At 32.5% G+C, this 72,089-nt stretch overlaps 2 protein-coding genes and 1 pseudogene across 4 annotated transcripts; 1 reads left to right on the top strand and 2 right to left on the bottom strand.

Moving 5' to 3' along the window:
- Positions 1 to 21,621: 21,621 nt before the first annotated feature.
- Positions 21,622 to 24,751, bottom strand: LOC109817942 (U2 small nuclear ribonucleoprotein B'' 2). The gene is made up of 5 exons (XM_020383297.2): positions 24,583 to 24,751; positions 23,947 to 24,119; positions 23,347 to 23,440; positions 22,331 to 22,413; positions 21,622 to 22,078 (listed from the first exon to the last, which is right to left on the bottom strand). The coding sequence occupies exons 1-5, from the start codon at positions 24,653 to 24,655 to the stop codon at positions 21,803 to 21,805; spliced, it is 699 nt and encodes a 232-aa protein (XP_020238886.1). The 5' UTR covers positions 24,656 to 24,751; the 3' UTR covers positions 21,622 to 21,802.
- A 4,592-nt stretch (positions 24,752 to 29,343) lies between these two features.
- On the bottom strand, positions 29,344 to 49,716 carry LOC109817110 (HEAT/U-box domain-containing protein). 3 transcript variants are annotated; one of them, XM_083063796.1, is made up of 16 exons: positions 49,423 to 49,716; positions 49,238 to 49,358; positions 48,829 to 48,891; positions 46,624 to 46,701; positions 44,478 to 44,569; positions 43,340 to 43,442; positions 41,831 to 41,983; positions 39,142 to 39,794; positions 38,534 to 39,008; positions 37,408 to 37,937; positions 35,032 to 35,719; positions 33,437 to 34,118; positions 32,133 to 33,166; positions 31,549 to 32,007; positions 30,576 to 30,806; positions 29,344 to 30,252 (listed from the first exon to the last, which is right to left on the bottom strand). In XM_083063796.1, exons 1-16 carry the CDS (start codon positions 49,476 to 49,478, stop codon positions 30,025 to 30,027), a joined length of 5,646 nt encoding a protein of 1,881 aa, XP_082919922.1. In that variant the 5' UTR covers positions 49,479 to 49,716; the 3' UTR covers positions 29,344 to 30,024. The 3 variants fall into 3 exon arrangements, with proteins under 3 accessions (XP_082919922.1, XP_020237904.2, XP_020237911.2); XM_020382315.3 differs by lacking the exons at positions 44,478 to 44,569; positions 46,624 to 46,701; positions 48,829 to 48,891; positions 49,238 to 49,358; positions 49,423 to 49,716 and having other exon boundaries at positions 43,350 to 44,471; XM_020382322.3 differs by lacking the exons at positions 43,340 to 43,442; positions 44,478 to 44,569; positions 46,624 to 46,701; ... (1 more) ...; positions 49,238 to 49,358; positions 49,423 to 49,716 and adding an exon at positions 43,119 to 43,141.
- Positions 49,717 to 65,191: 15,475 nt separating this feature from the next.
- Positions 65,192 to 66,010, top strand: LOC145952004 (putative O-methyltransferase 3 pseudogene; annotated as a pseudogene).
- The last annotated feature ends 6,079 nt before the right edge of the window (positions 66,011 to 72,089 follow it).

Raw genomic sequence — 72,089 nt, 5'->3', positions numbered from 1 at the left:
TATTTCGATTTGATCACCCGTTGTATGATTTTTGGTTTTTGAATCCTCTTAAAAAACGTTTTCGAAAACCCAAACTGAATCTCGTACCTAGTCATCTCTTGATCTAGGAATAGACTTGATTTGGTTAGTCACCCTTGTTCAAGTTGTTGTTCTTAATGCAAAGTGTTAATCTCATAGCATAAAGGAATCATGTTTAATTAAGATTAGTCACTTTAGGACTCAATTTTGAGGAATCTAATTGAGTTAATTAATGAACATGAAAGTAATGAAATTGAAATCATATTTATTTAAAGAAGATCTAAGGGTTAGCAAGTACACTTGAATCCAATCCACTCTTTATACAATTATTTTTTCTAAACTTTACATTGTTGTCTACTTTACTAACCAACTTTCAATCATATCAATGTTCTTCTATAAATCATTAGAATAGGAATTATTAATATCACAAATCCCTGAGGATGATACTAAACTATTACAACGAAACTTGATCTGTTTGCCAAGAATAGTGAGATAAATCTTTCACCAATCTCTTATAATTTCCACACATATGAAGCTATAAGCTGTTATATATGGGGTGTTAAGTTGTTAACCGTTAATTGCCCTATCTTTGTTTACTTTGATCAAGTGGTGGAACCCAAGCAATACATAATTTCTGCATTGATTCAAAGGATGCTAGCTACAACGTGATTATGTATATGAAATTTTCATGTGAGATGTATTCAGTCGTACAATCATAAATTGTTAATTCCTATGAGATAGTTTTGGTAAAACTTACTATATAAATTTATTTAATTTACTTATAATTAGTTTGATAAATTAAAATAAATTTTTGGTATAAAAGTTAATTTTAAAAACTAAGTTAATTGAAGTAAATTATAAGTTATTAAAAAATTATAAAAAAATTTATCTGTATTATATAATTTATTTAAATATTTTGTTTTACCCTTTTAATTTAGAAACCATTCCTATTTTATTGTTCTCTCACTCATTATAAAAACTATTTTATATTATTTTATATTTATCAGTTAATTCATAAGATACTCATAAATTTTAGTATACAAGTTTTCCGTTAGTTTAAAAACTAATTTTATCGGACACTATGTATATTATAAGATTATTATTTTTTGTAATCGTTATGATTATTAAGTAGGGTTGTTTCTAATTCTCACTCCAAGAAATCAAGATTTTAGCAGAAGTTCATTAACGAGGGGTGATATATAAACGTTGGCAATATTTATGCTTAACAGTTTACATAACCCCAATTAACTATCCACGATTCTTACAATAATCATAAGCAATTTCCTAAGATTTTATAACAACGTTAGTATTTTTTTTATTTTTATTCATTATTCAATTTAATTGTATTAAAATGTTATTCCCTCTGTTATTTTATTTTCACTTTCGTTTGAGTTTCCCCATTGATTTTACAAACCTCTTTACGATTTCTCTTCCAACAGCATCGTTCTCCAAAACAGGAATCCCTCATCACATAAAGCGTTACTTCTAAAAAAATTTCAATCCTTCCCTTTTTATAGTTTATATTAGTACCAAGAAGCAACAACAATGTGGTTGAAGAGGAAGAGAATTGAGAAAAGTAAAAGATCATTCAAATAGTAAAAAAGAAAAAAGAAGCGATGCAAGTCATTCAATCAGAACATGTGTTAGATCCTGTAGAAGATTGAGAAAGTGGAGCGACTGCATTTTCAACGCGGGAATAGTATATAATATATATAGGTGAGAAGGAATATTAGGAAAAGGTTAAATGTGGAAAATGGGATGTTCGTATTATTATATTAGATTAGATTGATGCAATGCAAGTTGGTGTGCTAATCTATGCATAACATATTTCTAGAAGACGATCGAATAACATGCATGTGACGTACGGAACGGAAGAGTAGGACAGCGTTGTTCTAGTTGTCTGTCCTGTCCTAACCTCACTGCAAGCAAGATATATATAAATATATAATTTTGTATGTAATTTAAGAGTAAATTTTTTTTCATTATATTTATAAAATTTACATTTAATATAAAATTATTAAATAGTATAATACTTAATAAAAATTATATAAATTTATTATAACTCTCCTATATATGTGAGTTCAGATGATTTTAAGACTAATTTTTGTTTAATAATTTGTATTTTAAATTTTAATGATTTAATTATTAAATTAAATTTTTTTAATATATATATTAAATTTTTAAATTTTTTAAATTTTTGAAAATTATATAATATTTCATTAAATAAATTCAAATCAATATATAAAATATTTTTATATTATCTGTTAATTTAAATTAATAATAAAATGAGGTATCTAATAATTTTTATTTTTTTTTAAATTTACATACTTAATTTATACATTAAAAACTTTAATTTTAACGATTATAACATTAAAATTTAATGTAAAATATGAATTATCAAATTTAATAAGTTTGATGATGATATTTTATATTTACACAAATATTATATCATAATGTTTTTTTATTGAAAAATATATAGTCTTCTTCCTTAAAAAAATTATATATATATATAACATTTTTAATTTTTTTATTAAATTTTTGCTAAATTTCATTATCAAATTTTATTTTATTTTTTCCAAAATATCTTTTATACTAACACTTTCTTAATACTTTTGTATAATTGATCTTAAATGTGGTATACGAAATTAGTTAGGTGTAATTAATTTCACATGTCCTTCAATTTTCCACATATCAAATGATTATTGATATAATCAATTTTAAATGTGTGTTATGAAATTGATTATAATATTTTCTATTATAAATAAAAAATATACATTTATTATTTTTGAATATAAATAAATTTAATGTTTTTATTATTTAATAATATTTTCTTTAAAACTTCCTCCTTTATATTATTTTTTTAAACATTTATAACAAGAATAATTAAAAAGAATTTTATAGAAGTAATAAAATTTAATATAAATGATTAATTTTTTTTAATATTCGTAATATGGGATTATTTTACATATAACATAGAATAGAAAAAGTAACCAATTTCGCAGAGTTGACAATGATTAAAAAATTTCACCACGTATTAAATCGGCATTTAATAGCTTGATGTCGATTGCTATATCTGTAGCAGTGAACATGCTTTGGCGAGGTGTTACGTAGACTTCGACAACTTGTTTGGATATTTCTCCACCTCTTCATATCCTCAAGTCACAGCTGATTCATTGAAATTCTTGCAGATATGTTTCTCTTTTTCTTTGATTTTTCTATGTGTTTTATGTTCATTTTTACATGATTAATTGACTGATTAAGCATTGTTCAAAGTTGTAATTTCGATTCATGGATGAATGAGTTTAAGCATTATTGTGGTTTGATGTATTTAGTAGGTTTAGGCAAAAATTTCTGGCTGATCCAAAACCGACCAAACCGGTACTCAAATTTGATGAAACAAATTATTTTTCATGGATTTCAATTTTTGTGAGTGTAACTTTTGGATTCAAACGGGTTTAGTACTGAAATTCTCTCTAATATACCTGAACACCCAATCGCTCATTTTTTTGTCTTCATCTTCATAGTATTTATCGTTCATCGTCTTTATTTTCTTCATTATTTTTTGTCTTCATCTTTTTCAGTATTCATCTTCTTGAATTTTTTTTTCTTCTTCTTCTATTTTATTCTATTTTACTTTGCAAATATCTTCTTCATTTTAACCTTTATTAGCTGACATGGTCATTATTATTGAGAAACTCCTTATTTTCTACTCTAATTGATGAGGGTAATGATATAAAGATTTAAAATTTAACAATTCCCCTCAACAAAATAGTGACAAAAATCGATGAAAGACAATAATGAAGGTTAACATAAGTTGTGAGAAGAAGCTTTTCAAATCGATAAACCTAACTGATTAACCCACAAATTAGACATATTGAACCTACCAAAAATTAAAATCTTAGTCGATAAGAGATGACTCTTAACTTTTTTTAATCAATTTCAAATGATTTTAAAGATTTTGATCCAAAATGTATCGTGGCCGACAGATGCCCATGCCTAGATTTTAGAGCATGCATGCATAGTGTTTGATGAAGTGTGCGAATGATTTGATTGGTGGCAACAAGTGGCAACGGGAAAGGAATTGTCTGATTTCCAAAGTGGGAGCGATAGTAGTATAGTCATGAAAGTGTCTTTCCCATAGGGCCAAGTTCAAGTACAAAAACCAAAAACGCCACGTGTCGCGCCCTTATAAGGTACTCCAACCCAAACGATACCATGCTGGCAACATCAAAAGTCTCTTCAACATGAAGCACTTCCTCGACATCGTGGGTGTGAAAAACCTTCCTCCAAATGCCATAAAGACCAACAAGGTGGCTTCCAATGAGGTTGTGAAGGTTCTGTTCTCGTTCAAGTGTAGCAATGACACGGGGTTCCACTTTACAAAATCAAAAAAAGAGGACACACTGTAAGATATAGCTACGACCACATTTTACAATTTTTTGGGTTGTACTTTTATGTCTTATTTGAATATAACCGACATAGAAAGCTAATCTTTTAATGTCGATTATTAGAATTACATAGAAAGTAAAAGTTATGTCATCTGGATTTTTTTTAAGAGTGAAACTAAAAAGTTGTCGTGTCATTTGTATTTTTTAAGAGTTTGCAACTGATATTATTTTTTTTAATCGGCATAAAAAGTGTCTTCACTTGTTTATACTATTTAGTATTTAAACCTTATCATTAACTAATATAAGATCTCCAAAATGTCTCATACAAGTGCCTTAAAATTAAAAATTAAAGTAATTTAAATTCTAAAATTTTCAAATTTTTTGAATTTATAAAATCTTTCATTTAAATACTTGTAAGATTACTTTTTCTATTATTATTGTCAAAACACGACTAAAGAAAATGAAGTCAAATCAATAACCTTAAAATATACATTGGAATGAATGGTTATTCAATTCTTTCACAGCCATATAAAATAAGTTTTGTTTTGTCCAATTTAATGAGACAGGCCAAAAATGTTTGTTTAGTATTATTTTTAAGTTGTTTGTAATCCCAAGTAAACGCCCATCTAGTCGCCTTGGTTTGTTTGTGCCAACTTGCCACTTTAAAAAATCACTAGATTCTGATTCTGAAAAGGTGTCGACATTTGGGATTGCATATCCTTAACCAAGTTCATTGTTGGTGTTGGAAGATGAAAAGGAATTAAAAAGCAAGCAAAACCACCCCACTCATTATTGACTCTTGCTTAATTGCTTTACGATTTTATATTTAAGTAGTTAAATGACTTTATCATAGTGTCTTTTACTGAACATGAAAACGTGTCACTAATGTCTCATCAAACCAAATGCATCTAGTAGATTCAGGATGGATCGAGTTAATTGTGCCTCATTGCTATCGGTCCTTTTCTATTCTTTTGTCATCAAAGCTGTAAGTATAATAAAAAACAAAATCCAGATATATTATAAAAATTTAATAATGTATTATCTTGAATATATTCTACCATGAAGCCATTAAATTGAAGGAGATGAAGAAAAGTAAAAAAAAAAAAAATTCATTTTTAAATTAGGGTTACATTCACACCAATTTTATTGCCTAATAGATGATCAATTAGGTTAATAATAAGAGATTGATAAGATTGATTTGAATTCTCATACTTAATATATGCTAACTAATCATATTTAAAGAAACTTAAAATTACTCTGATTCCATATAATATAATCTAAAATATTATTTTTAATAATCAAGATCATGCATCATGATATGATACTCATGATAAGGAATTATCTTATTAAATTTCAAAATTCTTGAAATTCATAAATTTATAATAATTAAGTATAAAAATATTAATCTTAAAGATAAACAAATTATACTTTTGAATGATTTCACTAATCTTATATATTTTTCATATAAGAATAAATAGAAAAACAATAAAATTTATATTAATTTTTTAAAATATTTTTAAATTTTAATTATATATCCTTTATTGATGCTTTATGACACTCATTATTTTATATTTTATGAAACAAGATTTTAAGGGAAAAAAAATCATGCATGCGCTAATTCAGTAATACGAATAATACGAACTACGAACTCATTTGTCATCAAATTGAATTGGTTTTGGAACCAAATTGGGCATTATTTTCCGTGGAATCGAAACCAAAAGTAAATCGTGCCCACGGGTATGTTAGAGAAAGTGGAAATAGAAGAGAAAAGTAAGAAAGAAAAGAAAATTGTGTGGACGTTAAAAATAATGGTTATTTAATAAAGAAGAACTGAGGAAAAGTATGAAAATTTTTTTATTGTATTCTAAGACCTACACAAAAAGAATTTCCTCTAAAATAAGGGAAAGTGTGATAAAGTTGGTGAAAAATAAATAAATAAATAAATAAAGTTTTTATTTATTATATTTAAAATAAAAGGTGTGATTATGTTATATATATATACATAATAAAGTAAAAATAATAATAATAAATATAATAGTAAAATTTTATTTATATTTTAAAATAAATTTACTTATGAATATTATATTTATTTATAACTATAATAAATAAACACAATAAAAGATAGTTATTATTTTTAAATAAAATTATTTATAAAAAACATATTTGTTTATTTATTTAAATAATAATAATATATTTATTTTTTAACAAAATTATCTTAAAAATAATTAACCTTTATTCCATAATTTTAAAAATTGGATCCGACATCAAACTGGTTAGAATATTAGATCAATGGATTAGAGGTTAAACCGATAAATTACTAATTGAACCATATGATTTAATTTTTATTAATTTTTTTAAAAAAATATCCATTAATATAAGTATAAATTTTAATAAATTTATATCATATTTTAATTTTTAATTTTCATCTTATTTTTATTTTGTATAAAGAAATGCATGAAAAAGTTACAGTTACATTATATAAATTAATACAAATCAAAAATATAAATAATATATGTATATATATATACATATATATAAATATACACAAAATAATATATGTAATATTTTTATATATATTATATAATTTAAAATTAATAATATATTATAAAAATTATTTAAGTTACACATATTATAAATAAATGCATTAGAATAAGTTATCATTGTTATGTTTATCAAGGCTTTTCATGTTTTTATGAGCAAGATTTCATTCTCATATTATGTAACGAGTCAAATGCGTTTTTAAAACACTATTTTATTTTATTTCTCTCTTACCAAACAACTTTTATTTTTACTATATTTTCTTACACTTATCTTCTTTTCTCTTCATTTCTATTCTCTTTACCAAACATATTGTAAAAATGAGAAACAATAATTGAACCGAATAAAATAATGTGTATTTAAATTATAGTTAAAAAAATAAATTGAGTGAAACTTAACTTTTTAAATCAACTTTAGAAGGAAAGCAATATTTTTTTTTAATTTAATTGAGATTTTTTTAATAATTTACATTAAAAGGAAATATATATATATATATATATATATATATATATATATATATATATATATATATATATTTTGTGAAAGATGTAGGTGCGTTCAAAATGAGCTAATTAAGGTTAATGTATAACCAAACATATCCAATAAACAAGAATCAAGGGCAGAATGGCCTAAGATTTAGGGAGAGCACTACTCAATAATGGTGGCCCTTCTAGATTTCATTTTCTTTGACCGTTTCTGCTGCTTAATTAATTGTCGTATTTGGGATGTGTAAACTAAAGTCGTGTGAACATGAATGGGTCAAAAGTCAATTTCAGCCTTCCAACTATTGCAACACGTTCACACTTAGCCATTTTAGGATTCACTAAACTTTTTATCCAAAAACAAAAGGATTCACTAAATTCTATTCTCATGCTGTACAAATCAAATTCATGAGAAATATGAAAATAAAATAATTACGTATTTTATATTTTCTTATTTGCTACATGAGAAAAATATTAAATATTTTTATGTTTTTAAATATTTAATTTTTTTATTTATATTTAATATTTGTTTCTAAATAATAAGAGGATTAGTAAAAAGATATAATTTTACCTAATATCATTAAAAATAATTTCGTCCATGTATTTATTTAAACGGGAATAGGGACTCTTGATATTATGCTTCAAAAACCAAAGCTATAATCAATTTAGAAAGGATCAAATATTTAATTCTTATTACTTAACACAAGTTAAGTGCGTGCTTCATATTTATTTTACAGAAACGATATTTTTTCTTTATTATTTTTTTTAAAAAAATAATTATATTGTTATCAATAGTTGCTCGCAAACATACACTAAATATTTTCCCAATCATGCCGTGCCATGAAAGGTAAAACACGGTCTTAGTTGAGGAGCTGTAAATGCAATTTAGAATGGTTTTATTATCTGTATTTACCATTTTTATTTATATTATAGATAAAAATATTCATCAATTTAGTAAAAAATTAGTCTCATAACTTTTTAACGGTATTTACTTTGCTAACTTGGAAGCTGTACATTAGCATCACTATCGTCATAATTATTAACGCGTTTTCCAAATTTCCAAAAAGCTTTTACTTTCACCAGAAAGTGAGTGCATACTATATTTTTGAACCGAATCCATTTCCTACGGGCCCTCAAGGGTGGTGTCGAAAACAATGTTTTGCATCATCTTAGCCTTGATGTAACACTCACCAATAACAGTAGTAATTGTCATTACAAATAGAGAAGGTTCTTCACTTCTGACGGAGGGAATTATATTGAACCCGTCAAAATATTAGTATAATTTGGCATATATCATATCCATTTTGACCATTGATGGTTTTGAAAATCCAACAATGGAAATCTTTGACTGAACCTTGTGTACTTTTTGTTCCATCCCTTTAGAAATTTGTTCATTCCTTCCTCCTATTTTGAGACAAGACAAGCCTAGCAACTACAACTTCGTATTTGGTAATTTCAAACCCTAAACCATAACAAAGATTTGGCATACAATTTTTGTTGCCAAAAATTATCCAAAGACTGTCACTTCCCGACTAAAATGTACCAATAAAAATTAAACCTTCAAACCTTTTGTGAAGCCAATTGCCAACAAAACTGAAATTTTGCATTTGTTTCAACTTATGAAGCTTACACACTCCATCCATGTGTAGCTTCCATGTTTTTCTATCTACTCGCACCTGTCACAAATGTGCACATCTAATAAGATATGTTGAATATTAGTAAAAAAAATTATGTTAAGATTTAAGAATATATTCAATTGTTGTTTGGAATGTCTGTCATAATTTGTTATTTTATTTTTTTCAGTGAGATCATAAAGCTTCTTCCCCATAGACATTAATATGAAGTACTGAAAAAGATGTGACATTGCACTGGAGTTAGACCAGAGACGGACCTACATTGGGGAACATGGTGACACATGTCACTCACTTAATTTCTGAAGTTTTTAGTACAGTATTATCACGGTTTTAGGTTGTCATTTAAGTCTCATTTCTGTTCTTTTGTCCCCATTACTTAAAATTGTCTCCACAGATATTATCTTGTCCCCACAATGCAAAACTTTTAGTGATTTCAATTGAACACCAAATTCAACGATTCATGTTTGTGACAGATGATTTAATTCCTAAACGTGACTAGCTGAAAATACGATACTGAAATGTCCAAAACGTAAATAGGAGGAATACCTGGAAGTTTCAAACGTTTTATCCCTCCAAAGAAGCGCACAACCACGAGCTTCCATGTATTTTTTAATTCGTTGAGGTATAAGGACTCAAAGCATGCGTGTAACTTCACTTTAATCAAACTCTGAGAAGCCAAAAGGAAAGCTACTAGGCCATTTAAAGTTAAAACCTCCACGTGAAAAATGGATAAATGTTGCAAGCAGCTTATGCTAGCAAGTGCAATGAGCCCCACATCTCTTACTGAGCAATATGACAGCTTTATCTGGAATTCAAATAAATCAATGCTTGTTAGTTCGTATATACACTGGGGTATTTGACACCTTAGTATATCAGCCACTGATGTTATGATAATAAATAGTATTTATTAAATAGTAGCATGCAAAATAATATCCAATTGTTTTGGACAACTAAGGAATACGAACCTGCCTGTTTTAGGTTTTGAGAATGTTGAGCCAACTGAATCATTCCAGTATCATTAATTTTGTAGCACTTGTTTGTATCCAGAGTCTCAAGATGCTTACACCTGGCAGCAATATTTGAGAGACCCTCTAGTCAAATACAAGTACACCCTCGGATTTCTAGAGTTCTTAGTTTCTGGCATTTTGAAAGAGAGACCAATGAAGTATCTGTGATGTTGCTGGTATAAGCAATGTTAACAACCTCGAGTGAAGGACATCCAAGGGCAATTGCAACAATTCCCTCATCAGTTATTCTTGAGGTCCTGTTAAATCAAACACAGCAAACTTTAAAGGAAAGAAAAAGGAAATTGTTAAAAAAATCATAATAACCACTTATCTAGAGTCAACATCTTTAGGTGAGATCAGATATCAGACTTGCCTAATGTCTATGAATCTATGATCAATCAAAACTACATGTTTTGCAGTTTACAAATTCTTTTATAATAAAGTTTTGTGAAGCTCTTTCACTCATCTCACTTCAAAAATGAGGTAAAGAATGCAGCAAATTTTGTCCAATCAATTTAAATTGGGTTTAAATGTAACAAAATTGAGATATAAGAAACCTGTTGAGATCAACATGTTTGAGCCCTGAACAACTGCTAGCAATATGCTTAAGTCCATTATCAGTTATCATCAAACATATGCCCAACTTCAGACTAGAAAGTTTGGTACATCTTGAGATGGACCGAAGCCCTACACAAATCAAGAAGCATGAATCATGCATTGAAGGTAAACATTTTATGATGTAAATGTAAGGTTAGAAATGCAACCTTGATCATCTATTTCAGTATCTGTGACATCTAATTCTTCCAACAGTTGACACTGTCCAATAAACAAAACTCCTTCTCTGCTGACCATGCTACAAGACTCCATTCTAAGGGAAATAAGCCTCAAACATGAAATTTTTAGGCTGGATATAGATGCATGTGTTATCTTGCGACAGCATGTTATGTCTATCTTCTCTAGACTTTTGTGTGCTTGCACTAGGAATGCGAGATTCTCATCAGTGACTCCAACGCATTTACTTAAGTACAGTTCTTTGAGTGAGACACACAAATTACCGATGCCTTTTAACCCTGACATTGTACCAGACAACCATCGAGTTTAACCAATTGAAGCCTCGGAAAACTTAGCAGACATTTTGCTAGATCAGTAGTAACCTGAGTGCAAATAATTAATGAGTGAGCTTCAGGACAAAGCATAGTTCATAAAACGGTTACCGCGGAAATGATTGGTCAGATTCAAAACTTACAAATAGGCTGTGGGATAAGATAAGCTTTTCCAAGTTCTGAGCACCATTTGTAAGAGAAGCTATGCCAATATGACTAATGTTCTCACATTTTGACAGGTTAAGCATCTGTCAAGAAAAGAGATAAAACATCAGTGTTTTAATGTTGCTACTTATATCAAACAGGGCACCATGCGCCTCCAATGGACCCTGGAAGGAAATGGAAAACCAAAAGGGATACCTTCATTGACTTGCAGCTTCCTTGAAGGTTTGCAAGGCCGTGATCCTCGATCAATGCCAAGGCAGTGCTCAAGAACCAAATCTTCTAGGTGTTCTAATAGGAGGATATGATGAAGACATTTTTCTGTGATTTTGTTGAGATACAAACAAGTCTCACATCGATAAAATAATACAACAAATAACAACTTATATAATACAAACATACTTCAATATTTGAGAGGCCACCCAAAAAGCAAAACCGTGAGGGCTAAGTCCCAAAGCGGACAATATCTCATCATTATGGAGGATATTTGTGTAATAACCTTATAATATAACTCATAAAATATCCTCTTAGACAAATACCATAAAATAACCCCAGCAGTGGTATCTAGTAAGATTACTAGGAATGCAATTTCTTGATTCTAGAATTGTTGAAAAAATTCTAGTAACTATAACTGAAAGATATGAAATAGCACTTGGCAGAAGTGTTACATGCATTGCAAGCATCAGAACAAAGGAGGCTTATGAGAGAAGAAGGATCTGTGGAGGGCAAGAGAATAATCATTATAATAACACTCAAATTTTTCCACCATGTCCTTATTGCAAAAAGACTAATCATCCACAACAGAGATGTTGGTGGAGACCTGATGTAAAATGTGACAATTGCGAAAAATTAGGACACCTAAAACATGTATGCAAATCTCATGAGCAACAAGAAGAAGCCAATATTGTTGAAGATCAACAAGAAGAGGAAGAAGAAGAACTACTTTCAATGTCATACTTTATGACCAAAAAACCCTTAAAAACTTGGATTATTGATAGTAGTTGTACAAATCATATGACCTATGATCGAGAACTCTTCAAAAAACTCAACAAAACTGATATCTCTAAAGTTCAAATGGGGAATAGAGCACACCTTGCAATAAAAGGCAAAGGAACACTTGCTATTAAGAGTCATTCAGGTTTTAAATTAATATCTGATGTTTTATACGTTCCTGATATTAACCAAAATTTGTTGAGTGTTTCTCAATTATTAGGAAAAGGCTATAAATTAATATCTGATGTTTTATACGTAAAAAAAAAAAAGGCGAGATGCATATGCTGCTGTAAAAAAAAAGAAGCAATGCTGAGTTTATGAGCAATAGCATGATAATTATATCAGAATCCAACATGCAACTCGCTATACTAAAGCAATCAATATTCAGAGGCTTACCACAGTAAAACACTCATAAAGCATCAAACTAACAAAGAAGGTTATAAAAAAAAGAAGACAATTTACGACTATAGTTGCATATACATCGTCAAGAATTTTGGAGTTTCTTTGGCCGAATAACCCACATTTGTGAGCTTTTTTTCACAATATTAAGGTTCGTGACAAAATCACAACCTCAACTGCAATTTAAAACCTTCAAATTAATAAAAAAAATAAATAAAAAGGCAAACTCAGATCCTAACAGAATAAGTTTTTTATAAGCACTTATAGTAAAAGAAAATAAAAAGATAGAATGAAATATACTTCACTCATAAACTAATTAACTTGAACATTGGTAAAAATCAACTTTTTTTTGAAGGAATTCTAAGAAAGAGAATTTTTTTTTTGATTTTTTAAGTTAAAATTAATTGTAAAAACTCTTTTTTATTAACTTTTTCAAAACTTTATTTTTAACTTATATATACCACAGGAAGCCTATTTTAATTTTTCTTCTAATTTTTTTCAAGTAAAAATATTTGTCAAAAGAGTTTATACAAACATGTTCAAATTTTACTCTTTTTCTTATTTTCTTGACCTTGAAAGTTTTTTCCAAATCTCCTAGGAAGGACAAGTACCAAAACACACAAGTCCAACTCAACAAAAGCACTTCTCTGGAAAACACTTCATAACCACCATACATGATACATCCAAATCTATTCAGCTACTAGCATAGTGATAACATTGGGTATAAAAACAAAGCAGTTACGGGCAAATAAGAAAGATCGAAAGTCCGAATCTGCCTGCATTTCATAGCGATCAAAGCAGCTCCAAAATCAGTGACACGAATGCAACATCTCAACGAGGCACGTGCAGTTCCACTAGTGGAAAAAGTGGCTTTTACGTCTCCTAAATTATGTCGGAATGGGCAAAGACCGACGTTATAAAAACGCGGTGGCACAACCGTAAATAAACAGAAGATAATTTACGTCGGCCTGGTAGGGGTCCGACGTAAATTATCAATTCTACGTCGGCTCTATACCTGCCTGACGTAGAATTGATAATTTACGTTGGACCACTACCAGGCCGACGTAAATTATCTCCTGGTGCTACAAAACTCCCAATATTCTCATATTCCCGCGCGCGCCTTCTACTCTCCTTCTACTCTCATATTGATTCTCATATTCTTGTACGTAAGTTTCGGAGGCCCTTGTTTGGACACGTTGCTCTCAGTCTAAGTCCTTGAAGAGTCTGCACTGAGGTAACTTTCATTCTCATATTCTTCCCATTATTTTGTTTATTTTTGTGTTTTACGTTCATCTGGAACGGCCGGTTCTGCAAGGAGAACGGCCCGTTCTGCATGGAGAACGGCCCGTTCTCCTTGCAGAACGGGCCGTTCTGCAAGCAGTACGGGCCGTTCTGCAAGGAGAACGGCCCGTTCTGCAAGGAGAACGGCCCGTTCTGCTGGAATTTTTGTTCTTGTAATTTGTTGATCTGGAACGGCCCGTTCTAATTTCAGTACGGGCCGTTCCAGATGCATTAAAGAAGAGACTGTTTTAGGCATTGGCCTTTAGTTTACCATCCATTCTGTTTGTGTATTATTATTTTTTTATTAGTTATTATGTTGCTATATTGTTATTATGTTTTAGGCATTGACCTTTAGTTTACCATCCATTCTGTTTGTGTATTATTTGTTTTTTTATTAGTTATTATGTTGCTATATTGTTATTATGTTTTTTACTTTATTTGTCTATTCAGTTAATTCATTGTTTTAATAATGAGAATTTAATTTTTTCAGGATTATGGAGGATTCTGGGTCTGGCAGTGGAAGGAGGGAAGGTAGATCTGTCACCCGATTGTCTGGGTTGACAGCTGGGCGCATTGCCAAGGAGAGGACACCGGTTGAGGTGGATCCTCGTTCTGGCAAGGCATCAAGCCCAAATGCTGCCAAGTTTAAGAGCTATTTGGGAGTCCTAGCTCGACGACATGTTTCTATTATCATTCCATCATGGGATGATGTTCAGGAGGTTGACAAGAACTTCATGTGGCAGGATATTCAGGTATATACTTTCACATCCCTTGAATATTATATAACTTAAATACATTATTTATTAATTTTTGTTATTTTCATAGCAAAATTTTGACATTCCCAATACTGAGGTCATGAGGAGGAAGATGTTATCTGCCCTGGCCACCAGGTGGAGAGACTTCAAGACTTTCTTGACACGGGAGTATGTATTTGGAGAGCGACAAAATGAGACTCCCTGTCTAAAGTACCAGATCACTGATGAGAAGTGGATGCAATTTCGTGCCACTCGATTGGACCCTTCGTGGCAGGTTAGTTATTGATAACTCTTACATTGACACAAATACTTAAGGTATATTTTAATTAATCTTATTTTCTTTTTTGTATTATTGCAGGCTAAAAGAATAGCTGCCTAAGAACGACAGGCCAAGAATGATGCACCCCATGTATTGTCAAGAGGGGGATATGAAAGAAAAAAAAAGGAAATGAAGAAGGCTAGGGCAGAGGCAGCAGGGGTTGAGTCTACTGACCGTGTGGAGTCACCTCCCCGCCATGAGATGTGGATAGCAGCCCAGACAAAATCAGATGGGCAAATGACTATTGAGTCTGCAAGGGTCGTTGCGGATAAAATAGTAAGTAAAAATATACAAACTAACACTCTTCATTTCAACTCATTTAATTCATAAGTGTAGTTTAGGGTATACTTATTGTTAATATGTTGTAGGAGGGTTTAGTTGAGCAGAGCACCCAGGGCTCATTTGTTTCCGATGGTCGGAATGATATCCTCACAACGGCCATAGGAAGGCTAGAGCACGGAGGCCGTGTGTGTGGTGTTGGTGGTTCTTGGAGCCACCGAGATTTCTTTGGTGCCCGATCATCGAGGAGCACTGTTGACTCTTGCAGTCAAGAGGTTATGCAGAGATTGGAGAGTCAGTTTGAAGAGAGATTGAAGAATATTCAAAAACAGTTTGAACAGAAGTTTGAACTTTTGGCTCGTTCTCAGCAACAGACTGCAATTGCTCATGATGGTGTTCGAGTCAGCACTAAAGGGAGTTGTGATGCTCCAAATCCCTCACCGGATCAGACTCACACTGATGTACCAAACCAATGTGAGTTATATGTTGAGGATGACCCCCCACGGTTAGTGGCTTTTGGCCGAGTATTTGAGGGTAGCTCAACCATCCATGGTGTCCCTCTACAGCCAGACTGGACACGGGTTGTGGTTGACCAAGTTCAAGATGCTGCTGCTCCAGTGCCTTTGCCCAATACAGAGGTTCAACTAGTGGGGCAGGCAACCGGCACATTCTTAGCTTGGCCAAAACGTTTGGTCATGCCGCTTTCAGCACGGGCAAAGGTAATTATATTATTGCTCTTTTATATTCTTATAATTCTATTATTTTTTAACTAATTTTCATTATTTCTTTAGGATTTTATCAATCGTGGTAAGGAGGTCATCAGAGAACCTCATGTTGATGATGCTGATATCGCAGAAGCTGAGGGTGATCCCATATCTAAGCTTCTAATCATATTACCACGATTAAAGAAGAAACCAATTCAATTGCAGTGGGACATTAGAGTTTTTGGAGTTGATAGCTCTGATGTTCCACTATACATATCTTTGTCTGATGCATTAGAGATTGTTGGGGGAAACTCCATGTTAAATATATCTATCATACAGTTGTGGGCCATGTAAGTCATATTTTCTTTTATGAGTCTAAATTTACAATAATTACATTTAACTTATAATAATTATTTGTGTTAGGTACATGGACAAATTGAGTGTGGAGCAAGGACAAGCAGAAGTATATGGATTTATTGAGCCTCAATCAATCCAAAAATCAGGAAACACTCAGGTCCAGATCCAGCAATATATGCAAACATGGATGAGTGACTCAAGAAGAGATATATACATGGCTCCATACATTGACGGGTTAGTTTTTTAATTGGTTTTTTAATCATGGTAATTTTATAACTAATTTGTTTGTCATACAATGTAGGTCCCATTGGCAGTTAATGGTAATCATTCCTAAGGAATACACCATGGTGTGGTTTTGTTCACTACATCGAAAACCAAGCCACGAAATTAAATGCCAATTACAAGGGTAACTAAATTTTTTCATTATGTTTTAAAACTGTAATTATATATATTGGCTAACATTTGTTTTTATTTCAATTAATTAGAATCGTGTCTGGAGCTAATATATTAAGTGGAAGAGGCAGATCATCAAAGTCATTGCATTTAATATGCCCTAAGGTTAGCAAATTAATTCATACAGTCAATAATATTTAAATTTATTGACTTTGGAAATAATAGTTATTTGTTTCTCATTTTAGTGTAATAAGCAACAAGACTCGTTTGAATGTGGCTATTACATCATGTATTGGATGAGAGCCATAGTTTCTACGGGTATTATTGATTCTTGGGCGCATGTAATTCATATCAAAATTTATTTAACTATATTTACCTTTAGGATAATTAACATTGCATATTAATGACACTTAAATTAATGTTTCAGGTCTTTCAAGATCCATCTTCATTGCCCGAAGATGAGTTGCTCAAGATAAGAGAACAATGGACAACTTTTTTTCTAAGTTTAGTTAGTTAGATATTATGTTTATAGTTTGATAGTTAGTTAGTTTAGTTAGTTAGATATTATGTTTATAGTTTGATAGTTAGTTAGTTTAGTTAGTTAGATAGCATTGACAAACATATGTTTTATAGCTTTTTTAGGATAATAGGATTTATAGTTTTTGTCATTCAATTTTGAAATATAATTTGAATTTCTATTCTGGACTGCCTGGTTTAGATTTGGTATTTTGGACTATATTTATATGCAGGTGTTGGGTATATCAAAAATTTATAAACGTTTTAAAAAAAACAGCCACAATTTACGTCGGACATGGCGTTGTCCGACGTAAAATTGTGGCTATTTTTTGTCCCTTTTACGTCGGTCTGTGAGAATCCCTGACGTAAATTTACGTCGCCTTTCAGAGGCGACGTAAATTTACGTCTCCCGTATTAACGTCGGAACCTTTTCCAACGTAAAAGGCTCAAAAAAGGCGACGTAAAAGACCCTTTGTGTACTAGTGTTCAGAGCCAAACTCGACACCCCCACGTGCGAGAACAACCTCGTCCTCCAAAGCTCCATGCATCGCACGCACTAATAATGAATGCTAATCATATTCTATGCTATATGTTTAATAATTTGCTAGTTGAACCACTAGACAATTGAGCTAAGGCCACTTTGATCCATCATTTTTAAACTTTTTTCCCAACTTGCATACTAGACTGGTTGTTGTTGAGACTGAGCATGTCGTGGTTGTAATAATTGAGACCAACTTGTTTCATTACTATACCATTTATATTTATGTGTATATTTTTGAAAAAAATTATTTTTTTGTCCACATAATGTCTTAAAGTTGACAATCAAGGACTAATCTACGCTCGTAGGATGTGGTTTCTGCTTACCAAACATTAATTGACAAACATTATATGTTTATACTTAAATTATACTACCTTCAGTCTTAATTATAAGCAATAACTTAAATTTTTCTTTAGTTTTAATTATAAGCAATAATCATGTTGAGTCCAAACCGAATGTTTTAATTATGACAAATCATATGAACAAATGTCAATATTTATGCTACTAACGAGTTTACTTAGTGTATTCAGAACATCAATTAAAGTAAACTCAAGACTGATTTAAAATGATTCTTAGAATATGACTCAGAATCAATATGACATAAATATCATAATGAGGCTTTAGAAGTAAGAACTCAAATGGCTTAGAAGGAAAGACTATGAAGATTATCTATATAATATCCTAAGTTCTAGGAATTTATTTGAGGAGATATTGGTGACTATGAAAAGTCAAAAGAAGTATATACATTCTTCATGAAGAAGCCAAGAGCTCATAATTGTAAAAGAAGTTGCAAATATTGTTGGTCTTGACTACAAAACATGATTGTTTTTTTTTTTTGTGCATAACTTGAGTTGTAGATATGAGCTTGAGACAAACTTTGTGGCTAGTACAATTACATATAACCTTTATGAAGAAGTCATGCATTAGAAAAGCTTACATCATGGACAAATATCGAAATCAAGATGAAAACATCATCTTGAGTTGCAACTCAAAAACAATGCAATATATTGAGCATATATGGAGCTATAGACATGCGTTTTAGCGAAACATGGTGGCCATGGAAAGATAGAAGTTTTTTCTACATTTTTTATGAAGAAATCGTGGGAAAATATGACCTCTATCATGGAAAAATTATCTCTTCAACATGGAAATGTTGATCTATCCATAATCAAATGATGTTGTTGTAATGTTTTGGGAATAACTTGTGTTGAAGAGGTCGAAACAACATGAAACCAATTCCTAATGATCAATGATATATTTATCTACTAGTTTCATGAAGACATCCTACTGACAACTTAAAAGAAGACTCAATATCAATTAAGGATTATTATTAGCCCAAGAGACAATGTCTATCCTAAGCTAGAAGATGAGCATCTTGTGTTGATGATTCAAGGAAGTTCAAGTTGGACATCTTTTCTCAGGGAAGATGCCTTGAAGACTTTGTACAGAAGTCTCTTTAATGGAACCTTTACATCAAAAAGATTTTATTCAAACTCAACTTCTCAAAAGCCTGATATTAAAGACTCTGATCAGAAGGTTGCACGAAAGTAGACTCAGAAGCATACTCAGAAGGAAGTAGAAAGGCAAGCTTAGAAGCAAACTTCAAAAGTAGACTGCTTCTAGAGGATATGTTGACGACACTAAAGTAAAAATACAAGTTGATGTCAACATTGCTTAAAAATCAAGTTGTTTTCAACAGACATATTTTGAACGTTATAAAAGGAAGATATTGGGTTCATTTTCAAGTGAGCAAAACTAAAGAGAAATATATACTTGCTTTCAAAGTTGTAAACCTTGCTTTATACTTTGATATTTTCATAGATGTTCACTTGAACATTTGTATTAGTTTTATAATAATAAAAAAATGAAGTGTGAAACTTCCTTAGTAGAAGCTCCTAGGCTAGGAAAGATAGTTGTAATCTTAACAATTGCTAGGATACAAAATCCTGAATCTATAAAAGACCTACCTTACCCAAATATGGTGTTTAGAGGTGTAGGAAAGTGTGAAAAGTTTCAGCCAGTTGGTTGGGTAAACTCATAGCAGGTGACTATGAGGGTTGTGGTCTCAACAAGTGTTGAGGAAGAAACTTCATAGGTGGCTAAATGTGGAACACAAATAATAGGTGGTTGTGTTGTGTAGTTGAAAATCCAGTAGGTAGTTAGTAGTGTAATCAAAATAGTTGTTGCTGATTTAGTGAAAAATCCCCAAAGGTTGTATAGGGATTGGATGTAGCCTAGATTGGAGTGAACCAGTATAAAAACTCAGTATGCAATCTCTCTAACTCTATCTTCTTGCTTATTGTACTTATTTTAATGCCTTATATATTTGCTGCATAATATGTCATTGTTTATAATTGATCAGAAGAAAGAGTCATGAGAAAACTAAGCTTTTGAACACTCAGAAGCAACAACTTTTGAGCAACAAATTTTCATAAAGAACAAATATTTTCCAAGGAAACTTATTTATTTAATGTTGCTAGATTCACTCTCATACTATTACATAGACTTTTTGTAAATAACTAAGCTTGAAAATTATTTTCAAAAAAATACTTTAAACTCCAATACTTAGAATCATTAGCTTCTAAAGCCGTTTTCAAAAGATATAATTAGCACTAATACTCAGAAGCAACGACTTCTAAGCAACTTACTTTTTACAAAGAAATGATTTTTGAAGAGCATAACAATTTAACAGCCCCTTGTAGACTAACATTCACTTCAAATCATTAGTTTTAAAAATTACTCATAATTAATTTTTTTATATCATTCATTTATTGTTAACTCTATTTCTTATACATTCACTTATAATTGACATTAAATATAATAATTATTTAAAATAAAAGGTATATTTAAAATAAAACTTAAATTTACAATAAAATTAATTATAAAAAATTATATTAATTACTTTTCTTAATCACGATGATTTTTCTTATATTACTTATAATTAGAATTAGAATTTAGGGTCGGAAGTGGTATTATAAAATTTTATTTATACCGATTCGATACAACTAATAATTTATTGATTCGATATACAACCGATCAAGTCAACTACTGTTCAGATTTTAATACTATACTTCAAAGAACACTTTTGACAAAACCAACAAACCACCTACAGACATTATTTCATCCATTACACTGTTTGCTTCTACAATATTGGCATCAATGAAGTACAAGAAAGAGAACATTCATGGAAACGGAGAATTTTTATGCCTGTGCGCATCCTCGTGCTTTTTGGATAAATGGACAAAATGCAAGAAGTATGATTGGTATAATAATGAAATATTACATAATTTAGCTTGCTTGGGAGCTAAGCCTTGTATTGTATTGGCTTCATTTATAGAGATGATAAAATATGATTATTCTCTTCTTACTTTATTCCAGTGCTAAAGGAAATTTCTACCTTGGAACATGAAGAGTTGGAAATTCAATAAAACTATAAAATAAATAAAAAATGAACAATATGAACATTCGGGTAAAAGCCTGTAATATACAACATTAGCGTGGCTTACATTTACCCATCAGAGTTTCGATAGGAATAATCTTCATTGGGTGGAAATTTTTTTGGAAAGCATTTTCATCAAGCTTCAACATGTATTCTAAATTTTTTTCGCAAAAATTTATTATACGCACGTCTAAGACGTGAAAATCATGCACTTTGTAAGATATTGTCACCAATTTTTATTTCCTTTCTTAACTCTTCCACTAAAACTAAAGTTCAAGAACCTAGCTTGCATTGTTCGAAAGGACATTTTTACGGATAAAATAAAAATTAAACCACATACAATCAATAAACATTATAACACTATCTCAACCTTTCCACAAATGTGGTTGAATTCTCACTCTGCCTTGATGGTGGTTTCTAACTTCCTGTAAACTTACAATGTCTGCAATTAGTTTCTTAAAGATCTACAAAAATACAGACTGCATCAAACAAATTAGCTACTTCTTAGCAAAGGTTATAATCATGGGATTCTGAGGGGTGATTTTGAAGCCATGAAGAGCCTGCATGGCCATGGATGATTGCACCTCATCTTCAAAATCAACAAATGCAATGCCGGGCTTTGCTTCAATCAAGCGCACTTCCTTAAAACCTGGGTATTGTTCGAAGAGCATTTCAAGCATCCTACCAGTAGTTTCATGAGGCAAATTCTCTATGAACAAAATATTGTTAGGAGCAGCTGTTTCTTGGGCACCCGGTCCTTGACGGAATGATGCCTGCAGATAATAGTACATGTTCAATCTTAGTGCAATTTTCAGAATAGATAAGTGCATTATACATTACCATCATATCCATTGACCTACAGTTAAACCGAAACAAAAAAAATATATGACAATAACCGTTGTCATTTAATTAGCTAGTTTCATTCATGCTTATGAGATGAGAACATCAATCTATTGGCCCAATTTTGTTAAGAGGGGAGGAGACAATATCAGGCACTATAAGCAACATTGATTAAAGAAACTTACAGTTGGGCCACCATTACTTGCACTGTGTGTTCCATTAGCTACAGAAGATTGCTGTGCTTCTTCAGCACGCCTCTTTCTTTCAGCTGAACAGGTAAAATCATGTCAGTCAAAAATAAGAAATTACTACTAAATCAACAAAGGAACCGATATTGATTCTTATGCAATAAGATCAGAAACATGGAACCTATAAAGCAATGTCCAATGATGGAGTCTTGATATTGTTTTCTTAAAAATGTTATTGAAATATAAATTTATTTACATTGAAAAGCCAGATGGCTTTATCCTTTTGGTTTATTGTCCATGTGCACAAGCTAGCAACAGTGGAAGGGTGGGTGGCGGTTTTCATTTTTCATTTTTTTTGGGGGGAGGGGTGGGTTAATTACTCATCCTCCACACACAGTACTAGGAAATTTAAAATATTTAACATCGCATAAGCAGCAGCAGGAAATCCCATGTTGTAAAATAATTAATTTGGTATTACAACCATGTCATAACCCATTACAAGCTTCACTGTAAAGTCTAAACAACCCTAAAACAGAATATTTCAATCATATTATTTTCAGGCCTGAGAAATCTGAGGGTCATATAGGTTTGTTAAAATTCCCAGGTAAGGGAAACAAACATGTCTCAAAAAGTACATTTGTTGCAATCATAAATGATGCCGACAAATGACCATTGGGTTCACTCCATAGTATAATCACTTGCATACTTTCAACTATTTTAAACATTTTTACAGCTTTTATAGTGTTAGATTCTCCAAAGATAGAAAACTGTAATGTTGATATAATTAAATAAAACTAACTATTTCTTCTTTATAACTGCATTGTGGATGCCTCTATTTACTTCTAAATTCTAATGGGTAGTTTTGCAATGCTACAATCTCATTATAAATGATGATTGTTTGGCCATTTCAAGCCTACATACAGGAACAGATAATAATGGTACATACAATATGCAAGAGTTCTGAAATTAAAAAAATGAGGAAGACTAGGAAATAATAAATGACAGCTATTCACCTTTTTCCTCTTGTTTCTTTTTCTTTTCTCTTGGAACATAACTACCCTCTTCTTTTGCAATACAGTCTGACTTTGTTTTTGCATATTGAATTCGCTACATCAAATTATTCACACAGAAAGCCTTTAGAAGCAAGTTATTAATAGAAAGATAGATTAACCAAAATAAAAATACCAAACAACTACAAAGCAAAAGGGGGGAAAATAAAAGAACACAGGACAATCCACATATCACTCAATCTCATTCTCGATAATGAAAATACTGCCTACAGGAGAATAGAATTTTGGATCAAAGAAAATTTAACAAAATATTTAAATAAGAATCTCACAAACAGCTATATTACGGCACAAACATAAATCCATAATAGGCTAGTAAGAGAAACCACAAGATCTGAGATAAAAAAGAAGATAACAAGATAACCTGTGCAAACATAAATCCATAATAGGCTAGTAAGAGAAACCACAAGATCTGAGATAAAAAAGAAGATAACAAGATAACCTGTGCAGGTAACTAAAAATGAATCCAAAAAGTTTGGTACAAGATATAACAGATTTATCAACATGACTGTAAAGAAACTAACAACAGCAGTATAGCTTAATTACCATAGGTTTGTCATAAAATGGGAAGTTTTGCATTTGCCGCACTGCATTACTAGCAGCAGTGACTTCACTGAAACAAACCCATGCCTGACCTCGAAGCTTGGGAGTCTTTAGAGCAACAACATCCAAAATTCTTCCATATTGAGAGAATAAGCAATACAGAGATCTCTTCAATTCTGCCACATCGGAACAAAAAACAGAAAACAAAGTTAACTCCGTCAACTTCAGCAAAATCAAAATCAATTTTTTTTTTCTAAAACCCTAATATCACGGCAACAAAAACAGCAAAAGTGCACATCCAATTACAACATCGGAGATGCAAATTCAGTGCAAGCATAAAAGAAATGCCACTTCTTATATTGGCTTCTCAAGTTCCATGTTGTAAAACTGAAACACGCCCACTCCATTAAATTTCCCTTCACAATGATCAATAAAATTTCAGCAAAAGAGATACAAGAATCACAGCTATCCTAATTCAGCAGAAGAAAAACACTACTCTCCTGCCTCAAATTATATCCCAAACTCACTAAGAAATTTAATACGCAAAATTGAAACATATGGAAGTTCAAAAATGACAGTGAAGCAAGAAAAGAATTGCAGATGTAGAAGCGAGAGCAAAGGGGAGTGAAAGGAAGTTACCATCTTTCTTAACCTTCTCGTTGAGATTTTTGATGTAAATGGTTTGGTTGGGAGGAATGTCCCCTGATAGCATTCTCTCTCTGCTTCTGATAGAGAAGAGTGAATGAATGAACAGTGTAGCGGTGGTGCCCTAGCCAAGAAGACTCGAAAGTAAGAGACAATGGTGCTGTTATGGGGCTATTTCATTTTCATGCAAATTCTAAAATTTCAACTTGGGCCTGGCCCATCATTTCTTTATAATACCACGACTAGGCTTATGATATATACACTTTTTTTATATTTTTAAAAAAAATTATAAAATATTTTATTTTTTTTTTATTTTTTTTCTAATTTTATATTTTTAATTTTTAATTTGCTATTTTCTTTTTCTTTTTTACACACATTTTTTTTAGTTGTCACATGCTACCAAAATAGGTGGGGTGAAAGAAATGTAAGAAGTGCATGTAAAAATTAAAAAAAGGAAGGAAGATATATGAAAAAAATAACTAAATTAAATGTAATAGATGTAAAATTAAAAAATTAGAAATTAAAAAAATTAAAAATATTTTAAAATTTTAATTATTTTTTTAAAAATAGGAGGTGTACTTATTAAAAAAAGGAGGTGTATATATCATGAACCCCACGACTAATGAGGAATGAGATATTTAAACCCAAAACAAGAAGTATTAATGTATCATTTAATATTATTAATGCAATATTTATACAAATATATAAATAAATATTTCTTTTATATAGCATGATGTAATTTTTTATTTGATTAAACATTTATAAAAATTAATATAAACCATGATTTAGAAAGGAAAACTATAAATATAAATTAATACAATATGTAGAAAAATGGATACATATATAACAATTTAAGTAAATTGAAAATTTAAATATAGGGTTTTGTTTTTAATATTTTTTTTTTATAAAAAAATATATAAAAGACATTTGTTTTATAATATCTTCTAAAGATATTTTAAAAATAAATTTCAAATGTATATTAATATATATATATATACGTGTAAAAAAACTTAATATAATATGCCACAATTTTGATAATTACTTAAATTTTTTTAAAAAATAACTAGTATAATTTTCATATATATAATTAAGTTAGAATTCAAATAGAAAATAAATATTAATATATTATTTAATGTTATTGATTTATTAATGTAACATTGACATAAATATATAAATAAATATTTTTTCTTATAATAATATGAGACAAAATTTTTAATTAATAAAGTAGGAGAAAAGGTTTGTAAAAAAATTCTAAATTTCATACAAACATGCACATGCACACACATACATATAAGTAAATGTGTGTTAAACTTGCATTGTGAATAAATATTCATGAGTATTTAATTAATTTTATTAATAATGATTATTTTAATATATAAATGTCTTTATATGTAATTTTAATATTTAATTGATATTTTTAAAAGAAATTACTTTATAAAATAATATAAGTAAATTAGAATAACAAAAAAAAAATAATCCTCTTTCATACAAGTAGATAAGTATCATATATATACTTGCTCTTATCATAATAACATCCTTATTAATTTCCACACTTAGTCTTACCGGATGACTAAGCTTCATGCTTAGTCTTTTACAATTCACATTTGCCTATCTCATTTGCTCATCACAACATATATATCACAATTCTCATATTTATATATTATAGTTAAAATAATGTTTATATCCATATTTTATAATTTAAGCTTACAAATTAATTTCATCAATCATTCATTCTATATATCAATGATAATCTCGCAATTCACAATCACAAATACTAGTGGCAAAACTTGAATAAGAAATTTAGGGGTGCTAAATTAATTTTTTTATATATAAATTAAATTTTTTATTTATAAAAATAATAAAATTTCTAATTTTTTTACTCAATTTTTTTTATTTTATTATAATTAATAATATGATAATATACAAATATTATATATATATATATAAAGAATTTAGAAAAGTTTGGGGGAGTCGTGGCTCTCTCAATCACAACGAAGTTCCGCCCCTGACAAACACCACAATTATCAAGATTCTTATGCATAAAAAAAATATTTTCTCATATACAACTACAACCTATGAGAAATTTAATCTTCACAAGTGAAATTATATGAATACTACTAAGTTGATTTTTATCTCATTTGAAATACAATTCTTATATTCATCTTAAGACCTGATTTGATTATCTATACCTAAGATTATAAAGAAAGTAGAATAATTTCGTAAGTTTGGTATAAGAATTTGGCATGCAACATTAGTACAAAATTAGTTTTAAGATCGAGGTTTTAAGATTAATTATTAGATAATCGATTTTAAAAGTAACGCGATAACATTTTTGTAAATAAGGTTATAACTTTTAAGATCAATCACATTTTAACTGATCTTAAAAGTGACGCGGTGACATTTTTGTAAATAACTTTACAACTTTTAAGATCGGTCACATTTTAGTCGATCTTGAAAGATAAAAATACTTTTAAGATCGGTTAAAATGTAACCAGTCCTAAAAGTTGTAACCTTATTTACAAAAATGTTATTATATCACTTTCAAGATCAGTTCTTTAATGATCGATCTTAAAATTTTATTCTAAATTTAAAGGAAAACTCATAATAAAAAAATGTTTGATAGCACTTTTATGAAAAACTAGGTCCAAATATAATAAATGTGTATTAAACAACATTTCTCATTGATACGTCATTATAGGTTTAATATTTAACAATATTTCTTAGTATTATAGCTTTAATATTAAACATCATTTCTTTAAATAAAAATTATCAATATTGTTGATATGACATTAAAATTAAAAAAATAAAAGTGAATGACGCAAAATGATAGTAAGGAATCAACTATTAAGAGGCATAGGGAGAATCCAATTGGGAAAAATTCTTTCATATTCACTTCTTAAGAATCCCTCTCCTGCACTTCACATTAGATGAACAAATCCTTCGCGCTCCACACTCTACTGTTCGTAGTTTCACGCAATTATAATCACTTCCACACATCACTTGTGTTCCCCGTTGCACAAGGTACTACATTTCACTTCTGTTGTAAATTCGCCGTTGTATTTTGACTTGGATTGGTTGATGGTGAGGTACTTGGAGAAAGCGGGTGTGGGAGAGTGGGTTTCGGTGAGGCTTCCATAGTTGAGTTTCCACATCGGAGAGATCTCGTAGCTTGCCGCAAGAAGTGGAATATCAGTTATACTAGCGATCATAGCATATACTTATATATGATTGTAGGTGTTTACTTACAAGCTTAGTGCGTTAATATGCTGACCTAATTAGGCAATGACCTTCTTACAGAAGATTCATTTCATTCTAAAGTCAGTATATTTTTTTTCAATAATATCATTTATATAACTATTTACCTATTTTACCGGTAACTAATCCCCATAATGAGATAATTTACATTGATAACAATAAATAACAATAAGTATGTTTAATGCTAATTCTCCTACTTTGTAGCCAAAACAGGCACCAGCTAGATGTTTTAGTTAATGATTCAAATCTTCCTATCTGTTCCTATATATGGCACAGCAGATAGTTGCATTTGAAGTCTGTTAAAATTTGTTATCATTTGGCTGGGTGTCCAGCAGATACTATCATCTTCCCATCTTGCTCTATTATACAATGCCCTCTCCCTTTACAAGTCGCTTCAAATGTTTTAATTTTTTTCAATGTATATATTATTATAAGAGTTAATCACCTATACACTACCAGTGTAAAGTTTTTTATATTAGCAGTCAATCAAAGTCGTTAATAGTATCTTTTTTATTTTAGTTTAATTAAATGAATAGATGAAAATATACTATTAACAGCTCTGATTAATTACCAGTGTAAAAAAACTTTACACCAGTAGTGTATAGGTGATTAACTCTTATTATAATGATCATATCTTTTAACTTTAACTTGATATAAAATCATGATAAAATGTCAATAATCAACAGATAAACATTTGACAATGAAACTAATTACAACTTTTATAAAATTAAAAGACTATAATCACAAAATTACAAATTAAGAAACTAAAATCATAAATTAAATAGAGGAAGGATCAATTTACTCTAAGAGTAAGTTTAGTTCTACTTCGTTCAATAACTCATATTTTACATTAAGTTTTAATAATTCAATTAATAAATTTAAATTTTTTAATACATAAATTAATTCCGCATTTTAAAAAATTAAAAATTATTTAATACTTTATTTTATTAATTTAAATTGATAGATAATTATAAAATCATTTTATATATTAATTTAAATTAATGAAACAAATTATCAAATAATTTTCAAACTTTTTAAAAATTTACAAACTCACTGTGCATTAAAAATTTTAAATTCAACAATTGAATCATTAAAATTTATTATAGAACATAATTTATTAAATAAAATAAGTCTAAATAAACTTACTCCTAAAATAAATGAATCCCTTCTCAATTAAATATTATATGAGACTAACAATGTAATTTAACCAGTAATATTATATCTTCTTTCAATATCTCCTTACAAGTCTTAATACTTTATAAAGAAAATAAAATAAAATAAATACATTAAATATATTGAAAATTTTAATATTTTCTTCATGTAATGAGAATAATCATTAAAAAACAGGTGTAAGAAATTGAATTAATCTTTATTGATTTTTAGCCATTACTCTTGCAACAATGATTAACAAATTTGACAATTCTAAAAACACACAAATAACAAAACTGCCGTTAAAATCTAAAATGCTTTTACCCTAAAATAAAGCAATATGCAAACCAATGGTCAATAAGCATTGCTGAATCATTGTATTAAATTTTGCTGACAAAAAATCCAACGTGTGGACAATGCATACTACGCATCTGGTGAAGAGAACTCGCTCAGTCACTCTTCAATGTTCTCGTGGTTAATAAAAATAGTCCCTGGATGCACAATTACTCATATTCGGGCAAATTTTGCTTCACTACTCATTAGTGATTCCATGGACAATATAAATAAACTAGATGTACAAGCTACTATGATTCAGACAACCTGCTTTAATCAGAACTAACCTCTAAACAGAACAAAAACACTGCAAAACATTAATTATTACAACCATGGGGCATGGGCAAAGAAATCTAACCAGAGAGGATAAATTTTACACGACAAAGGAATCGGATACACTTCTCTCGATAAAAAATATGATATACCCTTGTTGGATCGTTGCCGCAGAACCGCTGTGTCCATCTTCCTTTTTAATTTCAAGGAGTTCAACGCTGTCTGCTTAAAATGAACTTGGCGGAGAAAAGAATCTAGAATCATGTTTGTTTCCTTAACCAGTTGTAGTTTGCAAGTCATCCCTGCCTTAATCAAGGGTTGATTCTCAATGCTGGAAACCAGTGTTGATTCTCGTATGCCGAGACATTCTCTTCATCCACTACTTTCAGTGCAAAATTGGTAAAAGTCGTCACTCCAGGTGTAACCTTAGAACGGAGATTGACACAATGGGCAAGATGATTTGTGAGAAGTTGAAAACCATTTATAAAGGCAAGCAGAATGGAATTTGTGTTTGCATGTCTTGCAAGCAAGGCGAGGTAGACTGTGGTTTGTGGTGTGGATTACACTGTAACAGATTGGGCACTCCTCAACACCTTCAAATTCTTTATCAAAATTGCGCTTCCAAATTCCTATAGCTTCTGCTAAAGCTCCATTCTGCAGGACCATTAAAGGAATTTTTAACTTTAGTGCAAACCTTCTCTGACATTTAAATTAGTAATTCTCACATTGATCCATTGTCCACTGAATTTTACAAAGGTTTATAGCATTTAGCAATACTGGTATAAACTAAAAAAGTAGTCAATCAAAGGAAAGCATTTTTCATGGAACTGTTACGTGAATTAATCATGCAATGCATACAAAAGAGTAATTAATACGAGTTCTGACTCTACATAAAGTTAATTCTAGGCATTTTGCAAAAGTGGACAGCAGAAGCCAACTACAAAATGTAAGACTGAACTAAATCCATAACAAATTACCTGATTACGAACAAATAGCATCATCGACATCAACCATTTCCTTTGCTTGGTCTCACTTATCCCAAGGCTCCTTGTACAATCAACATCTACAGGCCTTAGTGGATAAGATGCAGGGAGACGAATGACTAGATCCATTCCTGTTTCATCCTTAGTGTAAGTAGCAACAATCTCATTTGCTGATTTGCTTACACTAACTGAGAAATTCTCATCACGAAAGTTGGCTTTCTTAATCTGCATTGGATATGATAGGCAGATATATATATCAGAACTACGCTATTCATACATCAATTGCATGCCACAAAAAAAAAAAAAAAAAGACCAGCCAAAGCCTTTTTTCCCACTAGGTGGGCTGGCTACAAGGATTAAACAATGTTGTTGGGTTCTTGCATAAACAAAGTGTTCAGAACTTCAGATACACCATCTAGGCCACACAAAAACAGATCCTCTGTAACTATGACATGGATTCTATGTAATGTTACAGCACAAAATATAGTTGGCAGTTGCACTCTATGAAACACTAAATAAAAATTTACAGATATGCAAGCATTGAAGTTCTGAATCTTCACCCATATAACTTCCTTTATAGTCCTTGTTAATGCGACCCTTGAATGGGGCAGTAGAATCATAAGATGTTTACATATATAGAAAACAAGGTACTGGTAATGAATATACAATTATACATGCAAATTAGAATCCGAATATTGAGGGAACTACACTCAATCATGGGTTCATGTTTATAACAAGCATAGGTTTGTATTTTATAATAATACAAAATGGAAAGAGTGACCTGACTATCACAATACAACATTTAATTAATTTCTGCTTTTTTTCCTCATTTCCCTCTTCAACAAATATGTATTGATCATGCAACTCTAGGTTAAAAAGTTTCCACTCTTAGATATCGGATTCTGGTATTTCAACAAAATATTTATCAACAAACCAGTTCTTATGTGGACAAGAAATTACATGATACCTGAGACAATTCATTTGCAATGAGAGGAGGGCTACAACAAGTCTTTGTAAAGGATTCAATGACAGCAGAAGTGTTTCGATCACGCAAGTCACTAAACCAGCCACGTACATAGGCCGGAAGAACCTGGAGCATCAAACCATATATTGCTCCAGCAAGTGATGAAATTTTCTCCAATTTAATGGGCCATAGAGATTCCACAGAAAACAAGAGTGATCCGGTTGTGGTGGCACAGGTTGCAGCACTTGAAGCTTCTGATAAGACACCAGAAAGCTCTGCATCTTTCTTCTTCAGACTCGGAACCATGAAAATCTCTACAGGAATATGCTGAAAAAGGCAATCCAAAATAGCTGGAGTAGCAGAGTCTTGTATGTACTGGATCAGTCTCTCCCTCTGAGATGATGATGAAGGTAATGAAAGTAGATGTGATATCAACAAAGACCAAGCAAGGAAGAGATTTACCTACAATATTTTTTGTAGATCATTACCACGCACAATGAAATGGCAAAGTAAATGGATAAATAAACCTTAAAAAAAATGACATATGAAGCACAATTTAACTTAATTCCCATATAAAGCATTCTTACTCGTTGGTGTGCAAGTAAGTCTGTTTCAAGAACCTCCAAAGGTGCCCTTTCTACCATGAAAGATAATTCCTCTTTCAAATGGACCTTTTCTTCTATTGACATGTCAAGACGGCTGATATCCTCATCATTAGCAGCATGTATGTTTGAGTTACAAGCATTATCTTCAAGGACAGCAATTCTTAAAACAGGTTCATTTGAAAGAACAAAATATGCAGCAAGCTGCAATAAAGGAATTGGCTTGGAAGTAAAAAGTATAGCATACAAAGAGCTAATAGACCCTTTCCTTAGTCCCCAAAATTCAACTGATTTCACTGCTTTATCTCTAGCTTGTGATGAAGAATTAACAACCCCAAAGGCTACCAAATTCCAGAAGTGGGTATATTTAAACCGTGACAAAGCAATAACTGATGCAGCTTCTTTGTAGCATGCATTTAAGATCGCCTCAGAAATGCCAGTACAAAACAGTAGGCGAAGGACACCCTCAAGAATCCGATCTTTAACAGAATCCAACTTTTCTGATTTAAATGTACTTAAATAATCTCTTTCTTCAGCTTGTTGGTGTTTACAATGCTTAAGGAGAAGTAAGAAAGACAAAAGGGCATTTTCTGAAATCTTTATGGGAATAGGATCTGAAATCAAAATAATTTTCTCAATTTTCTGACACATCACATTTAAATTATCAGATGAACTATCAACAAGACCATTTATATTTTCAGCTACATCCTCCATCATAACAATTGCTGATTGAATCCAACACCTTAGGTTAGACAACAGAAAGTCCCAATCTTCTTCACTGAATTCACTCCAGCAATAACCTACTGAAACAATCATAAGTTTCGATAGCAGTATCTGTACCACTGTAAGCTGGTTGAACATAGCAGATCCACCAGAAACATGCCTTTGCTTCTGGAATAATTTATAGAGAAGTTTCCTTTCATCAGAACTGATGCTTCTCGCTGGTTTTAATGCTTGAGGACCACCTATTGTGCTGAAAGGATAACAGGCAATCACCAACTGAAGCCAATCTTCCATGTCTACAAGAGTCACAAGCAATTTCATTAATACCATACATTACTCGTAGTCTCTCGTACCAAGTTTTCTTTTTGTTGGATAAAAATTATTCATGGTAACAGTTACAACTATACAAACTGAACAATTAGCACTATAACAAAAAAGCACATGCCATATACACAGGCATACACAAAAAATTTAGTGAAATCTCTATCCTACTGATAAAAATGTCTATTCAGGACTAATTGGTGAATTAGCATGTGGTGTTTTGATCTGAAGAGAGAGAAATTTACCTTCTCCTGTTTTCCATGTGACCAAAGGTGGAAGACTTAGGGCCCTCTCCAGCCAATCTATCATAGTGTTTTTCACGAATTCCTCTGCTAAAGAACAATGTTGAACACCCATACCAGGCTCCGCATACCCATATAATGGTTCAAAAAGTATATTTATAAGCATAGGTAGAATCTTAAGACAATTAGTATTTACTGCTTCACCAAGAAATAGTTTATTCACAAGAAGTTCTATCAGATTCAATGACTTCTCTGGCCCCCATATTTTCTCTTCGAACAAAGCAGACAGAAAGGAAAGAAGTGCTCTTAAGAATGGTTCTTCAACACCTTCCACTTCATCAGCTGGAACTGGCCACATACTGACTGAACTTTTTGTGCCATTGCCTCCATAAACAAGGGAACCATCAAGCAAGATGCTTAATGTTTCATCTAACAGGCTTTCCTGGATAGAATTACTTTCCTTGGCATAAGCACTCAATAAAGGTAAGAAAGAAGACATAGCACTGCTTCCTGGCCATCTCCACGTGCACAGGATTTCAGCAGCTAACCAAGCAGAAGATGCAACCTCTTGACTTTTTTCAAGCAAAGATGGATTAGGCATTTCACACCCAGCAATAACTCTATCAATCCCAATTTTTGAGATTAACTTGTCAATTAAAGCTACAAAATTCTGGCTTCCTGAAGCCTGCATTTGGTATAAATTGGTGGTTAAAAGTAGCAACTCATTTTCTCTATATATTGGGCAGGAGATTTAACTACATGTTACATAAGTAAGCCATAACTAGCTTCATCAGCACATAAACCATTGTTTTGGAGGCATTAAGATTTGTTTTGAGCATTCACAAAATAAATATTGAAAAAAGAAATAGCAAGAATTCTGACTATACTCTAAGAGTCTATAAAATCCACAGAAGTCTTATATGCTATCATGGTTTGTCCCCTGGTGAAGCCTCCTACTATAGCTCAATAAGCTATAACCACATTGATGTAGTCTTGCAATACATTTTATTGGGAAAAACCTAAATTCCACATCGACTAGATAAGACAATTAAAGAATATATAAGTGAGATATAACTCTTACCTTACAAGTTGATTTTGTAAGGTTGATTAGGCTCCTAACCCACTTTCTAAAATGGTATTAGAGCTATCTAGATCCACTCTCAAAGGACCACCTACCATCGATACATGCACCAAGTCCAATATTGTTGGACGTGAGGAGGTGTATTGGAGAAAAACTCAAGTCCTACCTATCCTAAATCATTTATAGGGCCACCCACCATTGATCTACGTACCAAGTCCAATAGTGTTGGATGTGAGGGAATGTATTGAAAAAAATTCAAATCTTACATCGACTAGAGATAAAACAATTAAATAATATATAAATCGGATACAACTCTTACCTTACAAGCCAATTTTGTAAAGTTGAATTAGACTCTCAATTCACTTTCTAAGACATTTGTTTCCAATACATATGGCAAAATAAATAACACAGACCATTCCATTAATCCATTCTATTTTATAAACAACATTGTATATTCAAAAATAAAAGATAAACTCACAAATATTAATTGAGACAAATAACCAAATATGTCCCATACCTTTGTCCAGCTAAAATTTGGAACTACAAACACAGGCCACAATTCATCCTTACTCAGGAGATGATGTAGCAGATTTTGTTCATCATTTTCATCCCCACAGATACGCTCAAGAACTTCAAGCACCCATGTACAGCATAATGATGCAATTTTGTCATTAATAAGTCTGTCTTCAGCAAATATTGCAGATCTTATTGACTGAATTAAGATATTTGACAATCTCTTGCGGCTATCTGAGCAAAGACTTTTCAAAAATTGATCATTTAACTTGTTACAGAAAGCACACACATTTTCACCAAATGTTAGCCTGGCCTTAGTTTTTGCCATTGAATTGTCATCAAGTGAATCATCCACAGCTTTACTTAAACTACACTCCCATTCGATGAGAAAAATTGTAGATAAAATTCCTGATACAAGTCCACTTTCCCCATCAAGAGTCTTCAAGCTAAAGAAACTACCATCAAGTATCTCAAGAGCAAATTGAGCTATCTCAACAATGTTGACAGAATTATCAAGTTCTACACAGATCTTTGAATCATTTCTTAACATAGAAGCTGAATTCTGTACCCAAAAGAAAGGTGAAACCTGAACAAAACTGAGTAACTTCCTGAAAATCTCCTCATAGATGAGAATCAATGCATTTCTGGACAGAAAAGATGATCTTCCTTCTGTTAAACCACCAAGAAGAGAGCTGCAGGTCAAAAGCATAAGATCAGAGTGAAGACTACTTAACTCAAGTCATCAATCTTGTATTTCTCTGGGAAAGGGATCAAAATAATATTAAGTACATATCTATTCAACTTCATATATTACACTTCCTTACCAGCTATACATATGTCTCTTTTTCACATAAGCCTTAGCAGCTTCAGATGCATATTATCCATCTCAATTTTCAGACATTGTAATAAATTACAAAAAATATTCACTTACCTATATCTTGCATAGTTAGCTGCAGGTTCATAGTAACGATGATGCTTAAAATGGACTGTTTGAATTAGCATTTTGCTCTTACACATCAAAAGAAAGTAGGTTTGAAACATTTTGTTAATTTTTCTACAATAATTATGTGGATCCTTTAACTCCCACCATCTAATATTAGAAAAGTAAGCTGTTATCGAAGTCTAACCACCACAAATCCTTTTCTCCAAGAGACAACAAAGCAGTAGACTCAGTCAATTGAATCCTCCCATGATTTCCTTTCCCTCATTCCCAAACCCACCCAACAAAAAATATAGACTCAGTGTTAGTGGCAGTTTTGTCATGAGACTTGATTATTGTTGGAAATCCTACATCGGTTAGAAATAAGACCATAGTAGTGTATATAAGTGAAGAACAATTCTCACCTTAAAAGTTAATTTTGTAGGGTTGAGTTAGGCTTCAAACTCACTTTCTAAAATGGTATCAGAGCTTATCCTAGCGTTTCTTGTTGTTAGGCCTATTGTGCCACCCGCTATTGAACCACTCGCAAATATCCAATACTACAAACTTTACACTCAACATGTCCAGTCTCAACATGAAGGGGGGGTGTTGGAGATCTCAGTTCAACCAGAGATAAACCCATACTAGTGTATATAAGTGACGAGTAATTCTCACCTTACAAACCTATTTTGTAGAGTTGAATTAAGTACCAAACCAACTTTCTAAGAATTATATACAAACATATGGATACACAATACAAACACGTACATAATCACGCCAATTAGCAACATGTAGCCACCTTATGCATTTCATTTCCCATCCATTTTTTTCCTTTTGCTTAAATAAATGTTAGTTTCTGAACTATTTGAGAATTTTTAATTAGTTCCTTATACTTCTAAAGTTTGTTACCAGTGAACTTATAAATCATTTCTAATTGGCTGCTTGCAATGGGATTCCATCAAAGTTGGACAAAATAATTTGATTCTTGTTAAAGAACAAGGACCACCTTGAAACTCCTAAATAGTCCAGAGACCAAATCACTAGTTTGATATTCAGTTGGTCTGTGAACCACTAGGAAAATTTCAAAAAAGTCTTTACATTTAAATAGGGATCAAGAGTATTCTTTCTAACTTCGACAGAACACTAGCCCAGAGACACCTCACAAACTTATAAGGGCCTTTTTAAAAAATCCTAAATAATATACGGACCAGTAGATTAATTTAACCCTTTTTTTTTTCCTTTCCATTTTAGCTAGCTGTATCCAATTTCAAAAATTACTCATCTGTTCCATGCAAGATATGGGGATCAAAGATCGAAATATATGAAGGTAACAGGACTTTGGGTTTAAGGAAAAAAGAATGTATCAATCATATTATTGAAATGTTTAGTTTTAAAAGGTAAATTCATAAAAATTGCAATACATTACTTCATCATGCCTCTGAAAATTTTGAACTAACATACCACATAAACTGCACATGAGAAGTGCTAAAAGGAGGCAGAGATCGAGAAACAGCAATAGCACATGATTCAAAATATTCATGATGCCAATCTTCAGCGTTACAGCCTTGTCTATGACTGGAACCATCTTTCACCTTCCTTTTCATACTCTCACCCCTTGCTTTTTCAAGGAGCATGGCCAATGTTGCTGCATGGTCAGCATCCAGCAACCCTGGTTGGAACTCTGAATAATGTTGGCCAATCACATAGTTGACAATGAAAGACCATTGTTCTGAGAAATACTCATCATCCAGCAGTGCCAACAACAACTCTAGCCTAGCACTGGTTGAGCAACTATTTGACTGCAGACACCAAGGAACAAATATATTCTTGAATATTTGCATAAAGTCTTCAGTTTCCCCTACTTTATCCCCATCATATGAAAGATGACTAGAAACGTGACTTTTGCCTTTAATAAAGACTTCTTCAACAATCATCCGTGGTCCAAATATTGAAACAGCAACTGACAGAAGTCTCACAGTATCTGGTGAATCCTGATATTTAAGAAACAAGGTGAGTCTGGAAAAATATGGTAGAAAATATCATTTCCTTTTAAAGTAATCATTTGAAATTTATATGGTTTAACAATACCAAAACCCTATGAAATTTTAGATTCTATTTTTCAAATGGATAATCAAGAACAGTGGTGACATCATAACTGATTCCCATATATTGCTGTTTCAATTATTTATATTTTAATTGCTTATAGAATCAATCTTTTTGATGACCCAAAAAATATAATCTATTTTGTTTACCACTTGTGTCTAGATTTTAAAAATAACTTCTGTTCAAAAGACCTAAAAAAAATCTACAGAGTAACAACAGAGCGCATCAAACCCAGATTCATTTAAAGAGACTAATTCTATGCATAGATAAAATATAAACAAGTATACCAGAAAACTATTACAAATTGAGAAAAAGTAGGAATAGAAACTCTGTTCTGATTAAGATGAAATTATTAAATATACTCGATAAAACAGGTGTGATGTGTCAATATCAAACTTCTCATTATCCAAGCAATAATTAAAATCACAGAATAGAAGTAACATAGACTAAAGTGTCAAACAAGTTTGTAGAATTATTAACTTACAGAAGATCTAATGATTGAAAAAGACTTCGCCAACATTGGTCCCACAATATAGCCCAACGGCCAAATTGCACCTTTCAGCACAGCATGTTTCTCCAGCAATAACATGAACAAAATGATTCGTTCAACAACGTCCACATTACCTTCTTGCTGAAGGGCACCCATGCAATTGTCCTCAAGTTCCTCAATGAAAACAGATAGAACATTGCTATCCAATATATAAATACCTAAAAGGATTTCAACAAAGCACTTCCCCAATTCTTGCAAATAAGGCATTGGATACTTCGTATTTAGCAAATCCATCTTCTTGTTATGAGAAATAGTTTCCTCTGATGAATCTGTTGCTTTTCCTGATTTTATTATGTCATTAGCTTTCAAGCTTCCAGCTGTAAGGAAATCCTTCCATAAAATCTTTACAAGAACATTATCAACAAGAACAACTTGGAAATGACTGATTGAGTCTCCTCCATCATTATATCTGATACAAGCAGAAGACAGGTTTAAAAACAGGGACAAGGAACACAAAAAATATTGTCTTTTGCAGGTGTAGGGCACACAGAAATGGAGTAAATAGGTCCTACACAACCAAAATTAAAAGAAAAAAGTTATACCTTGAAGCATTTTTCAATGACCAAAGAAAACATTCTTTCAGAGCCTGGAAAAATGTTAGTCTATCTGCAGATAGAGAAATTCTCCTTCCCACCCACAAGTTTTTGAAAAATTCAAGAAAAAACCTATCCCCTCCAACAGATTTAGGTGGCACACTGTCCAAGAATAAAACCAAAGCTGGATATGAAACCTGCTGGGAACCAAAGCAACCATTCCTAAGAAAAATCCAAAATGGATTCAGTATGCTTTTCTGAATATTTATGGAAGACCAACCATCTGGGAATTTTCTAGAGAAAAGTAATATTACATCCCACATTGAGGGATGACAAGTTGGATCCTTCTCATTGAAAGCACCAAGAATTGCACCAGAAACAGTTTTTATATTTGCATCATTAATAGCCTGTGGTATATTTTTTATTAAGCTCTTCAATACACTATAAGTAGCTGATCGAATAGTAGGCCTTTGTGACCTCAAGAAGTCTAGAAAGTATTTATGATCTTTGAACAGCTTTTCAGCAAAAGCAACAGCAGCCACCCTTGCTTTCGAAGCATGTTTAGGTTCAGTAGTTATGTTCTCAAAACCAGGTCGTTCTTGCTGTACACAAATTAAAACATCAAGAAGTGTGGCCAATGCTAACAATGTTGATGATATCACCTGTAAGATCAAAAGGGAGATGAAACTTCTGAAAAATGTATGGTCCAATAGGAAATTTGAAATCTTCTAATAGACAAGATCAATCAGATAAGATCAAAAAGGATGAGAATAGAGGATAAAAATTGAACTATATACATGCAGCAATCAATCAGATACTATTAGCCAAGACAAGAGGTAGACAAACAGACAAGAAGTGATTCATTTATGTGGTTATCTAGTTAAAAATCATATTAGTCCAAGAAGAGGAAAAAATGTGTCTAATTAAAGCAGGTTATACTTAAATCTCACCGAAGGTTGTCAGGATCACAATTTCACAATCTTACAATTTTTGTTATAACTAGTGGTCCCAATCAAGGTTGTCAATCTCGAGAGTTTACGTAATCTCGTGAAGGCTCCGTAAACTCGTCTCGTAAACTCGTAAGAGATTACTCAATAAACAAAATTATAAAAATAATTAAAAATTATATAATAATTAAACATTTTAACTTTATATTAAAGAGTAAAATAACAAATTATATTAATAATAAAATAATTTATTAAATATAGCAGGATTACACTATTCTAATTTATTTATATATATATATATAAATATTAGATAATTTATAATACAAATAATTAATAATATACATATAAAAATAAAAATATAACTATTTATACATTAAATATTTTTAATAATAAAAATTTATAGTAGTTAAACAAAATAAAAAAATTAAGAAAACAAAATATTTAAGGTCTTATATTAAATTTTGTATTACTTAAAATATTATCTAAATTATAATAATAATAATTAATAATTAATAAAGAGAGGTTACTTTCTAAAAAAAAAATAATGAAGTAAAAACCCTCTTAACCAAATCAAAACAAAAAATAAAACTTGGCCCATTTGGCCCATATTCCAACCCTAATTATTTTTCCTGCAATGCAACCCTTCCTCAAGCCGTCGCCGCTGCCTTCCCTCTTAGAAGAAGACAGATCTGCAAATGTCGGGGAAGACAGAGCCACTGTCAGAGAGGATAGATCGGCGGAGATTCGCCGGAGAGGAGAGGAGACTCGCGGAGGTGTCGCGCGGAGAGGAAAGGAGACGCGCGGAGGTGTCGCGCGAAGGAGGTGAGGCGCGCGGAGGAGGTGAGGCGCGCGAAGGAGGTGAAGCGCGAAGGAGGTGAGGCGCGAAGGAGGAGAGCCGTGGAAGAGGCGCTGCGGAGGTCTGGAGTGGAGAGGAGAGTAGGAGAGGTCTGGTCTAGAGTGAAAGTGCCCTAACACACAACACAAAACATGCGTTTTGTGTAAGTGGAAAAAAAAAACGGTGATCTCTTAATATCGGAGGTAGTCTCGCGAGTTTACACGAGTTTACCCGAGTTCACCGAGATTGCTCCGAGTTCACTAAAAAACGAGTTTACCTCCGAGTTGTACAGGTAAGCTCTTGTAAACTGTACGAGTTTACGAGTTGTCACTAGAGATTGACAACCATGGTCCCAATCATACCTTCTAACTCACTTTGGTGAGATCAGGATAGGATCTCATGGTCCGTATTACAATCAGTTTTCTAGATAAAATATTACTCAATTATTTTGAAAGTATAACGAACCACCTTAATGCAAATATAATAATTTCAGTAAAGGAGTTTAACGAAAAAGTCTGGTAAGGTAATTTCTTCCTATTTTTGGATAAATTCTTTTCTCCTTCTATGGAACCAAGATAGTTTGACACATTTAAGCAAAAGATTATATCAAAAACTTCAAAATAGATATCTGTATAAAAACAGTTTGTAATTATTTATCCAGTACCAGTCATACCATACCAGGAAGCAAAATAGTTATATAAACTGGTAGTAAGGTCTCTACCATAATTTTAAAATCCTTTCATCATAAAAGCATTAAAAAACAGATTATATAGTATTTGTGATACCAAAAGACACCCACTCATTATAGTTTATTATCTAGAACATACTCTTACTAAACTAAAAGCGGAACCAGTGCAAATCAATAAATCCAATACTTTTGATTTACAGGAATGTTAAAGTGATTCTCATTATATACCTGCTGGTATATCTCTTCCAACTCATCTGTGGCTGCAGCTTTGTCAGACAAATTTTGAGGTGTGAGTTTTAGGTTTTCTTCTAAATACATAAATATCTCTGTTGTGCATAAAATCAAAGCATCAAGTCTCTTTTCCTGAGCTGGAAAGGCTGCCTGTCACAATCAAACAAAGGATTAAAACAAATCTCAGCACAAATTTGGTAATAAAGCTGTGCAAGTACAAGCTTAAAATCCTTTCTGCAGAATATACCTAGGCAATTCATTTACTTACTTGAATGTGCAACAAAACACAACATACCTATAAACTATAATAAATAAAGGCATGCATTCTGACATCCATGTACATTTTTAAGATACTTTAAAAATAAATCTTACATGTTTCAATTTAAGCATATTAATACATTCATGTTTTTTCATGTAAATTATCGCAGCATATTTAAGCATAGCCTGGAAGTATAACTAAAGTGTTGGTGGAAAAGTACAAAACCTACTTTCATATTGCTAATCTCATCGTGCCATTTTGTAAAAGTTAAAAGTTTCCCAACGAAGTTGGGGTTGACATATTTTTCAGCATGTGAATGTGTTTAGAATGCATATGGGGCTGCATAGGAAAAACATTTACTCAACTTCAAAAAATATTGCCCATGATAATCAATTCAACATAAATCATATAGAACATATTATTCAAAGTAACTTGGGATTAATCCTTATCATTTTTTGAGCTAATATTTACACTGAAATACATAAAAAGAATAATTTTTCAGATGGATCATTGTTATCCTGACATCACAAACTGATACAATAGCTCAAAATAACCAACAGAAGCAAGGCTTGATTGTTGATTCGATTGGACTTGCAGCATGCCTTGCAAATCACATATAGCACAGGTCTAGGACCACTGCAACTCATTTCCAACACTAAACCATATATTCCTTATGCATCTATAAAAGAACTACTCAAGAGCAAGTACAACTATAACAATCCAGGATATGACACTACTATCTAGAAAATTTTACATCCTGGCTCACCAGAAAAAACATATATTTCAAAAGAACAAAAAAGGAAACCACTAAGACCTCTAAGATATGCTGTAAAACCAATAATAGCATCTTGATCTCACCACACCACTATTATATTTGAAGAACTATACCTATGAATTTATCAATTAACTGGAAAAATCTCAATTTACAGACACTTATTAATACTAAATAACAAATTCCAGAGAAAGCATTTACTTTATGGCTCTCTTTCATTCCAAAAGAAAACTATCATAAATTAAAGAAGATACTTGTAGATGTGAAACAATGGCAAATCACGCATCTCCCACACAGAATATAACAGTATGCTTCCAGACAGACCATTTGTGTTCCTGACAGAACCAGGTTAAAAACATATGCATGAATGAAACAACCAGTTGTAAACAATTTTACATATACTTTAAGCTAACCTTTTCCACCGAGATGAAAAGAAATAATATAGAACATAATTGTAATGACCAATGTAGCAAACCTGCAAAGACCTTTTTGCTGCCTGAGAAACTTCAGAAACTGGATCAAATTGAGAAAACCACCATGGTCCCATCAAAGTCTTCAAATGCAGAGCTAAATCTCTCCTGAGATGGGTGTGGGAAGGGAAATCAACTCTAAATCTCAGACTCAGACTACATGAATGATGTTCACTCCAACAGATCCAAACTTCAGGGAAGGATCAGAATTTGGCCAATTACACAAGTAAATAACTATATTTAATCTTATTCAACAAAATTTAGATGTTAGAAACTAGTTGAAATGCAATTTACCGCAGATAGGTACACTGTACACCAATTAAAAGAACTTTTTAATGCATAATAGGTAAACTATAAAGTCCCCACCAAGGGTGTGTTTGGGAAAGCTGTGAAAATTAAATTATTTCAATAATCAATTATATGAGGCATCGATTATTGTTATAATCAATTATAATCAAAATAAAACTTTGTCTGGGTAAATTTGCTGATAAGCTATTTTAAGATGTTTAGGGTTTGTTAGGGTAACTTTGTTTGGGTAAAATTAAATTATTTCACCAATCAATTATAACAAAAAAAAATCAATTTTTATATAGTAAATTAGCATAAATGGAAAAAAAATAAAAACTGCTGAGAAATAATCATAAGCTTCAAATTTTCAGCTTTATAAAAACATCTTATTTTTTCAGAAAAAAAAAAGTTTATAAATTTAAGCTATTGTCCCAAACATACAGCTTTTTTTTTTTTTTTGCAAATAGCTTTTTCCCACAAAAACAGCTCAAATTTGGGATTTTATGTTTCCCCAAACATGCACTAAGTAGGAACAAGGAAAAGGCTTTTGTTGTTATTATCAGGTAGATAAAATGTTGATACCTTGTCAAGAAGATGCTTAGCTTCTCCACAAACCACAATATAACCAATCAGAAAATTAAAATGGCAGAATTAAAACTAGTATGAATAGTAAGCATGCTACATTAGAGAACTATATCCCCAAGCTTTAAAGAATTAATTTGCAATTGTCAAATCAGATAAGCATGCACAAATGTTCGGCAACATATTTTTCAAATTTGCATGTTCAAATATTAAATTATACAATTGAGCAAGCAAGAAGAAGCACATATAAATGTCCCTCAGAGATGTTCTAACCCGACAGAAGTAACAAGAGCAGTCATGGTATCATGAGTGGCCCGCCTAACCTCCCTATTGTAGTCCAGCAACAGCCTTCTATATTCAAATGCCTACATAAGAACAATTAACATAGTGAAATATATTCAATAAGTATCTTCGAAGATTGACAAAAATGGATTTAAAATAAAAGGGTCACATCCACCATATAACAAAGATGCATGATAATCACAAAGTAATGGAAGTCAAATAGATCAGTAATGAATGTGTATTAAAGAACAAGACTTACACCTATTTAGGAAAAGATGGTTTGGATGTGTGAGAAGACCAATAGAAGCCTCAGTTAGAGAAGTTGATCAAATAAATGATAACCCAATCATTAGAGGGAGAAGAAGAATTGGTTTTTGATAGAACATGATGACATCATTTTACTCATGTAACCTCTCTAAATCATAATAATTTGTATTTATTTGTCCTATTCACTAACAGGTTACAAGCCTTAAAGTAGAACCTATCCACAGGTCAGGATGTGGAAGGATCCTTCTTGTGATCTTATAATGAATTGGGAGAACATGAGCCCCTTCCAACTCAAACCAAAGTGAGAGAACAATTGAAGCCATTTACTGAATACTGACAGCCTTTTTAAAGACTGCTAAATAACATAGGAAAGAGACAATGAGTAATTGGATCTTGAGTCTAGACTAACAAAGGAAACTGTTGTGATTCAGGAATTGTGTGTATTGTTGTACACATACCAATCTTATTTATAGAGTGAATACAATAAATGATAGAGATACTAATCTCTAATATTATGGAAACTAATCTAATCATATCCCTAATTGATAGTGAGGATAATAGCCATAATATATGTATCCACAATATCTGTAATATATTCACGATATCTGTAACACTCCCCCTCAAGCTGGAGCATATATATCATATGCACCAAGCTTGTTACAAATGTAATCAATCCGAGGTCCTTTAAGCAATTTTGTGAACATATCTACAAACTAGTCACCGGAGGCAGCGGTCAGAGGCGGCGATCGGAGGCGACAGCCACCTGAAGCGACGGTCGGAGTCAGCGACTGGAAGCGGTTGTAGGTGGCGACCGGAAGCGGCGGTCGGAGTTGGCTTCCAGAAGCGGCGACCAGAAGCAGCGGTCGGAGTCAGCGGTCGGAGTCGGCGACCGGAGGCGATGACCGGAGGTGGCGGTCGGAGTTGGCGACCGGAAGTGGCAGTCAGAGGTGGCAATCGGAAGTGGCAGTTGGAGGCGGCGACAGGAAGCGACCAGTGGCGGCGGTGTGACGACCCAAGGTGGCGGTCGGAGGCGACAACTGAAGGCAGCGACCAGAGGCGACGGTCGGCGGCGCGGCAACTGGCGGCACGACGACCGGAGGTAGCAACCGGAGGCGGCGGTCGGCGATGCGACGACCGAAGGTGGTAGCCACCGGCGCAGCGGCCGACGGCGGTCAGAGTGGGCAACCGGAAGCGGTGGTCGGCGGCGCAGCGATCGGAGGCGGTAACCGCCGGCGCGGCGGCCGGCGGCAGCCGGAGGTGGCAACAAGGGCCTTTGCAAGAAGAGAGAAAAATATATTCTAAAAGAAAAAACCTAAGCTCTAGATACCAGGTTGTGATTCAGGAATTGTGTGTATTGTTGTACACATACCAATCTTATTTATAGAGTGAATACAATAAATGATAGAGATACTAATCTCTAATATTATGGAAACTAATCTAATCATATCCCTAATTGATAGTGAGGATAATAGCCATAATATATGTATCCACAATATCTGTAATATATTCACGATATCTGTAACAGAAACAAATGCAAAATTATAGGACCTAAATCAATTAAGGTTTCAGGTTTCTACTGAATAAAAGCAAACTTGTAATGGAAATAGAATAAAACTCTAAGTGGGTAAACTTGACTCCGTTTTCAATAAATGATCATAATGATTTTATGTGATAAAAAATCTGATAATCTATGACAAATTGTTAGGCCATTGGCAGGAATGAAAATTCTTTTATTCTATAAGGGGAAACCACCACAAAAACGAACAATCTGTTTACTATTCAACATTGATATTCTTCATATAAAAGGTAAGAGAACTGATGCAGGGAATACAGAGACAAGCAAGTATATATAAGACAGAAATTTCCATACCCATTGGGGAACTATTAGAACAATTTCTTTTGCAGACTTTTGTTGAAGCAGCGCAGATAAAGCTGCCAATGCCTTAAGCTGTTTAAAAAACATTAAAAAAATTAAAAAGAAAAAATAAGAAGCCAGTGAGATTATGATATATAAGAAAATAGATTTATCAACAACCAAAATTCTTGTGATCACTGCCTAGTCATTACATCCAAATTAGATATATTTCAATTATGGATGACAAAATACTGGTAGAAATAATAAATGGACTCGTCATGATAGTCACAGACTGCAACAAACAATGTAAGGAGAAAGAAATCATCCATATATAGACAAGCTTCACCATGATGCCCCAATGATAATTTTATACATATGATTGAAATGTATTGGCAAAACGTATTTCTTAAAAATTCTTAAAATCACAGAAAAAAGATGAAACATTATTTTGACTATACACAAACAAGGATACAGATATATAAGGTGTACTCCATCAAATATTGTCTTATCATCCTATAAGTGAATTAGTATAGTTATCATAATACATGTTTAACAGCTTCAACCAATCATTATCCCAAAATATAAGTAAAACCAGGACTTCATCAATTCAATTGCGAAAAAGAGAAATTAAGGTAGTGCTTTTTATGGCATTTTTGGAGCTTAAAAACAACTTTAAAGCTAAAATAAAATATTTAAATTCAAAGTTAAAAAAATCTGCTTTTATAGAAACTCCTTTTCTTAAAATTCTGTTTGACTCAGTTTCTCCTTTCAAGGAGAAGGAAAGACCTAAAAGTTGGAAATAAAACACAATTTCACAACAAAAGAGCAGTTAGCCATTGTCCAACATAATGATAGTCCACCTCAAGCATGCACATAAAAAATAAAAAATAAAAAAAACATAGGAAGGATCAAAAAGGGCATTTGGCACCTCTAAAGTGGGAGATTTACCTTAGAGAATAAAGTGAGGATTATAACCATCAATTGAAAAATCGGTTGAGATGTAAGCTATATAATTCATTACACATGTGCATCTATTTAAACATAATCTCAAATGGATATAACTCCTCATTTCACTCTCTAGAGTGTAAAGGATGTAATGTTGTAACATATCACACATCTTGTGTGTATGCTATTGGATCCGTTTGTTTAAACTTTAAAAAGAAGTGTTTATAAACAAGTGCTTTTAAAAAAAATAAAATTTAAGAAGCAAATAGGAGTTGCTTCTTAAAAAAAGCAGAAAATTGTTTATTTTAAAAAAATAATAGACAAACATGTAAAAAAAAAAAAATAAGTGCTTATTTTATTTTAAAAAAAAACTTTTATAAGAAAAAAGTTTAAACAAACAGACCCATTATCTTTAGCTAATAAAATTATTATTTGCCTTTTCGAAAAACAAAAAAACCTTTACTCACTAGAGCAAACCCCTTACTTACTTTAGAGGTGTCAAATCCAAGAAAAGGACCCTATGTATTCTAGCAAAAGCCAAAGACACCACTTAACTGATACAATCCTAAAATTAATCACATGTATTATTTACTGTCAAAAGATATGCACATGAACGTCTAATCAAAAGGAGCAAGTGAATAAGCCGGCCATGTGGGGGATGTAAGAATAGAAAAACACAAGAAGTATGGAACGGATAAAAGTGAGATATCAAACAGCCAGGCTTTCAATCATCAGATTATGTTCAAATATCCAGTTCACCGTTAACAGACAAGCAAATCCATGATAGTCCCAGGGCATGGGCATGACCAAACAAACTCCAAAAAGGGAAACGGCAACACCAATCCCACCCACAGGAAAATTAGACATACATCCAAAATATCACATCATATGCACCATCTATTGTACAGCCATGTCTATGATATCTAACATCTTACATTCAAGGAAAAGTACCCAAAGACGATTATCATTGTCATTGAATTCAACTTCAAACAAACTCATAAGCTCCACATTTTAACACAGGAAGTAGCACCACCGTGATTCCAGAGAACAAAAATACAAAACGATACGGATCCCAATTTACACTTTAAGCATGCTTGCATTCCATATTCATATCTATGATTCTCTAATTGATAAAGAGGCAAATCCGCAAACTAGAAGATGAATTTTACAAGATGCATCAAAAGAGACATACAGAATACTATAAAACTAATTGCACTTGAGCATGTTACATATTCGTAGTCTCATGAATTAGTACATAATTTAACCCAAAATTACCTTAGTGGTGGGATCCTTCCTGCCTAGCCTCTTTAAGTGAACCGCAATCTCACTATCAACATCCTGCATGTCCGAAAAATCAACATACCGACATTATGAAAATGCACCCCAAAAAAAGAAACTGTTCAGTGTTCACAAAGCAACACAAACTGTCTAGCTACTCTCATAACTCAATTCCAAGCTGCAAGCCTGCAACCAAGTATTAAACTCCCGTAAAACAAACACGTGAAATGGAAGACACGGTCAATTCAAACACAGTTTATTCAAGCAGCACATGTAACTCGCAGCAGAAGCACCATTCCAAACAGTATATTAATAATGAACACAAAATCAGACCTAATTAATGCTCTACTATAACACCAATCATAAATAACACGCATAAAAGCAGCATGGAACTCGAAACACATACAACAAAGGGGAGAGAGTCCTCGGACGAAGACGGAGGATCGAGGCGCGAGCTGCCAACAAAACCACCGAACCCGACGGCGGCGGCGGCGGCGGAGCCGGAGGGCAAGAGTGAGGCGGCGAGACTGCAAGGAATAATAATCGATTAAACGACGTCGAAATTTGAATTTAGGTTTTAACGATGCCAACCTGCTACTCGAAGGGCGTGACTTGCTTCTGGCGCCTTCTCCTTTTTGCCTTCCCATTGTTCGTTGAAATGCGTATGCGAATTTCTTCTAATGAGGCGGCGCTGTTGTGTTTGTGCTCGCTCGTGCTGGAGCTACGGAAACAAAGAAGACCGAAGAGTCACCTTAGCAATGAATTGTTTCTACTACTGAATGAATATATATATATATATATAAGTGCTTGCGCGATGATGAGAATCGCAGAAACAATTGCGAGAAACGTCGAAGACGAGTTTTATGTTATGATTCGAAATTTTCCAAATAATTATACCAACACATACTCTGTGACAAGTAATCGATGATTTACTTTTTTTATTTTTATTTTTTAATATGAAATATTTATCTATTAAAAGTAGTAATTAATTTTTATGAAACAGTCACAAAAATGAAAAAATGAATATTTCTTCCAACATAATCTATTACAAACAGGATTCAACTTTTAACTACTTGACTAAGGGAATAATTGATGATTTATGATGTCAAGTGTGGTTTGTCCTATAATCGTGTGGAAATTATTAAATATAAATATTAATTAAATTTGGGTACTTAGTAATAAATAAATAAAAATATTTTTAAGAATTTATTTTTTTATTTTACTAAGTGACGTGGCCTTTCTTAATAATTTTATATTAAATACCTAAAAAAAAATTATTTATATCATTGTTTAATAATTAGTCTGATTATTATTTAATTTTAATCAATCCAAACTTGAGTTTTAAAATTTGAGTTGAAGAAATTATATCAAATTAATAAATATAAATATTAGATTTTAAAAAAATTATTACTTTTTATTTATTATTTAAAGTTTTAATTAATAACAACATATATATCTCAATGAACCTTTTCTTTTTTCTTTTTTTTTTACTTTCTTCTTTCTTAAAATATATAATTTCACTATTATTTGATAATGATACTTTTTTATTTCTTATATATGATATATTTTAAATTTTTAAAATACTAATACAATGTGTGAGAAATTTTTTAATTCGTTTAAATAAATAATGTAAAGTTTGTTTTAATATTTTAAAAATATAAATCAGAATCTTGAATTTAATTACTTTCTGTAACCGGTGTAGATTTAATTATTTTCTCTTTTATCATTTTTAATTTCATACGGAGTAAATAATTTTATTATAAAAATTAAAATTAATTTGTATATAAAATTTAAATATAATTTTATTAACTATATTTATATTATATTCAATATGATAGTATTATGTTTAAAATTGACACCATAGCATCCATTTCATATACAGTAACTGATTTTTTTTCCACAAATTTTTAATTTAGAATTGATCAAACATAAATTTAACTCATTCATATAAAATATAATTTTTTTATTTTATTTTTTATATCTTCTATTAAAAACAATTCGAGACATGATTAGAAGGTAAATATAAACACTTTTATCAAGAATTCAAATTAATTGTGATTAATAGTTTCTTTAAGACTTTATTTAATATTCATCGCTCGTAAATATTATCGACTCCCTTGACACTTAGTAGCCAGAATTAATCTAAACTAAATTCCTTGTGTTATTTATTTGTAATTTATGACTCATGTCATCTTATATTTGCAACGGATCAAAAAATCTTTTATCTTTGAAATGAATGGTAGTTACAATTAAACCAAGTTAATAAGTTACTAGCCTATTTGAAAATATATTATTAAAAATAATTTATGTTGTTTATTTAGTATTCATTTAAAGATAATTTAAATTTGGTTAAAATGCGTTTTTAGAGTAATTTCAATGGCAGTTGTTTGTCCTATGAAGCAACTCAAACATTGGTTTCTTGCCATTGGAGAACTCTGATGTGGCAACATTGAGTTGCTTGAAGAAGAGAGAGAGTTGTTTCCTCAAGCAACCATTCCTTACCAGATTTCAAGCAAATTTTATTGAACATATTTGGGAACGTTTCGAAAATAATAATGATGAAAATTAATTTCGTATAATGTTTATGTATTTACTATTGTTTTATTTTATTTTTAATATCTACTTATTATGTATTTTTTCTTGTAATTTATTTTCTTTTATTGTAGTGCAATTATCTTTTTTAATAAAAATTTAAATTTGGTTCATAAATGATTAGAGAAAATTCTAAAAATTGATTTTCTTAAAGTTTCTTATCATTAGAATAAATTTTTGTTTGAGTTGTTTAATACTGACATGGCATACTAGGGACCACTTTTTTCATTTTTTTATTACATGAAGCAACTCAAATAAGTTGCTTCCATTGGAGATACCCTTAATCTCTTAAATTTAAGATAAATTTTTTATTATATTTCCAAATTTAAAATCGATCATTTTAGTCTCTATAATTTTAAAAAATCTTATTTTAATCATTATACTTAAATTTTGTTAGGAAATCTATCAAATATTGTTATATAAACTCTATCTACTAATATTCTATTAGTAAAAATATTATATTAAATTTAACTGATGGTGCATAATTGAGACTTAGTCTGTTACTTTCAGATATATTATTGGCGATCAAAAGGACTAAAATAATATTTTTTTAAATTACAAAAATTAAAAATAATAATTCTAAATTTGAAGGACCAAAAATAAATTTACTCAAATCTTGAGAAATTAAAAACATATTTAAATATTTAAAATACACTTAAAAAATTATTGTTGAGACCAAAGACATATCAAAAAAAATTATAATAATAAAAATTAATAAAATTTGTAAACTACTTAAGGAGTGCTTTATTAGCATTGTTTTTTTATTTTCCTTATAAATGATCCTGTATAACTCTTTTGTCTTTGAAATAAAATTTAAATTTTTCTACCAAAATAAATAAATTTTAAATTTATAGTGTACAAAATTTTATGTGTTTTTTTAAGCTAACATTCAAAATATATGCTTAGGAACTAAGTGTACGTACAATACATGTTTTATAAAGAAATGTCCAATGATTTCTTTGAATCATATCCTTTGAATTGAACCTCCCTTTATATGTTATACTTTTTGAACATCATGAACAAAGTCAAGAAGTCCAAAATATTTTCAAAGATTGGTTAAGTGTTTTAAATGGGGTTTAGCGTTTATATAAATATCAAGTCTTTTCAAAAACGCATTCAATAATTAAAAAAAAAAAACAAAAAAACAACAACAAAGCTCTTATCATAGTCCTCTCAAACAAATGAAATCAGGTTAACTTTCAGTTATGTCTCCCGTTGAACATATTTTATACAAACAGCAATTTTATTGTGTATGACGAAGTCTAAATTGTTGTATATAACCATTTGTTTGGCAAAAGAAGGTTCTTTCATACTAAATGGGGAAAATATTCTAGTTGATAAAATTAATTTTTATTAAATGCAGTTTTATGAATATGGGTATGGGCCTAATTATTAAACAGAAACAAGGCTAACAAGATGATGGCCCAAAACAGATTAGCCCTAATAACTACACAGTCAATCAGCCCAAGACCATCCAACTTGGAAAGAGAATCATGAACGCCGCCGCCAATTGACACTAACACACCTAGTTCGATCTTCACACCGCTTATTCGTTTTTAACAAAAAATTAATTTATAATTTTCATCCTCATTAAGGTATAAATAAATTACATTGACACCTCTACACGTTTATATATATATATATATATATTGTGTGTGTGTGTACGCATTTGAGTTTGTGTTTTCTTTTTTTTAAATATTTTTTTCTGTTCCATTTTATGTGTGTTTAAATAATATATAAATAAATAACTCATTAAGTGTCAAATAATATATATGATGCCTAAAGTTCAAAAAAATTCTTCAAACTTTTATCTAGTTCTAAAAATACGAGTTAATTTGTATAATTTTATAAAGGATTATTTAAAATATAATACATTGTCACTTCTTGTATAATATAGTGTGCTTTCAAATTTATTTTAAGATAAATGTTTCTATAATTAAAATTTCTTGTTAGAATGGTTAATTTAAGCTAGATATCTTATTAATCGTATAATTTGGTTTGAAACGCTTGAATTAGTTTGTTAATTATTTTCAAATAAATGCTTTTACAATTAATTAATTATACGTAAAAAGGATGTGCCTTTGTTTCACAGGTGCATGGGTTTGATATACTTGGAAGGCACGTTATGCTGAAAACAAAGAATTTTGGTGTTCTATATATACTCCATAGTGATGCTTTTGCTGCTGATATTTCATAGTGATGCTACACATTAAGGTTATGCAAATGTTTTTCTACATAAATTACTACAAGAAAATGACGATTTTGCGACGGTTATATAGTTTATATTGTGACGGTTAGAACTGCCGCAAAGACAACATTGCGACGGTTTGGAAATCATCACAGAATTGTCCGTCACCAGGCAATTTTGCGACGGTTATCAGAACCGTTGTACAAACCGTCGCAAACTTGGAATTGCGACTCTTTCATCAATTGTCGCACCAACTGCCTCTATATTAACATTGCGACATTTTCATCAACTGTCGCACCAACTGCCTCTAAATTAATATTACGACTCTTTTTTTACCTGTCGAAAATTATATATATTTTTTAATTTTAATAAATTTATTAATGTAACAATCATCATATTTGGTCTCTCAATGGTTCTATTTCACAATATTTTACTATTTAGCGTGTTTTATCCTTACTTGTGCAATTTTTGGGAAACTTCCCAGAAGGTCACCCATCCCTGTACTACTTCAGGTCAAACACACTTAACTGTGAAGTTCTGATAAGTAGGCTACCGAAATCTATATGTATGTTATCAGTATAACTTATACAAATTAATTCATTTAAGTTATCCTCAAATATACAATCTCATATTTGTACTATAATAATAATATATAATAATTTTATATTATGAATAATAATAATAATAGTAATAATAATATATTTAGTTATTCTTTATTTATATGTACTTACTTTTAATTAACATCTACTTATTTCTATTTAAAATTATAACTTAAATTATTTAATTTTATAATTTATAATGATAATATAATTTATAAAATTATAAATATTTATTTATTACATACTTATAAATTAAATTTTAATATTTTAAATAATTATTAATTAATTTAATATATTTATTTACCTTAAATCAAACATATAAAATTCAGAAAAATGTATTTATCCTTGTTTTATTTTCTAATTATCAACTATTAATAAAATACTAACTTAAAATATTATCTAATTATATATAATATTCTCATATCAAATTTAAAAGCAGATATTAGTTATACAAAAATATTAAGATCATATAGTAAATTGTCAATAAGATTTTAGTTAAATAATTTAAAATAATTAATGTTTCAATTATATTGTTAATTAGCAAATAATTTATTCCAAAACTAATTAAATTTTTTATATTAATTATTAGTAAAATTTAATAAATTTTAAATTAACAATTAATTGGATCGATGAAATTCAACACACACCATGAGTTATTGAGCGGAATAACTTTACCAAGAGTTATTTTGTAAGTTATCTTAAATCAAACATATAATATTCAAAAAATATATTTATCCTTGTTTTATTTTTTAATTATCAACCATTAATAAAATACTAACTTAAAATCTTATCTAATTATATCATAATATTTTCATATCAAATTTAAAACCAGTTCTTACATTTTCGACAAATATAAATTTTTCTGAAATATTCCATCAATAATATAGTTTTTCCTACAAAAATTTTCTCTTCGAAAATATAAATTTTCCAATAGATTGAATTTAATTTTATAAGAAATCATCTTCGATTAATATAACATTTTGTATATATGATTTAAGAGTAAAAGATTTTCAATTTAACGGTTGAATTTACAAAATTCACATTTAATATAAAATTATTAAGCGGTGTAACACTTAGTAAAATTTACACCAATGTAATTATAACCCCCCTCATATATATATATATATATATATATATATATATATATATATATATATATATTAAATGTGACTTTTACTAAGTATTACACCGCTCAATAACTTTATATTAAATGTAAATTTGGTAAATCCAACTGTTAGATTGAAAATTCATATCTCTCATAGATTATATATACAAAACTTTATATTAATCCAAGATGATTTGATACTTCATTTTTATAAAACAAAATTGATGTAATATATTCATTTCAAAATACACTAAAATATAAACACTTTGATTACCTTCCAGTTGTTCAATTTTAACAAAATTTGATATACACTTATAAAGTGATATAAACTTTCAATTTAACGGTTGGATTTACAAAATTCACATTTAATATAAAGTTATTGAGCGTCATAATACTTAGTGAAAGTTACACCAGTATAATTACTTGCCCCCACTACTATTTGACATGTACATAATTTTTTATCTAAAAAATAATATTTTTTAAAAAATAAAAATTATATTCTGATAAAATAAAATATAGATTCTGAAAAAAAAAATTTATTTATTTAATATCTGTCAAATTTTTGAAAGAAATTAAATCTCATGTGATAAAATTTTTTTTCTTAATAATGAATTAATTTTTAAAAAAGTTTAATTATAATATATATATTGATATATATATATATGTGTGTGTGTGTGTGTCTTAATATTCACATATATAATGTAATATATTAAAATAAATAATTTTTTGATAAAATGAAATTTGTCCATGCATTTTTATCTTTTGTGTTTTTTATTTATTGTATACGTTGATTGAAAAAATCAAAATAGTAAAATTTTATATATTAATTAAAAAAATCAAAATAAGAAAAATCTGAAGATTTATGTTCCATTTAGAATTGTTATTATAAGATATATTTTAAAATAAATTATCATCTAAAAATATATATTAGATATTAAAAACATATTTATAACATAAATAAATTAAACTGGATTTTTATAAATTTTAACATATTTATTTTTATATTTTTAATAGTGTTATAAAGATGGAATTTAAAATAAAATTTATAAAATTTAACATTGTAAATTATTCAATAATATGTGATCTCATAACTCAAAAATTAAGTTATAAAATGAATATTTATTTATATACTCTAACACATCTTACATACAAGATAAATTCATAAGTTTGTTGAAAGATAAATTTATATTCTAGTTACGATTTTGAAATTATATAAAGAAAAAAAATCGTGTACCTCATGTTAAAGGAAGTATATATAAAATTGTTAATAAAATATAAGTTTATTAACATAATATACATAATACTTAAAAAAAAATTTAATTTTAATAAAAAAAATTGTCTTGTAGATTGCGACGGTTTATAGTAAACCGTCGCAATACTGAAAATTTTGCGACAGTTTATGACTAACTGTCGCAATGTTGAGTGACATTGTTGTGCCTAACGTGGTTTTCGAGCAACACAGGAGGAGACCCTGCCCCCCGGTCACATTAGTAGCACTATCAAGATTGGGGTTAGGTTGTTCTACATCTGCATTATTATGATTGGCATTATTAGACGTAGACATAGTTCTTCCACTCCTTAATCTCATACACTTTGCCTCCCTAAAACTAGTCTAATTATATGTTATGAACTAAACGGGTCCCACCGGGCGTGCCAATTTGTTTACGGTGGAATTAACCATTAATCTTTTACGGGTTCTTTTTATGTAGACTAGCACAGCGCGTGTTTCAATTTAGGTCTATTTTTCGCGCCAAGAAGAACAGAGTGGAATAATTAATGATTACCCATTTCCCAACACTCCTCAACGATCAACACATAACAATTTTCATGCACATGAACGCTTAGATAAATCGAGTGAACAATTATAATATTGACAATACAGATCATGGTTCACTTCAGGTAGTGATTAAATTACATAGAGCATACTCTTCAAAGTACATAATTTCACTACGTGCTTACAAGAACAGTAAGAAACTACACAAGAAATTATACTGTACCTACTCCTAAAACAAGAAAAGAAATGTGGTCAAGAAGCAGTCATACCCGAAAACGATTCCTTGCACGAAAGCCATGTGAGCGAGCAGAGAGTGCTTGAAAGTAGTTCTGATATGAGTTTTCCGACCCGTGTTACGGTCCGTAATCCTTGTATTTATAGAGCAATCAAGAGTGGTTAATTTTGTGCACGTACACCTCTAACTCATAACCGCTATCCACTATGCTTGCTACGTGGTCTTGAGTTATAACTTCCTTTAACCGTCCTCCCACGTTCATATTAACCTCTCGACCTACCTAGTTTTCGAGCATGACTCTTCTCGATCTCGAATATTTGCTATTAGAAGGTGTCCATCTTCATATCATTTTTCGAGGAATCTACATGATTGTTTCGACTTGTTTGTAGTTTTTCGAGTGGATCCAACAATATTATATATAATTGATTAGTAGACCGAATCAAAGTATATATGTTTAGGATAAATATTCCTTTTATCCTTTATCATTTTTCTTGATGAAATTTCTTTCGCTGACCAGAAAAAGAAAATAAGTTTAGCGTAAAAGCTTACTAAAATAAGTTTATGTGTGAGTATTTTTTAAATATGTTATTTAAATGAATATGATTAGAAAAAAAAATGATAAATTTTAATTAGAATTTAATTTTGTAGTCAAGTTTATTAATAAGTTTTCATATATAAAATAAAATTTTGGTTTAAGTATGTTTTTAATCCCTCAAATTTAAGGTAAATTTGTTTTTAGTTCTTCAAATTTAAAATTAATCCTTTTAGTCCCTATAATTTTTTTTTAAAAAAAAAATCTTGTTTTAAATTTGAGAGATTAAAACAAGATTTTTGAAAATTACAAAAACTAAAAATAATCATTTTAAATTTGAGAGATTAAAAATAAATTTATTCTAAATTTGAGGAACTTAAAAATATATTTAAATTTAATTTTTTTATTAAATATAATTACTTTTAAAGTAATTATATTTATAAATAATTACAAAAACAACTACATTAAATAACTACTCGATCATAATTACTTCTTACTCATAATCACTTAATTAACTCACAAATAAGGGATGGGGTGTGCCCACACAAATATTGATAGAAACAATGCGTTAAATGAAATAATATGTGGCTGTACATGTAAAATGTGGTTTAATATCAACCATCATCTATGGTTGAAAAGATTGTGAGAGACTGTAATGAGGTGCTTGTTTCATCTATGTGTCAAGGAGGACAATTATTATTATCAAAAGCATCCCAATTCGCTCAGGTCATGGATGAATTCAGTTTTGGGAACTAGGTGCTAAGAGACTCTGGCTCACTTGGTATAGAAAGAAACAGAGCTTTTTGATAGTTAAATGCTTGGATAGTTAAATGTCTTATATTTAAACATTTAAAATATTTAAGTATATTTTTTCTCTCTATACTAATGTTTATTATAAAGTCTTATATTTATAATTTTAAAGGCTAAAAGTAGTGCATCTTCATAGTAGAACTAGAAAAATCAAAACAAGACAATATTTTTTAGAAACTAAAATCAAACTTTAAAAAATAAATTATAAAGATAAAAAATATATTTTATATTTTTATAAATTTAATACGCAAAATTAAAAAAAAACTAATAATAAAAATAATAATACTTTATAATTATATCATATTTTTATATTTAAATATAAAAATAATTTTTGACTAACAAAATTTACGTCTCATAAACATATATCAATTTTTAATTGTCAATTTTAGTATATTATGTAGATTATGTTTATAAAAAAAAATTTAATTTATTTTTAATATAATATAAAATTATAACAATTATTTTTTTTATAAAAAAAATGAACTCAACTTATACATGAGCATTGGACGGTTGCACATCGGAAGTAGGGATGGCAAATATACCGTACCCGCGGGTAATACCCGAACCCGTCCCCGTTTACATTTTTAATTTAATATCCACTTTCAATTTAATTATATTAAGAAATTTTAATATTTTTTATGTGTGATTATTTATTATAAAATGAGATAGAGAAATAACTTAATTATAATTATAATATAATAAAAAAATAATTTAAAAATATCATATTTTTTTTATAAAAAATAAAAAATAAAAAAAAAATTGACGGATACGGGTATACCCAATACCCGACGGGACCGGGGATGGGGATGAAAATCACATACCCGACAGGTACGGGTACGGGAACAGGGATGAGTTTAACTCGCGGGGACGAGGACGAGTATCATGAAACCCGTACCCGACCCGTCCTGTTGCCATCCCTAATCGGAAGAAACCCAAAGTCCCAACTGTCTTAAAAGATATGACATTCATTAATGTGGATTTGGTGGAATGTAGTTATTCCCTTTAATATCAATAATATAAAAAATTAATGAAATTGAAAGCATCTTAATTTTATTTCTAAATTGTCTAGAATTATTTTGACTACCACAAACAAAATTAAGTTCCCACTTAATTAAAATGTATAAATAAACAAACTAAATAATAAAGAAGATTGGAACTTTACCCGAAGACAAAGACGAAGCTCAGAAGATGAGGGTAAGGTCGTCCAAGTTTGTCATCGTCGGAGATGAGCTGTTCAAATGCGGTATCTCGACTCCCCTGTTGAAATGCTTAACAAAGTCCCAAGCCACCTACGTCATCGAGGAGATCCACCGAGGAATATGCGGTATGCACTCTAGGGCACGCTCAATGGCAACCAAGGTGCTCCGGGATGGATACTACTGGCCCACAATGAAGTCAAATTGTCAAGATTATGTGCAAAGGTGCAAAGAATGTCAGTAGTTCAGCAACACACATCGGCAACCACCTGAAGTCCTCCACAAAATGATGTCATCGTGGCCCTTTGCCCAGTGGGGAATGGACATCCTTGAACCATTTCCCCCGCGAAAGGCCAACTCAAATTCCTCCTTGTGGTAGTCGACTACTTCACCAAGTGGATTGAGGTATGCCCACTTGCGAAAATCACCGCCGATAACGTGCAAAAGTTCACCTGAAAGAACATTATTTGCAAGTTCGGTATCTCACATTCCCTCGTCACCGATAACGGCAAGCAATTCATCACGTAAAGCTTCGAGAATTTCTTCCGAGAACTCGGAATCAAGCACCTTCCAACCTCGGTGGAACATCCCCAAACCAATGGCCAAGCCGAAGCCGCGAACAAGGTAATACTCCAAGAACTCAAAAAGCGACTAGGGAGTGCTAAGGGACAATGGGTTGATGAGCTCCCTAGCATCCTCTGGGCATATCATTGCACACCCAAGTCCACAACTCAAGAAACTCCTTACAGGCTAACCTACGGAGCCGATGCCATGATTCCAGTTGAGGTCGGCAAGACATCTCATCGGTGGCACACCTTTGACAGTGAACAAAACGCTCAAGAAACGACAGTCAACCTCGACCTAATAGACGAACTTAGAGAGGAGGTTCAAATTCACGAAGAAGCTTGCAAACTTTGAGCCTCTAGAAGGTACAACGCTCGAGTCCGACCTCGCTCTTTCCGGGTAGGCAACTTGGTATGGAGACTACAAGGTGAAGCAAGAAGAGACCCATCAGAAGGGAAACTCGCACCTAATTGGGATGGCCCGTTCCGAGTCACAGAAGACTTAGAAAATGGAGCATACCGACTAGAAGAGCTCAGCGGCAAGACCATCCCGCGAACTTGGAATGCCACTCATCTCAAGTTTTACTTCAGTTGAATTGTACAAATGGGTTGTGCACTTTTTTTCCTACTCAGTCTTTTGTCCCAAAAAATAGAAAAATAGGTTTTGGATGAGAGGATTTTTAACGAGGCACACCCACAACATTAATAAAAATGACTCATTTTACTCATATCCCCTCAATTTTACATTGTCATGACATGATTTATATTAAGCCAAGGTCAAATTCGAACCTTGGCATGAATTATATTAAGTCAAGGTCGAATTCAAACCTTGGCACGAATTATATTAAGCCAAGGTCGAATTCGAACCTTGGCACGAATTATATTAAGCCAAGATCGAATTCGAACCTTGATACGATTCATTTTAAACCAAGGTCACATATTTGAAACTTTGCGCAAGTTATATTAAGGGTCGAGTCCGAACCTCAAAAACAGGTTAAACTAAGCCTAAAACTGGATTCGATTCTTAGAATAAAATCAAAGGTCAAATTTGAACCTTGAGACGGATTCGAGTCAAACAAGAAACATCAAAAAGTGCAAAATCAAGAGCAAAATAATCAACGCTGAATAAATAGGCGCAGTTCAACAAGAAAGTTCATACACAAAAATTGCAAAATAAATTAAGTACAGGGAAACCAAAGGAAAATGCCTAGGAGGCAGTGTTATCACTTGTGCTCTCGGACAAGTCATCCTTATTCACCAACTGCCCACCTTGCACATCCTTATTTATGTGCATGGTAGAGAGGTCGACCCCGGGCGCAAGCAACCTAGCTTGACGAGCTGCCTTGAGGAACCCCCTCTCGTGCTCCACCAAAACAGCCCGCTCAGTCTTGACGAGTTTCTTCTCCAAGCTCGTCCTCCCTGCCACCATCGCATCCAGGTCAACTTTCAAGGAGCCAATCTCCTCCTCCATGCCGACGAGAAGCACCTCGTCACACAAAAGCCTCTCGACAGCTTCCCCTAACTCAACCTTCAATGCCTTGACCTCCTCATACAGTGAGCACGCCCGACCCTAAGCAGCTTCGGCCTCCCCCTACAAGACTTGGCGACCTTCTACAGGTCGCCAACTTGGGCAACATACGCCTCATTGGCCCTCATATCAAAGTGACTTCCAAAGACTTCTGAGTCTTTGAAAGATCTCTCCTAGAAGCTTGAAGCTCAGCTTCACTTTTCTTCGCAGCCTCGCCTAGCGCGGCCCTCAAGGCCCGGTTCTCTTCCTCCAAGGGTAGAACTCGGCTCCGCGCACTCTCTAGCTCGCCTTGAAGCTTCGGCCACCTGCGCTTCCAGTGGTCCACAATGGTAATAGACCTCTGCGTGAAGACCTCCGCAAAGTCTAGGCCCTCCACTAGACCAACTTTCTCTATCATTGCCTTGTCAGCGACAAAGGTCGGGTCCTCCTTAAAAAATTACTACGCGGTCACTTTAGAGCTCCACAGTGACATTATGTCCGGAGACACACTCACATGGTCCAATCTTGCCATTGGACGGGTGACGTCGAAGCGTTGTACAATGCACTTCGGCCTCGGAACGCCACCGTGAGAAGACGCAACAGTAGGAGGAGTTGGCGTCGGCGCCTCTGAGCTTGACCCTTTCCCGCGAGCCTTAGCAGAAATAGGCGTCGGACCCACCTACGTAGCAGCAGGAGAAGTCGGCGTTGGCACCTCGGAGCTTGGCCCCTTCCCACAGGCCTCGGCGGAGGTAGGCGTCGGACCCACTTGCACGAAACACAATTTTTTTTCTAATGTACAAAGCAGGAACATCACACAATGTAGAAGAAAAATCATAAGGTAAAGGCACAAACCTGTGTCTCAAGAGCAACCTCTACCACGGGCTCCCTCGACGACCCCTCAGGCGGAGGGCTCCCGGTGAGATCGATTGGGTTGGCATCGGCGGCCCTCGAGGTCACCTCTTCGAGATTGGGAGTGGCTGAGACCTCACCGACCCTCTTCTCTCCCCTCTTCCTCTTTCGACGAGTCTCCAAGGGAGAAACCTCCTCCTCTTCGGGCTCGGGAACCTCGAGCTCCTTCGTATTGTGACGAGCCTTCAGCTCGCGCCATTTGCTTTTTCCCATTAGACCTGCAAACACGAAGGGCCCAACACATAAGAAGGTGAATAAAGACAGAGAATCTAATAATTCAGGACGACGAGGTACTCACTCTCCAAACCCCTCTCCTTATTCGCCAAGTTAGCAAGCGAGAGGACGAGCTTGCAATCCAAGGGACGAGGAAGCGCGGCCAAGTTGGCGATGGCAGTAGTATCAAAATCCGACAGTTGAAGGCTGTTTGACCCATTAAATTTGATCGAATTCTACTGCCAGAAGAGGGGAAACCTCGGCACCCCTCCGAAGTGGAAAACTTTGTCGACCAGCAGGTCGGCCTCAGTAGGCCGAACTCGGAATAACTCCTTCTTGAAGCTCTTATACGACTGGGAATAAAGCTGAAACAACTCCCCAGCCTTACTCCCACTTAGAGATATCCAACCTAGGGGAGGTTCGCCCAATTTGAGTTGGTAAAAATGAAGAAAAACAAGCAACAAAAACCCTATCCCCAAGGCCGAGCACAAAACTTGAAAAGCCCTAAAAAAACCCTAACTATTGGGGTGCAGTTGGCAGGGGACCACATTGATAAAAATTCAAAAAATCACACTCAAACTGTGTAAAGGGTAAACACACACCCAGATCTCTGAAAAAACATTGGTACATATAGAAGAATGGGGTATTCAAAGTACCCGCCATATACACACGCTCACCGGGTTGGCAGGGCTCAACTCGGATGAGCTTGGAGATGGACGACTTACAGATTCTAAGCGATTTTCACATCGCATTCACGTCAAGGAATGACCTGAACACGCTCTCAAACTCCCCAACATCCCCCCCTGAGCCACTCGTAACCTGGGACGAAAATGACGGGGTGAGAATCCTTAGGGTTATTCCCACCCCTCTTCTTTTCAGCAAAGACCGTCTCGCCGGTCGTTGCCTTGCCGCACGCCTTGCCTTTGCCTTTGACAGGCGTAGAAGGTGCAACACTTTCTGCCTCACCAGCCATTAAAAATGGAGGAAAATAGAAAAAGGGGGAAAACGAAGACGAAGGCAAAGAGGGGTACTTGCTACAAGCAACCCTTGAAGAGCAAAAACGGCGACAATGATAGTGCAACGAAGGCACTGAGAGCAAAGCTTAGAGCGACAGAGAAGACGAAAGAGTTAGGGCGGTGAATGTTTGAGACAAACACGCAGAGGAGAGACTCAACGTAGAGAAGAAGCCAAATGAGGGAAATTGGAACTGCACGAAGCGTGAAGAAGAAGCCAAAGAGGTGAAAATGCAAAGTGCGTGAAGGGTGAGAGAGGCAAAATGTTTTGAATGAAAACAGAAATGACACGCGACGACAAAACGACAAGATGTGGCAGGCATTAAATGGGGATCATAATGACAGAGGCACCCCATCATTATAAACCGTCACCCCCAGTAGGCGTCGCCCATGCGTTTCGGAAAACGAGAGGACACTTTATGACACATGGCACTCTACTTAAAGGGGCATAAACGAAGAGTCGTGACCCTTCACTGAACTCGGCATTAACTCCTCGACCCACGGTCTTCGGAGCTCGAGGGCTAGTGTACTATCCGTATCGCGGAACCGAGCTTGAGCTCGGCACTGAAGCGCTAAACGACATCAAATGAGCGCTACAAGACATCGATCAAAACAAAGGCCCACTATCTGAATGGATCATAACCGACCTCAAGTTCAAGGCCCAGATAAACCCTAATTCACACTAAGGTATGTACATGTGCATTACATATACGAGACCCACACACCCACAAAGACTAACTTTAGCATCAGTGTCTCTTTTGCAAGTACCACCCCCATTTCGGAGCAACTGACGTACCCACTGAAGGAGACTCACCAATCTTGCTTAGCAGATCGTCCTCCTTGACCGATCTCCAGTAAAAACATAATTTATACAAAGAACTTTTAATTTAATAGTTAAATAATAAAAATTTAATATAAAATATAAATTATTAAATAAAATAAATCTATTAAAACTTTATCTTAAAATAAGTTTATAAATATCTTTCTCCTTTCGTACAATAGGATCTTTTCGAAATTAAAATTATGAGGACCAAGTAATGAGCGAAGCGATAACATCTACGTGTGAACAGTTTTACCGGATGTTTTTGTCGTACTATGGAGTATAAGTCGCTGCTTAGATCTGCATGTTTATAGATAGACCCAAATAATGTGAGGTTTCATACACCGAATCTAACAAGTAGTTTAAGCAGCAAATTATGGCATCCCATGACGAAGACCACGCTGCCAAACTACTTAGAGCTCAAACCCACATATGGAATCACGGTTTAAGCTTCACAAAATCCATGTCCCTTAAATGTGCGGTTGACTTGGGCATACCAGATATCATACACAACTATGGTCAACCCATGCCACTCTCAAACCTCATTGCTTCACTACCAATCCACCCATCCAAAACTCACTTCATCCATCGCTTGATGCGAATCATGATCCATTCTGGCTTCTTCTCCCAACATATTGATGACACGGAGAATGAGCTACAAGTAAAGTATTCACTCACTGATGCATCCATACTACTGCTTAAGAACCATGAAATGAGTGTCACACCCTTCTTGCTTGCCATGCTTGATCCAATTTTGACACATCCATGGAATCATTTTTCAAATTGGTTCAAAAATGGTGATAAAACTCCATTTGATCTGGTACATGGGATGTCGTTTTGGGACTATGCTGGAAGTGATCCGAAATTGAATAAATCATTCAATGATGCCATGGCAAGTGACGCTCGATTAGTCGCTAATTTGGTGATTGAGAAGTGTAAGGGGGTCTTCAAGGGATTGGAGTCATTGGTTGATGTTGGGGGAGGCACAGGGACCATGGCAAAGGGCATTGCAGAATCCTTCCCTCAGTTGGAATGCATAGTATTTGATCTCCCACATGTTGTTTCTGTTAGACAGCTGTGGCGGCCAGCACCGAAAACGCTTTCGGTGATTTTTGATTTTTAAATCAAAAGCGGGTCCCACATGATAATAAAATAATATTAAAAGTTTAGGAGAAATTACGAAAATGCCATTGGGACTTTCCTATAAATAGGGAAGCTGAAAACCATAATTTTCATCCCAAATCTTCTTCTCTTCTCTCTTCCTCTCTTATACACCTTGAGATCTGTTCTCGGTAGTAGTAGTCTCCTAATAGAAAGGAGTAAGTTATAGAGAGAGAAGTGTTGTAATTTCCTCCCTTTCAGTAAATAATATTTTTTACTGTGGTTATTTTCTCCCTTGTCTCTTTTTACTCATCTCTTGTTTTAGCTGTGAGTAACTATTAAGCCTACTCTGGTCCTAACAGTGGTATCAGAGCCACTAGGTTGTTTATTATTCCGCTGTAGTGTACATTGGTATAGTGCCGGAGAAAATTCTTAGTATGCTCTGTGGCTGCAGTATTGTCTGATCAGTCACATCAGAAAAGAATTATTCTTATTACTGGATTTTATCATTGTTCTAGTAGGCGGTACTATTCTAGTGGAAGTTACTTAAGTCGGTTTAATAGAAGAAATTATGGCAGCAAAGTTTGAGATAGAGAAGTTCAAAGGGAATAATTTCTCTTTGTGGAAGTTGAAGATAAGAGCAATTTTGAGAAAAGACAACTGTCTTAAAGCAATTGAAGGCAGACCATCAGATATTACTGATGAAAAGTGGAGAGAAATGGATGACAATGCTGTTGCCAATTTGCACTTAGCAATGGCTGATTCAGTTTTGTCGAGCATAGCAGAGAAGACAACTGCAAAGGAGATTTGGGACACGCTCGTAAAATTATACGAGGTCAAGTCACTTCACACCAGAATATTCTTAAAGAGGAAACTCTACACTCTTCGAATGAGTGAGTCCACAGTAGTGACGGACCACATCAACAATCTGAATACGCTATTTGCTCAGCTTTCAACAGCTGATTTCAACATAGTGGAAAATGAACGTGCGGAGCTTCTACTTCAGAGTTTACCAGATTCATATGATCAACTCATCATCAACATAACAAACAATAATGTTGTTGGTCGTCTATCCTTTGAGGATGTTGCTGGAGCTATTCTTGAAGAAGAGTCCAGGCGAAAGAATAAGGAAGACAGACTGGAAAGTTCAAAGCAAGCAGAAGCTTTGACGATGATGAGAGGAAGATCAATGGAACGTGGCTCCAGTGGGAGTCAAAATCATGGTAGATCTAAATCTCGAGGAAGAAAGAACCTCAAATGCTATAATTGTGGCATGAGAGGGCACATGAAGAAAGATTGTTGGCACAAGAAGAGTGGAGGAGGGAAGAATTCTGAAGCGTCAACCTCTCAAGGTTGTGTTGCTAGTACCCAAGAAGATGGAGAAATCTTGTACAGTGAAGCAATAAGTTCCAGAGGCGAAAAACAACTCCATGAATGTTGGATATTGGATTCAGGTGCAACCTGGCACATGACTCCAAATAGAGATTGGTTTTGCACTTATGAATCAATCTCAGGAGGATCCGTATTTATGGGAAATGATCATGCTTTGGAAATTGCTGGAGTTGGTACTATCAAATTAAAAATGTATGATGGTACTGTTCGTACAATTCAAGGGGTACGACATGTGAAGGGCTTGAAAAAGAATCTATTGTCCATTGGGCAACTAGATGATCTCAAGTGCAAGATCCACGTTGAAGGTGGAATCTTAAAGGTAGTTAAAGGCAATTTGGTGGTGATGAAAGCTGAGAAGATCACATCAAATCTATACTTGCTTTTGGGAGAAACGTTGCAAGAAGCAGATGCATCAGTTGCAGCAATAAGTCAAGAAGAGGCAACGATGATGTGGCATCGTAGACTAGGACATATGTCAGAGCGAGGCCTGAAAATTCTTGCGGAACGTAATCTCTTGTCAGGGCTTAAAATGGTAACCTTACCATTTTGTGAGCACTGTGTGACAAGCAAGCAACATAGATTACAATTTGCCAAAGTAACTACAAGGAGCAAACACATACTTGACTTGATCCATTCTGATGTTTGGGAATCACCAGAAATTTCCATGGGAGGAGCAAAATATTTTGTATCATTTATTGATGATTATTCCCGGAGATTGTGGGTGTACCCAATCAAGAAGAAGTCAGATGTGTTCCCAGTATTCAAGGAATTTAAAGCACAAGTGGAACTTGATACTGGAAAAAGGATTAAGTGCTTGAGGACAGATAATGGAGGAGAATATATAGATGGTGATTTTCTGGCATTCTGCAAGCAAGAGGGTATTAAAAGGCAATTTACAGTTGCTCATACACCTCAGCAGAATGGGGTAGCAGAGCGGATGAATCGAACTCTTCTAGAAAGGACAAGAGCTATGTTGAGAACTGCAGGATTAGCCAAGTCTTTCTGGGCAGAAGCAGTCAAAACTGCTTGTTATTTGATCAATCGCTCACCATCAACAGCAATTGGTTTAAAGACACCAATGGAGATGTGGAGTGGAAAACCATCTAATTATTCTTCATTACATGTGTTTGGATGTCCTGTGTACATGATGTACAACTCCCAAGAAAGAACAAAGCTGGACCCAAAATCCAGGAAATGTATATTCTTGGGTTATGCTGACAATGTTAAGGGGTATCGCTTGTGGGATCCCACTGCCCGCAAGGTTGTTGTTAGCAGGGATGTAGTCTTTGCAGAAACTGAACTGCAAAAGGAGCAGGAGAATGACAGCACTATCAAAGACACTAGTATAGTGGAGATAGGAGGAAAGTCTAAAAAGGATGACACCTCTGAAACAGACAAGAGCATGAGGAACAAGAACCAGATGAAGCCAATGATGAAGAAGTTCAACAAATAAGACGTGAGAGAAGGAGACCATCTTGGCATTCAGACTATGTTATGGCAAGTCATGATGCGTACTGTCTCTTAACTGAAGAAGGAGAACCATCAACCTTTCAAGAGGCGTTGAGGAGTTCTGATGTTTCTCAGTGGATGGCAGCAATGCATGAAGAAATGGAGGCCTTACATAGAAATAAAACATGGGAACTTGTTGATCTTCCAAAAGGTCGAAAAGCCATTGGTTGCAAATGGGTCTATAAGATCAAACGTGATGGCAATGATCAAGTGGAGAGATATCGTGCAAGATTGGTGGTTAAGGGATATGCTCAGAAAGCGGGCATTGATTTTAACGAGATATTCTCGCCAGTTGTCCGATTAACCACAATCAGAGTTGTTCTGGCTATGTGTGCTGCATTTAATTTACATCTTGAGCAACTTGATGTAAAGACTGCTTTTCTTCATGGGGAACTCCAAGAAGAAATATATATGCTCCAACCAGAAGGCTTTAAAGAACAAGGAAAAGAAAACTTGGTTTGTAGGTTGACCAAATCTCTGTACGGTTTAAAGCAGGCGCCAAGGTGTTGGTATAAGAGATTTGATTCCTTCATTATTAGCCTTGGTTACAACAGACTGAGTTCAGACCATTGTACGTACTACAATAGGTTTGATGACAATGATTTCATCATCTTGCTGTTGTATGTGGATGACATGTTAGTGGTAGGCCCCAACAAAGATCAGATCCAAGAATTAAAGGCACAATTGGCTAGGGAGTTTGATATGAAGGACTTGGGACCAGCAAACAAGATTTTAGGGATGCAAATTCACCGAGATAAAAAGGATAGGAAGATTTGGCTTTCTCAGAGGAATTATTTATTGAAAGTCTTGCGGCGCTTCAACATGCAAGACTGTAAGCCAATTTCTACCCCACTTCCTGTCAATTACAAATTATCCTCAAGTATGAGTCCTAGCAATGAAGCAGAGAGGATGGAAATGTCTCGAGTGCCATATGCATCAGCGGTGGGAAGCCTTATGTATGCCATGATTTGTACGAGACCAGACATTGCACAAGCAGTGGGAGCGGTCAGTAGGTTTATGGCAGATCCTGGTAGAGAGCATTGGAGTATTGTAAAGAGGATCCTTAGATATATCAAAGGAACCTCAGATGTTGCATTATGTTTTGAAGGATCGGAGTTTGTTGTCAGAGGCTATGTTGATTCAGATTTTGCAGGAGATCTGGATAAACGAAAATCTACTACTGGTTATGTGTTTACACTTGCTGGAGGAGCAGTGAGCTGGTTGTCTAAGTTACAGACTGTTGTAGCTCTATCTACTACAGAAGCTGAATACATGGCAGCTACGCAAGCATGCAAGGAAGCAATTTGGATTCAAAGGTTACTGGAAGAACTCGGGCACAAGCAGGAGAAAATTACTGTGTATTGTGACAGTCAGAGTGCCTTGCACATTGCAAGGAATCCAGCCTTTCATTCCAGGACAAAGCACATAGGAATTCAATATCACTTTGTTCGTGAAGTAGTAGAAGAAGGAAAAGTGGATATGCAGAAGATCCATACAAAAGACAACATAGCAGACGTAATGACAAAACCTGTCAACACTGACAAGTTTACATGGTGTCAATCCTTATTTGGCCTATTGGAAACATAAGCAACATGAAGTATCAATAAAGAAGAAATGGTGTGAAGATATGATTAACTTAATCATAATCTTCAAGTGGGAGAAATGTTAGACAGCTGTGGCGGCCAGCACCGAAAACGCTTTCGGTGATTTTTGATTTTTAAATCAAAAGCGGGTCCCACATGATAATAAAATAATATTAAAAGTTTAGGAGAAATTACGAAAATGCCATTGGGACTTTCCTATAAATAGGGAAGCTGAAAACCATAATTTTCATCCCAAATCTTCTTCTCTTCTCTCTTCCTCTCTTATACACCTTGAGATCTGTTCTCGGTAGTAGTAGTCTCCTAATAGAAATGAGTAAGTTATAGAGAGAGAAGTGTTGTAATTTCCTCCCTTTCAGTAAATAATATTTTTTACTGTGGTTATTTTCTCCCTTGTCTCTTTTTACTCATCTCTTGTTTTAGCTGTGAGTAACTATTAAGCCTACTTTGGTCCTAACAGTTTCTGGTTTGCAAGGAAGTGACAACCTTAAATATGTTGGAGGGGACATGTTTGAGGCCATTCCTCCAGCCGATTCCGTCTTGTTGAAGGTAAAATGTTATTGTCACAATTCATATATAGTACAATTTTACATTCTTACCTTACCTTTAACATGGTTCATACTTGACTGATGTCAAATCCCAATGAATTAAATAAAAGCAATTGATCAATCAGAAAAGAAGGAACGATATTGAATGTTTATACAGAAATTTAATAATATTTTTGAGAATTTCTTTACTAAAAAAATATTTTTTATTTTCAATAAAAAAATTTAAAAAATATTTCTGAGTCACATCTAAACAAATGAAATAACATGTATAATATTTATGTATATAGAAAAGGAATCTATTTATTTCAAGAGTAAGTCTATCTAAATTTATTTCATTTAATAACTCATGTTTTACATTAAATTTTAACGATCTAACAATTAAATTTAAAGTTTTTAATGTATAAATCAAATTTGTATTAATTCAATAACTCATGTTTTATATCAAATTTTAAATATCTGATAGTTGAATTTAAAGTTCTTAATGTATAAATCAAATCTATAAATTTTTAAAAAATTTAAAAATTATTTGATACTTTATTTCATTAATTCAAATTGATGAATAATCATAAAATTATTTTATGCATTGATTTAAATTAATGAAACTAAGTATCAAATAATTTTCAAGTTTTTTAAAATTTTGTAGTCTATGTATTAATTAAGAACATTAAATTTAACAGTTAGATCATTAAAATTTGATGTAGAACATGAGTTATTGAACGGAATAAATTTAAACAAATTTACTCCTGAAATAAACTGATCTCTCGTTATATATATATTACTATGCTAGCACTAATTTACATAGTTGCATGTATGGTTATTTGACTTGTAAAATCCCTTCGAATAAAGTATTGACTTACTTCATTTCCTTTTGATGATGCTGATCATTGTTTTTAAATCCCTTCGAATAAAGTATTGACTTACTTCATTTCCTTTTGATGATCCTGATCACTGTTTTGAATGACAAAGTAGTCGATATTGCATGACTGGAATGATGAGGAGTGTGTGAACATATTGAAGAAATGCAAGGAGGCAATAACAAGGAAAGGCAAGG

Source organism: Cajanus cajan, chromosome 9 (genome assembly GCF_000230855.2).
Source record: "Cajanus cajan strain Asha chromosome 9, NIPB_CcT2T_4, whole genome shotgun sequence".
Taxonomy (NCBI): Eukaryota; Viridiplantae; Streptophyta; class Magnoliopsida; order Fabales; family Fabaceae; genus Cajanus; species Cajanus cajan.
The sequence above is the reverse complement of the archived record's forward strand: the minus strand, read 5'-3'. Positions and strand labels throughout refer to the sequence as shown.

Coding starts and splice junctions, on each gene's coding strand:
- LOC109817942 (XM_020383297.2), bottom strand. CDS start 24,655: ATGCTATCAGGGGACATTCCTCCCAACCAAACCATTTACATCAAAAAT. Junction 24,120..24,582: donor CGAGAAGGTTAAGAAAGATG/GTAACTTCCTTT, acceptor CCGATGTGGCAG/AATTGAAGAGATCTCTGTAT. Junction 22,414..23,346: donor AAAGAAACAAGAGGAAAAAG/GTGAATAGCTGT, acceptor TTACCTGTTCAG/CTGAAAGAAAGAGGCGTGCT.
- LOC109817110 (XM_083063796.1), bottom strand. CDS start 49,478: ATGGGAAGGCAAAAAGGAGAAGGCGCCAGAAGCAAGTCACGCCCTTCG. Junction 35,720..37,407: donor TCTCATGTGCAGTTTATGTG/GTATGTTAGTTC, acceptor TTTGACCTGCAG/CTCTCTTCTTGGTGGTTTAA. Junction 30,253..30,575: donor TGCTATTTGTTCGTAATCAG/GTAATTTGTTAT, acceptor ATGGTCCTGCAG/AATGGAGCTTTAGCAGAAGC.